At 31.0% G+C, this 72089-nt stretch overlaps 5 protein-coding genes across 6 annotated transcripts in view; 2 read left to right on the plus strand and 3 right to left on the minus strand.

Annotated features, from left to right (window-relative positions):
* Positions 1-5197: 5197 nt before the first annotated feature.
* LOC109800845 (putative disease resistance protein At3g14460) lies at positions 5198-9008 on the minus strand. Its single transcript, XM_020361747.3, has 2 exons — positions 5819-9008; positions 5198-5537 (listed from the first exon to the last, which is right to left on the minus strand). The coding sequence occupies exon 1, from the start codon at positions 8931-8933 to the stop codon at positions 5874-5876; it is 3060 nt and encodes a 1019-aa protein (XP_020217336.1). The 5' UTR covers positions 8934-9008; the 3' UTR covers positions 5198-5537; positions 5819-5873.
* Positions 9009-10624: 1616 nt separating this feature from the next.
* LOC109799869 (uncharacterized) lies at positions 10625-39183 on the plus strand. 2 transcript variants are annotated; one of them, XM_020360511.3, is made up of 8 exons: positions 10625-11153; positions 11334-11846; positions 11989-12147; positions 12274-12324; positions 37388-37444; positions 37683-38113; positions 38352-38550; positions 38623-39183. In XM_020360511.3, exons 1-8 carry the CDS (start codon positions 10832-10834, stop codon positions 38955-38957), a joined length of 2067 nt encoding a protein of 688 aa, XP_020216100.2. In that variant the 5' UTR covers positions 10625-10831; the 3' UTR covers positions 38958-39183. The 2 variants fall into 2 exon arrangements, with proteins under 2 accessions (XP_020216100.2, XP_020216099.2); XM_020360510.3 differs by having other exon boundaries at positions 10626-11153; positions 38352-39183.
* On the minus strand, positions 30929-31966 carry LOC145953067 (uncharacterized). Its single transcript, XM_083066665.1, has 5 exons — positions 31803-31966; positions 31631-31735; positions 31480-31552; positions 31304-31399; positions 30929-31217 (listed from the first exon to the last, which is right to left on the minus strand). The coding sequence occupies exons 1-5, from the start codon at positions 31964-31966 to the stop codon at positions 31128-31130; spliced, it is 528 nt and encodes a 175-aa protein (XP_082922791.1). The 3' UTR covers positions 30929-31127.
* Positions 32355-33260, minus strand: LOC145953068 (uncharacterized). The gene is made up of 2 exons (XM_083066666.1): positions 33103-33260; positions 32355-33020 (listed from the first exon to the last, which is right to left on the minus strand). The coding sequence occupies exons 1-2, from the start codon at positions 33247-33249 to the stop codon at positions 32355-32357; spliced, it is 813 nt and encodes a 270-aa protein (XP_082922792.1). The 5' UTR covers positions 33250-33260.
* A 32687-nt stretch (positions 39184-71870) lies between the features above and the next one.
* LOC109800444 (respiratory burst oxidase homolog protein A-like) overlaps positions 71871-72089 on the plus strand; it is a 3549-nt gene continuing 3330 nt past the window's right edge. Inside the window, exons 1-2 of the mRNA XM_083067487.1 lie at positions 71871-71881; positions 72023-72086. Coding sequence (XP_082923613.1) covers positions 71871-71881; positions 72023-72086 — 75 coding nt within the window. The remainder of the gene's footprint in view (positions 71882-72022; positions 72087-72089) is intronic.

Here is a 72089-nt window from a genome sequence, read left to right on the forward strand (position 1 = left end):
CATATTTTAAATTTGAGAGATAAAAAATATAAACAGAAATTAAAATAATATTTTTACAATTATAAAAACTAAAAAAATAAATTTTAAAATTGAAATATCAAAATAATTTTTTATATATTTAAAGACCAAAAATAAAAATTTTAAATATATAATTTTAAAATTTAAAAACCAAAATATACATACCTGGAAGACTTAAAAACATAATTAATTAATTAATATGTTAATACAAATATGCTTCAGATGCTGCATGCAGATTGATATTTTTAAATATGTATCCATTTTTTTAAATATATTATTTATTATTAATTAAATGTTATTAGTAATTATAAAGTTATAGATACTGTGACTCATTAATGGAAAGTGGAATATATGGAATTTCGTAATTTTTTAATAAATCGGAGAATGTATTATTAATATTTCTCCTTTTATTTTATCTCCAAATTATATATCTTGTCTTATTTATAGAAGAACGCAACTAGCACATTTTCTTTTTCACTCATAAAAAAACACATTTTTTAATACACTAACTACTATAAAAATTATTATTGATAATAAAGTCATTAATAAAAATTAAATAAAAAATAATATCTTTTTTTAAACACTTTTTTATATAGAATCTTATTATATCGCTTATTTAACTAAGTGCTTTTTTTTTATGTTCCACACATTTTTATACACAATGGTTAATTAATTAAGCGCTATCTAAATGAAATTGTCTTTTTCAACTTTTGGCATAATAGTTGGGTTTTTGAATTTTAACTTCATTATGTAAGTTAATTCTTTCGTTATACTTAATTATTAATTTTGTTAGTTTCTTGAATAGTCAACGGATAAGTATCAGATTAACATATATTTTCTCTCTTAGTTTGTTGTTCTCTAAACTAATTACTTACTATGAATCATAATGTAAGGTTTTGATACTTTTCAACCAATAACGACACTTTATTTCTTTGTCTATTCTAACTATGACACCCCCTCTATCCCACATACGTATATAAATGATAATGTAGAACAAAGGATATAAAAATACCAAATCCATGCATAAATAATAAAAATGTAGTTTTCAACATGTGGTAAAAAGTCTCGCATGACAACCTCTCTAAATGAAACTCCATAATAAAGCAAAAATACACATTTAAATACAATTTCTATCATAAGAATAATAAAAAAAATCATAGTCAAAACTCCATGTCACATATCCTATCAGAACACTTCTAGAACAGAGATTAAGTCTTGTCACTAGCATTATCAATATCCTAATGAGCTTCACTTGCAATAACATGTATAACAACAATAAGATAGAAATAGGGGGAGTGAAAAGTATCTTACTCTAGTTCATGGCATGAAACAAAAGGTGGATAGCCACACACACTCAACAATCAACATATCCTTCATAACAATAACATCAATATTAAACACATAATTAACATTATCAAACCACAATAACTCATTCACAATACATTATATCATTAATCTTAAAAGACAAATACACATGCAAATATATGAGATGCAATAGACATGTACTTGAATTTCACATGCATGTGGTACTAATCACAAATATGCATAGTGCATATATAACAATTTGTTGGTTTTCGTGCATATGATACATGTTATTAGACTTAATGTCATATTATTATAATTCAATGTGCATACTCTACAATTTGTCAATCACATTTCATTTACATTATTCATGTCTTTCCAACACCAATACCAATTCACAAACTTTACATCAATCATGTCTCACATTAACATAAATACATACTCAACATATCATTCTCAGTTATATTCATTGATTAGTATAAGAGTCACATGTTCGTAATTCAAACACAACAATTATACAATATCATCTAATATATCTTAAGATAGAATCATTATGAAGTCATATAATCATATGTTAATATCTCAACCATAGTCACTAAGATATCAACATCACTAAGTATTTAAATCAATAGTTTAACTAGTCTAGCTATCTTATCAATATCACACATCAAGTCCTTAGACATTGCTATCACCTAAACACCTCAAGTAATTAATAATCATCAACTTACATCATAGCTTATTAACTATTATTTTCTATCATGATTTCTCCTTCCTAAATATTGATATAGGTACTTCAAACCATTTGTAACATCAAACACTTAAGGGGTAAAGTTATTCACCATCACCATTCACAAACTACATTTTCATATAACTTAATCTTCTAAAATATGTGGGGTCTAAACACCTTATTTAGAGCTATATATATGCTATTGAGTTATTATTAATTTTATTAGAAAGCTAATACAATTATCTAAAATTTCAATGTTGACCTCAAAAGTTAATTCTTTCATCAATTATTTTTTCAAAAATACAAAACTGCAACATTTCACCTAAGTCTAATAGTTTGATCTTCACTCACTAATTAGATCATATATAACTCGAGTTTTAAACCTTCTTTCTAGGTGATTCTAATGGAATTTGAAATATAACATCTAGGGCTACAGATTTTATGAAGATTACAAAACCTAATTTTATCATTTAAATCTACTCAAAAGTCTTATAATGCATGTATGATACATTTTGCATACAAAACATGGGGTTCATCTTTTAATTTACATAATTTAATTATTTCTTAATATTTTTATGTGATTCTTCGGTTTAAACTGTAGGCCCAAATGTCTACTTTCTAATTCAACAATAAAAATTATTTTAAAGAATTTTAATTAATAGAGATTTTTTAATTCAAATTTTAATGAATTTATTGTCATAAGAATTTGAATGATTTGAAAGGATTTCATGAGATTTCAAATGCCAACCTAATTTTTAACAAAATAGTACAAGTAATGAAAATATACTTAAATGAAAAGGTTTGAATAAAGAAAAATATAATTCATTAATTTTTTTATTCTTTAAATAAATAATTGATTATAATGTCATGTCTCTCTAAATAACATTTCTCTACATATAACTATGTACATATTGATATCTTCTTGTTCATATTATTGGATTTGAACAATAAGTTAAAATTATATGATCTTTATTAATTGATAATATTGAAGATGAATATTTGTCTAGTTTAATTAGAAATTTACGAAAAAGGCATTATTTATGATAGTGTTAATGGAAGTGTTAATTAAAAGAAAATTGAACAATTCATTTTTACATCAAGAGTCATTATTATGATTAACAAAATCTCATAAATTTTATGAAATTTTTGGTAATGACAATGCCACAACACGATATATATATATATATATATATATATATATATATATAACGATTTAACCGTTTAATTTGAAGTTTTCAATGCATAGATCAAATCTGCAAATTTTTAAAAAATTTAAAAATCATTTGATACTTCATTTCATTAATTCAAATTGACGGATAATCATAAAATGAAATGAAGTATCAAATGATTTTCAAATTTTCTAAAAATTTGCAGATTTAATCTATGCATTAAGAACTTTAAATTGAACGGTTGTATCGTTAAAATTTGATGTAGAACATGAGTTATTGAATGGAGTAAGTCTAGGTAGACTTACTCCTGGAGTAAAAGCATATCCCTCCTCTCTATATATATATATATATGTTTAAATATGTTTTTTAATCCCTCAAATTTAAGATAAATTTATTTTTGATCCTTCAAATTTAAAACTGTTATTTAGTCCATATAATTTTTAAAAATCTTATTTTAGTCTCTCAGATCACTAATAACATATTTAAAACTGACAAATTAAGACTGTTATGTAATATTAATTGGATTTAATGCGATGTTGTCACTAATAGGATACCAATAAGTATATTTTATGCAATAATATTTGGTAAATTTTTTAACAAAATTTGAATATAAAGATTAAAATAAGATTGTTTTTTAAAATTACAAGGACTAAAAACAACAATTTTAAATTTGAGGAACCAAAAACAAATTTACCCTAAATTTGTAGGACTAAAAATATATTTAAGCATATATATATATATATATATATATATATATATATATATATATATATATATAAATATAAAATTGTTTTCAAGTCTAACATGTTGATATTTACACGTATTTTATTTCAATTTGTAAAGAATAGAAATGAACAGGCACACTTTTATATGAATTGAAAATTTAAAATGTCAGTTGGAGGTAATGATTTTTTAAAAGATAAAAAATATATTGAAACTTTGTCTATGCATTAAATGATTTTTAAATTTTAAAAAAATTTACAGATTTGATCTATACATTAAAAATTTTAAATTTAACGATTGAATAGTTAAAATTTGATGTACAACATGAATTATTGAACGAAATAAGTCTAGGTAGACTTACTCCTAGAATAAATAGATCCCTTATATATATATAGAGAGAGAGAGAGGAGGGTTCAAATGACACCGCTCAATAACTTTATATTAAAAGCGAATTTTGTAAATCCAACCGTTAGATTGAAAGTTTATATCTCTTAGATCATATATATCAAATTTTACATTAATCTAAGATGATTTGATACTTCATTCTCATAAAACAAAATTGACGTAATATATACATTTCAAAATATACTAAAATATGAACACTTTGATTACCTTCAAGTTGTTGTTCAATTTTAACAAAATTTGACATATATGATATAAGATATATGAACTTTCCATCTAACGGTTGGATTTACAAAATTCACATTTAATATAAAGTTATTGAGCAGTGGAACACTTAGTAAAAGTTACACCGGTGTCGTTTGAACCCTTCTCATATATATATATATATATATATATATATATATATATATAGACATTTTAGTTTTTTTCCAATAAATACCTTTTTTTTATTCCCTTTTAGTCGTTATAAATATTTTATAATCTTTACTTTTTAATTCATGTAACAACACGAGACAAAGGCTAATAGAAAACGAAAATAATAAGTACAAGATTAACATGAAATGTTTTTTAATAACAAAAAAGTAAAGTTGAAGTAACTATAGGAAAAAAAAAGTCTATAATAAAAAGGTATTTGCTGATTAGCATTTGTATAATTCTAAAGTCTCGGAAAGTATATTGTGCTACACTAGTATTTGGACAAGATTTTGGAATGTTGTGGTTTTTGTAAAATTTATGTTAAAAACTGAGATAGCTATGAGTTTAATTTGGTGGAGGGAGAAAGCGCAGGCATTACATGTTATTTGGAGGAGTTATTTCGAAATTGAAACGTAAAAAGAACCAATATTAGATTCTATGATACATTAAATCACTGAAGATTTTATATAGGGCACTTGGCCGCTTTAATTCTTGAAGGAAAACAACAATAGCAAATGGAAAGATAAATATGATACGATAAAAGAACGACAGATCCACACATACTAAAATAGGATCACTAAAAATCCACTGAAAATAACAGATTTTACACATGAGCAGAAACAAGGTCAACAAATTTACAAAAAGATAGAACAAGTCAGTGCTAAAAGAAAATTCGTGGTTTCGATCTCTCGGAAGGAATCACTTCATTTTCTTATATCAGGTGTAGCACATAATTCAGCGTGCATGGCCACATCTATCATCATCTTGGCCCTTGAGAAAACCTGAACACGAGACAACGTAATAGCGCAGAATAAGTACCAAGAACAAATCATAAAACTAGAATGAACTGACAAACAAATATAATAAAATAATTTTAGTTTAGTGGCAAGTGCCGTAAACCCTAAAAATATAATAATAAACGAGCTGGATGGTGTTACACGAAATGTCAAATAATTATGGTGAGTTGAATGAGTATACTTTGAAGAGGTTAATTTGTGCATTTTCCAATCCAAACTTGGATACGTTCACTAGTGGCAGTGATGAGAGTTGAATGAGTACTTACCCAAGGAAGAACACGCTTGAAAATTGTTTACTTCACTTGGATATGTTCAACGTGACTAATTTGTGGCCAATCGTCGCCGGCCGGTTTCTTGTTGACACCTCGACAGTAACAATTTGCAGTTCAAAATGAGCAAGGTTTTTAGAGACTTGAGATTTTCCATTTCTTTGGGCAGCGACTTCAACTTGTTGCATTTAGAAATCTCCAGTCTCCGAAGTGAGGTGAGTTTGCCAATGCTATCCGAAATGGAAGTTAACCCCTCACAGTTATGAACGGTGAGTTCTCGCAGAGTGGTAACGCTGTCCCCAAATGAAAGGGAGCTGAGAATTGGAATTTCCCTTATCGTGAGAAAACGGAGGCTTTTTAGACCATTCCATTGATTGTTTGGGCCGCAAAGGTGAATATCGGCGCAGTTTTCAATCGTAAGACGTTGGAGTGAACTCAGATGCTGGAAAGCATCGCACAGATTCTTTAAATGATTGCAATTTTGAATGTGAAAATTCTCAAGGGGAATGGAGTCTCTTGCACCAGTTCCCTTACTTAATGTATCCAGTAGCAGATTTAAGCTGGATTCCTCAAGGACCAGCTCTTTACCAAAACTGTTAGAATCCTTCGGGACCATATCAAGACGAGGATAGAGAGGCATGCACGTTAGGTCAGGGCAATGATGGACATGTAGCTTTGAAATGCTAGCAAAGACCGGCCTATCGCTTACCTCTTTCACCTCTGGCCACCAACTTTTGAGTTTAGGGCAACCCCAGACTGTGAGCTCCACCAGGGTTTTATAGAAAGCTGCATCTTTGTCACAGTTTCGTGCAACGTATTCGAGATTATCTAACCTTATAAGTTCGAGGGTCTTGAGCTGTTGTGGGAGTGCATCCTCTTGTGAGATGTATTCGCATTGACAGTCCTGCAAGCTTAACTTTACAAGGTGTTCGAATTGGGTGGAAGTGGATTTGAACAAAGAAAGGTCGGGAACTCTGTAGCCCATAAGGATTAATACTCGCAGCTCAAAATGGGACATAAGGAAATCTTCAGGTAACAGATGGTGTTGTATTTTCCCTTGATCAATCTTGAGATCCCATCTTAGTGTCAGGCTCTGAACACCAATTTTTTGTCTGCATCCCGACTTACTATTACCAAATTGCTGCACCCGGTCCAGATACAAAATTTCCAAGTGTCCTCTCAATTTGTTGAGATTTAGGAGTTCCTCAAGGCCTCCCTTGGGGTCGTCCTTGTTAGCTACAAAAGCGGACAATGTCTGCAGAGAAGTCAGCTTTCCCATTTTTGGAGGCATGTGAGTGAGACTCAGGCATCCTTCAATGTCAAGATGCTTGAGTTGCTTTAGATTCTCAAAGTCCTTGGGCAATTCTTTGAGCGAGTAACAACAAAACAGTTTCAACGTCTGTAACTTGAAAAGCTTGGTGATGTTATTAGGGAGCTTCTCCATAATATTATTCTGGGACAGATCCAGATACTCTAAGTCCTTCAGGTCCCCAATAGAGCTTGGCACCGTCCCGATCTCCAAGTCACGGAGATCCAACACGCGCAGCTTCTTGAAGCTCTTGAAGATATTTTCAAGCATTGAAGTGCTCATATCTAGCTGCATAGGAAATCGTGACTCTGGGTTGGCGAAGAAAAGAAGGCTTGCTAGTGATGATTTTGCCTTGTCATAAAGGGGACGTGGAATTCCACGTGAAAAGTTTAAGCTCAAATCAAACGAGGCTCTCTTGACTTTGCCGTGAACCTTGTGCCCGATTGGATCCATGGTGATTATCTCCCTATCGGCCACGAATCTTGCTATGTCATGCATTAGCGGGTGCAATTTGAAGCTTCTCACTTCGCCAAACTCGTCTACCTTCACGTCTTGAAACATAGATCTCCCAACGAAGTCCCTCAAATATCCACGGCCTGTTTCTGGTTCTGGTGAGCCAAGAAACCCTTCTGCCATCCAGAGATGAATTAACCTCTCAGCATCAAACAAGAAATCCTGAGGAAACAAGGAAAAATATGGGAAGCATTTGTAGGGAAACCCTTCTTCGTACACCTTGTCGTAATAGGAGCATATCAGTTGCTCCACTGGCATCAAATATTCGGAACGAGGAGACTGGAGCCATTTTGCCATGGCTATTATGGCTAGAGGGACGCCTCTACACTGCCCCACAATCTTTGTGATGCTCGCATTATCATCACATGCACCTCTTCCGAGAGCTTTCTTAAGCAAAAACACGCTTTGCTTTTCATTAAGTCCCTGCAAATCATATTGCATAATCGGGCTAGCAGCAATTTCCCTTACCACAAGACAGCTACGTGTAGTTATCACGATAGCTGTAACACGTGGATCAACCTTCTTTAACACCTGCGACGCCTTCCCATGCTCCTTTACCTTGTCGTGCAACATCTTCACATCATTGTCTTTGATCTCAGCTCTCCAATCATCCAGAATTACAAGTATGTTGAGAGTTTTTGTCGTGGGTGATGGAGATGGTGCTGAGTTGATGATTTGTTTTGCAATGGAGTCTGCATCAAAGGTGTTGTAGTTGGTACCAGGGACACGGACCTGCGAGCCAACCTGCTCTTGGACTTTCTGATCCTGGCAGACATCGTCGACAAGTTTTGTCTTTCCTATTCCTGCAAGCCCTGAAATGGCAATCACAGGAACAGGACTTTCCCCATTATCTTCGCTTCTGCTCCATAGCATGAGTTGATCTATAATCTCCTCCATTTCCTTTTCTCTCCCAATCAATTCTTTAACATCGTCAGGCACCGATCCCTTCTTGCTCGCCTGCTCGTTCAGATACTTTGCCTTGCTTGCAACGCGTTCAAGGTCCTCCCGAACTTGTTTTTTTTCAGCATTGTTGAGCTGTTTTTTAGAAGTCAGCTTTTCAACTTTGAGGAAAATGTTTGAGGAGGGTTTGCTTTTCAACTTTTCCACAGAAGTCAGCACGTTCCAAAGCTGTTGCTTCAAAATAACTAGGGCTTTCACGTCGCTATTGTTGATCTCATTTAGGATCTTCCCCTCAGGTTCCTGCAATTCTGAGGAATTCTCTTTGAACACTTCACGTATTTCCAGGATTATATTTTTAATGTCTTCTTTGTGGTAAGTAGATGCCGCCATTGATCAGGATTCAGGAGAGCGGGATACCGAAGTTCAGTCAGGGTTTCCTAGATTTTTTATATAAGAGAAATTCTATGGTAACCTTATACTAATAAAGACGGTGGTTGCTCCTCCAGTTGTCCTAATAATTCAACCCTCTTTATGTTTCCTCCCATTTTTTTTAGATTAAAAAAAAATATTACAATTAGGTCCGGAAATTAATTACCAAAATATTTATTTATTTATTATTATTATTTGACTGAAAATGCCAAAGGATTAACCATCACAGGTTGGTATTAATCCATGATTCCAAAATTCTAATACCACGTGTATTTGAGGATGAAATAAAATTGTAAATTATAAGAGTCAAATTAAAATAATTAATTTTTTCTTTAACTCAATTCATATTATTTTATATATTAATTATTTTTAAATTAAAATATTTTTACTTAAAATGTATTTTTTAATTTAATAAAATATATTAATCATAGATTTTTTAAACAACATGCACTCCAATTGATTAAAAAAATATTAATTAAGATAAATAATAATATAAACATGTGTTCGAATTAGGGATGACAACGGGGCGGGTCGGGTACGGGTTTCATGATACCCGTTCCCGTCCCCGCGAGTTAAACCCATCTCCGTCCCTGTCCCCATACCCGTCGGGTATAGATTTTCATCCTCATCCCTGTTTCCATCGGGTATTAGGTATATCCGTACCCGTCAATTTTTTAATTTTTAATTTTTTGTAAAAAAAATGATATTTTTAAATTTTTATTATTATTATATTATAATTATAATTAAGTTATTTCTTTATCTTATATTATAATAAATAATTACACATAAAAAATATTAAATTTTTTAATATAATTAAATTGAAAGTGAGTATTAAATTAAAAATAAGAACAGGGACGGGTACGGGTACGGGTACGGGGCGGGTAAGTACATACCCGTACCCGTACCCGTACCCAGTCAAACCGGGTATTCTCTGTCAAAGTTGCGACGAGTTTAGGTATTACCCGCGGGTATGAGTATGTTTGCCATCCTTAATTCTAATTCACTAATAATATATAAGAATTATATATAAAAAGATAAAACTAGTTTTTCATATATTATATATAAGAAAATATATATTACATTTCCTAAAATATTACTATAGGAGTGTGTTTGAATGGAAAATATTAAAAAAGATTAAATTAATTTAAACTTCTTATAATTCGATCAAAAAAAATTTAAGCATTTATATATATATATATATATATATAAGTTTAGAAGGAGTATTCCTTAGACTTATATATAAACAAATAAAATTAATTTTTCATATATTAAATTTTTTTATTAAATATATTTAACTTTTATAATTTATCATGAAATATGTATTATATTTCTTAAAATATCTTTAGCCACATTCATAATAGAGAATGTTCCTATTTATTAATATGAGAATAATTTTAGATTAAAAATATTAAATAAGGTTAACTTCAATAAAATCTATTTATATTTCAATCTAAAAGTTTTAAATATATTTTTTTTTTATATAAGTTCAAAGGATATCATTTATCAACTAAAAATTAACTACTTTCTTAATTTTTATGAATTAATAATTATGTATGGAACGGAGATAATAATATTTATTTGACATGCTTATAATTAAAATTCTAATATTTCAAATACCCATTTTCTTAGGTTAAAAGCATAAATATAGGTTCGCGAGACCTGCGTATTCCTCCCTACCTCCCTTTTGAACCAACCAAACTGAATACCCAGGCATGAATCTCTCACCAAAAAAGTTTTGAGTGGATTTAATTACCAGTCCACGAATCTTTCTAAGTTGCAGTGGACAAACTTAGAAAGATCTGTTCGGCTTTGGCCCATATATAATTTGATTTATTTCTTCAGACTGTGAAAAAAGTGTAATGAAAGACACACCCTGGGGAATAGTTCAAGTACTCACAAAAGACAACTATGACAGATGGAAAAATCAAATGAAAATCTATCTGATGATGCAAAAACTTTGGACTGTTGTCCAGACTGAGAGTGATTCTGTTTCGACAAATGTTGGTGCTGGGAGTAGCAATGAAATCGATAATAATGAATTGGCTTTGTGTATCATTCAATCAGCATGTGGATCAAAGATTTTAGATGAGATCAGTCATTTGAATACCGCGAAAGAGGCTTGGAATTTTTTGGCCTGGCGTTACGGTTCTGAGTTAGAAGCCACACCAGATATTGAGCAAGGTACATGTTTAATGCTACTTGCAATTCTCATATCTATTTATTAATTCAAATTTTTAAAACAAGAAGCTAGAATTAAAAGTGTGACTACTTGGACTAGATTAGGACCTCTACTGCTCTACATCAGTACATGCTTGTAGTAGCTAGACAATATTTATTTTAAAAAATGTGAATGCCATGCAGGTAGGGTAGGCGATAACGTTCGTCACTGTATAAAACTGTACAAGTGCGTGGAGGAAGGAGATGAGAAAGGTGTGGAGTTATTCCTCTCATTAGCAGAGGGAAGGAGGGCGTTATTTTTGACGTCGGATTCAGATAGGAGGACGGTTCTTCACGTAGCAGCAATCGCAGGTCACGTGAAGGTTGTTGAGGTTTTAGTTAGAGAAGGGGAAGATATATTATTAAAAATGCATGACAACATGGGTAATACTGCTCTTGCTCTTGCTGCTTATCTTACTGGCAAGACGGAAGTAGCAGAGTGCATGGTAGAGGATAAAAAGGGCGGCCGGATCCGCCAGAATCTGCTTGCTATAGCCAACAACGACGGTGAAATCCCTCTTCTTCTCGCTGCTGACAGGGGACATAAACGAATGACTCGCTATCTGTTCTCGAAAACTCCCTACAAAGTGCTGAACGAACAAGATTACGACAAGCGAGTTCTGCTGCTTGAACGATGTATCAGAGAGGAAATATTGGGTGAGTAAACCACACAACAATTTATAGAACATTAATTTGAAGGATTACCTCTCTTCCTCTCAACATTTACTTGTTTACGTATCATTTCCCTTTATATTATTGAGAAGAAAGTTACTCTAATACTGAAATTAATGCATGGTAGATGTGGCTCTGGGATTACTTGAATTATACCTGGAGCTGGATCAACTGCCCCCTGAGTCCTTACCGGACGTCTTTCTTGCCTTGCGTGCATTGGCTAAAATGCCTTATGCATTCTTAAGTGGCTGCCAATTTGGATTTCTACATAACTTCATTTACAATTGTAAGTTTCCGCAATTTTCTTACCCAATGGCTAACACAAATTATTATTATTTTTTCTATAGTTTTTTCAACACTTATTCTTACCATTTTTAATTTAAAAATACTGTCCTAATATGCTTCTATACAGTTTTAAGAGTAGAAGAGACATTTGAAATCAGTCATGAGGCAAATTTCTCAGGTACGCAAGAACTGCACTTCTCCCAACATTAATTAATTCCTTTTACGATTGTTTCGATGAGATTTTAATTAATTATTTCTATATAAGCATTTTAACTTTTCATTAAAAACTAATAAGATATCCGTACATCCATCCGGTCATCTTCCTTTTCAAACATGTAACTATTGAGTAATGCTACGAACGAAAATTGGATAACAATGTATATCAGTTTTACGTGTATCCCTTTCTATCACTTTATTTGTTATAAAGAGATATTATTAATAATGAAAAAAATATACATAAAAACAATATTACATAAATTATTATATAATCTTTATTATACGTGTATCACTCTAATTATGATATATTTCATATATCATCATTGTTAACTAATATTTCATAGAGGAATATATATACATTAACTAATAGGTCGTAGATCAATAAGTCACCGGTTAATAAATAAACATAGTCTTTTGAAAACAATGATACCGATCTCCAATTACGATGTTAAATGTAAGCTCAAACTACACAACCATGAATTTCCAGAAAATCTTGCAACTTATTGTAGGTGTTAATCATTCCAAATTTTATTTTATTCACCATCTATAAAATATTCATAAAAGTCTCAAAACAATCGATTCTAAACTCTTTAGAAATGATTAGTATATCCATGTTTTATATGTTCATTACTCAAGTTACTTTAATATCATAAGATCAGATTAATGCTCGTTAATTTTGTTTAATAAAAAATGTTGCACGATAAAGTTGATTTCTATATCAAGTGTGAATAGCTGATAAATTTAAATTTAAATTTGTGTGAGAAACTGTTTTATAGTGTTTTATGATATATATATATATATATATATATATATATATATATATATATATATATATATAAGACAATACTCTTGTTTAAATTTGTTTTACAAATAATTTTACTTATCTTTAATTAAATATTTATAATATTTGGAATTTGGTAGATAAATTAATTCTACATATATTAAATTATTTCTTATAAATTTATTATAATGCAATTGAAGTATGATCGATAACTCAAAAAATTCTTTCTTTATTTATTTTAAATAAATAAATGACAGCCTACTCTTATATCATTGTTGGTATTCAAACGATTATTAATAGAACAAAGTACATTTCCTTGCAGCGTTTTGTCAAATCCCCGGTTATATATATATATATATATATATATATATATATATATATATATATATATATATATATATATATATATATATATATATATATATTACATATTAATATAATAAATAAATTATTAAAATAGCGAAAATCTATAAGACCCTGATTTCTACATAACGGTCATGAGATAAAATGGAGAAATAATATTTTAATATTATATTATCTATGCTAATATATAAAGGGAATACTACTTTTAATAATTGCTTTTAGTTTTCATTTTACATGGACTATTTTATCCTTTGTTTATTTTTCATAATTCTCTAAGACTATTTTTTTCTGAGTAAATTTTTATTTTTTTAGGGTTTTCTTTTTTATTCTGAAACTATCATAACTACTTATAAAAAATTATTTTTTTAATATAATATAAGTACAAAGTGCCTTTCTCCTGCTACTTTATATAAAGGTAAAATAATAAAATTAAAATTAAAATAATTTAATAATAGAATAATGTTATAACCGTTAAAAAATATGATATATTAACTCTCATATATTAAATAGGAATCACTATTTTGTGTGAGAGCATTTAGAATTTTTTTTGACAATTTTTTTTAATTTTTTTAATTTCTTGTCAAGTTTCTATTTATCATAATTATTTATAAATTAAATTTTAATATTTTAAAATAATTTATCAATAAATAAAAATCATATTATGTTACAATATAAGTTATTTATCATAAATATCTAAAATATAATTTATATGTTTAAAATTTTTTATTTATATAAATTTTAAATATGATTTACATATTCAAAGAAATATTTATTTGTATATATAAATTATTAAAAATTAATAAATATTTAGCCTATGCATTGTATAGGGTAAAAAAATACAACAAATAATCAAAATAAAAATTATATAAGTATAAACTCAAATACTAATACATATCAATGTTATATTAAGTATACAATGGAAAATGTTAGTAATATACTCTCTAACATAGTCTTTTAAACATAATCTTTTTATTTGATTGTAATTTATTGGAAAACACTAAATTTAGTGAATCTCACGTCGTATTAAATGACTCTCTCTTTTGAATTTGTAGGTTTTAATAAATTCTAACCAATGAGAGTGAGTGTATTAAGAAGAGTGTGTAGAAAAATGTGTTGCTAGCCCACCTCAATATACCATTCATACTATAAATGTTATTTTTTTATTTAAAAATTCATCAATATTAACACAAAAATAAATTGCAAAGATTCAAAAAATAAAATGAAAACAATTGTTAAATATCATTGTGATCATTAAAAGATTATAAAAAAATTTGTCACAATCAAAGGCTTGGGTACTTGAGTGGTACTATGTTATGAAAAACTTATCTCACGCTTAGGTGATAGGCTACAGATATAGGTATTATATGTATGGGTTCAATTAATTTCTATACTGCTTTATGGAAAAACTCTATGTCATGCTCGGGTGATAGGCTAAACATGTCCTCAAGAAACACTTCAGGAAACTCACTCATTATAGGTTTCTTACTTACTACAGCCTTACACTCCAACTTCAAGGAAACCATCATGTATGCTTAGGCATTCTTTTTAAAAAAAAACGCCTTAATCTAGTTGGCAATTGAGAAATCCTTACTCATACTCACAATAGATTGACTAAAAACAATAGTTTTATTTGAACGGCTTAATAGGACATGGTTGGAAGATAACTAGTTCATACCAAGAAAGACATCTAACACTCATAGTCTCTTTCCTAGGGTTGGGAAAATCCCTCGAGAATTGTCTCTTCCTTTGATAGTTATAACAAGTCAACTCTTGATCTGGACACTCATATGACTTATGATCGAGACGGTTGCATCTGTAACACCTCAACTAGTCTATAAGAGCAGAACCCACACTATTGTCACGCGTAGATTGCCTTGGACTGTTGTTGACTCCTTTCTTGAGATTGTTGACTCCCTTTGTCAGTGTCGAGAATGGCTTATAGGAACCATACATCTTTTGCTCCCTTACTAGGTTCACACCCTTGTAATGTGATGCATAGGCCCTACATTCTCATCGTAAACGCGACACTTTATAGCCTAAAACATCTCTTCCACCCTGAAGATCCCTTCTCACTAGTAGAAAAATAGTCTTTTACGTCACTCTTTTCTCGTCGGTCAAGATAAACACCGACGTAAAAAAGACGCGGTGGCATTTTTGTAATTTTTTTGAACTTTTTTATGTCGGACTTAATAGGGTCCGACGTAAAATGTAAAATCTACGTCGGATACATCTAATATCCGACGTAAATTTTACATTTTACGTCGGACTTTATTATATCCGACGTAAAAATGCGTGGGAGCAGAGGTTTAGGATAATAAAAGGCATGGCTTGGGGGTTGGTTTATTTGCACGAGGAGTGGGAGCAAACGGTGATTCACAGAGACGTTAAAGCAGGGAAAGTATTGTTGGCGAAGCTTTATGAGCACGGTTCCAACCCTAGCATGACCAGGGTGGTGGGGACGTTGGGTTACCTCACGCGAACGGGGAAGCCCACAGCGAGTTCCGACGTGTTTGCGTTCGGGGCGCTCATGCTGGAGGTGGCGTGCGGGCGAAGGCCGATTGAGGCCAAGGCATTGCCGGAGGAGCTCGTGCTGGTGGAGTGGGTGTGGGAGCGGTGGCGCGTGGGGGCGGCGCTGGCGGTGGTGGATTCGTGCCTGGGAGGGGTGTTTGATGAGGTGGAGGCTCTGCTAGTGCTGAGGCTGGGGTTGTTGTGTCCCTTGTTTATGTATTTTTCATTTCTTTTTCCCTGTTTACTTTCCATCTTCACTACTAGTTCTTTTCTTCATTTTTTTTTTTGAATATTATTATTTCAAATCTTCTACGTTTCTTCTGCATCTGGAACGGGCCGTTCTGCAAGCAGAACGAGCCATTCTGCTTGCACTCGTTATTTTTTTTATTTATTTTACTGCTTTTTTATGTCGGACCTGTTAATGTCCGACGTAAATTTACGTCAGTGTTGCAACACTGACATAAATTTACGTCTCCCACATTAAGGTTGGTATTTTTTCAGACGTAAAAAGGTCAAAATGGCCGACGTAGAAACCTTCTTTTGTACTAGTGTCTAAAGCCCCATTAGGATCATATTCACCCCTAAAGGTAGGTGGATTATTTTACTAAAACTATGACAACTAGTCGGTACCAGCAGTATTCACGTTCCTCATCACCTGAGCTATCACCTACAAGGCAACAACTAAAGTGCGATCATTCCTTTTTGCCACAACTTTTCTAATTAACATAAAAATAACTCAAAACACTCAACATCAAACATACATGTTTAGAGCACACATAGAAACATGACAAACTCATAACACATTGGTTGGATGAATTGACATACTTTGATACCACTAAATGTGACACTTTTCTATCCTGAATTTAATTAAATAAAGATATTTAATAAAATGTAATTAAAATATAAAAAAAACTTAACTAACACTTTATATATAGTAAAAGGGTTCGCAATTCTTTGAATAAAACTCTTTCAATAAAAAGCTAACCAAATAACTTTAGAAATTCAAAACAAGGCACAAAATTGCTTGTTTCACAAACTTTCAACATAAAAACATATATCATCATATTTAAAATTAACTTCAAATATGACTAAAAAATAAGAAACTCTTAGCCCCAATGTCACATTATCAAAGAAAATCCCAATACTAGTGAATCATTATGCTTTGCCTTCACCAAACTCTTCCTCTTTGTTGGATCGAACGCTTACCACTAGACCAAAAGTTATAATTGATAGTTAGGACACAATTCTATCTACTTAACCGTAGCAGTTCAAGTGTCATGTGTCGACTTTGACTTAACCCACCTAGACCTCCACCACAGGACAATTGATGCTACCTTGCAAACAATCTCCCCATCAGCAATTGCTCCTGCTAGGAATCGAGCACGCGACCTTGGCTTTGATACCAATTGTTGCATTAGGGGATTATCACTAGACCAAAAGTTATAGTTGATAGTCAGGGTGCAACTCTTTCTACTTAACCATAGTAGCCTAAGCACCATGTGTCAACTATGGCTTGGACCACCTGTGCCTTTGCCACAAGACAATTAATGCCACCTAGCAAATACTCTTAAGCCTATAAATGACTATTAGCCCAACCACAAATACAACAACACACAAGGAGTAAGAATATATCTCATCCATGTACAATATATATAAAGCATAAGAGTAGTACTAACATACATACATCATATTTAGACTTCACATAAGCATTTAGATTTATCCACCATCAAAATACATCTCAATTATATCAATACACTTTAAAGCTTATTCAGATAACTCAAACAATTACAATTATTATACATAGACTCATGTAAATGAATGCAATTAAATCAACATGCATGTGGTACCAAATATCTTTGTCATCCTTGATTCATAATAGTTTAGGAGCCATGGAACAGAACCACCTTCCTCTGGTGTAGGGACCACCTCCCTCCAATGATCATCCTAATCCATCCTCAACTAGGGGATGTCTACTAGGATGCTTTTGAAGTGTTATAGCTAACCATGGTTGCCTTATACCACTCGTAAGAGGTTCCTGCCCATTAGAGATTTCCCATCATAACACCCCCAAAGTTTAGATAAATGACCTTTGATACTTGCGTAGACTCACATTATCCTACAATCAAAGTATGCATGCATGTACTCTACCAACAACATCACATTATCACACACATGCAACAACCACTAATCACATTTTTCATACCGCAAACTTAGACTTATCTACTACATCTTGCCACATCACTTAATAATGATTCATCATAACAAACATCATTATATCTCATCAACTCAACCATACCTCATCATCATTCTAACACCATCACATATCGTAACATGTGCCACTACAAACACATCAATAACATCTCATACATACGTCATACCACACATTTTCATCATTCACACACTTAAGGACGTATTGCTTATTTAACCTCTTACAATCACAGTTCTCGTTAATTCTCCTTCTTATATGTTTATATTACTGAACTCATTAATCCTATTCTTTTAATTCCATTACTAAATCACTCCTCACGGTTCCTTTGTTGATTAATTCATTTATATAACTCAATTACTATGAAAATAGGTGTGGCACCCAAAGAGTTCAGAATCTCGCCCAATGTGGGGAGATCAAGAGTCGCTTTGCTAGTTTCACATCCAACATAAGGTTATTCGCACCCAGGGTAACAAGGTATGGGAACGCTTTGGAAATAATTTGCCTAGAGTGATTTGGGTTACGCCTGATATCACCTCTTCTAAAAAAATGACGTTAAACAATATGTTGGGCGAGACACCTCTTATCCAACATAAGGAAGTAAAAAACCTCTCTAGTATCCCCATGCTCGACATTACCTTCTTCACGCTTAATGCTAAGAATTGCACATTTGTGCTCGGTGCATTGAAGGAACACCTGAAGTTGTCACAGATTCTACACTTCACAAAATTATGACTGCACGATTTAGGTTCTCCCAACTCACCCAAAATCCATTATGTTATTATTTTCCTCAATTCAATCGGCCAAACAATTAAATAATACTCATATAATACTACCATATCACTAGATCATTCAAATTTATTCAATCAAGCCAAAACCCCCGTAAATTCATTCATATAACCTTAACCCTCCAAAACACATCAATTCATTGTCAATTAACTCAATCAAGGCATATGTATGGGTTTTATTAAAACATCAAAAAATTTGCAACAACAGTTTAACAGATAGACATCCATAGAAACTCACACTAATACCTAAGAGGCTTAGGGATTATCTCTCTATACCATTATCCCTCATATATACCTATAAATGCGATAACCTCACTCCCCTCTTACCTTGAGTGATGATGTTACAATACTATGTTCTACTTGTAGCTCTGATTGCTACTCCACACTCTCTTGATAGCTCCCTCTAGGTTTCCCTCTTCAAATGCTCTTAGGATTTCAAAAGATGCATGGATAACCTAATTCCTTTGTTCTTATTTTTAATAAGCTTTTTGGTTGGACTCAGAGTGTAGTCCAATAGATATTATCCACTTACAGCCTTTCTTTATTTTATTAATTTACATTGTAACTTAATTAATCCAAAATTATAACATATTTATTTATTAAAAAATATGATGTTACAAAACACAACAAACAATACATATGCATTCACATTTAAATATTAATAAATAGCAATTGCACATTCCATTAATTAGATATGTAATAATTACAAGTCACATCTGTGCAACATACAACCATTATGTTCAAGATAATGTAATGGACACGGACATCCTAAATTATATATATGTTGTGTCAGTAAAACAATTTCAATTGTTGCTTGAAAACTCACTAGAGTAGCCTAGGAGAGCATGTTAGGTCAAGCCATCATAACACTTTACACTAGGAAGATATACACAGGGATGCATCGGGATAGCGATTTTGGCCAAGTTACACCCCATGAACACAATGGATGAAACTAGGGCAACTAAACCTAGCTATCCCCAAAGTCATGAATTTTCAAGCTTTTACATAAGCGGGACCTTTCTCGACGACATATTTTGCATCGTACTCATCACAAAAACAACTGATGCACTTGATGCATGTTATACCATACTATATGCAATTTCATATCCTACACAATAATCATCATAACATACTCATCAACTGTATTATATACTCATTTTAAACAACAAAGCAAGGAAAATCGAATAGGTAATCTCGCCTAAACTTTCACATTGCTAAGCTTAACTCAGACTTCACATTGTATGACCATCACATGGTCCATACACAACATTTCAAATGTTGCTTAATATCATTAGTAGATTATTCTTACAACTATATACGTATAAACAATATTACTCAATACATTCATTCAACATCATTTTCTCCACCAAAGAATTACAAGACACCCACAAGCAATAATTACTCAAGAAAAGAGTGACACTCAACATGGGGCACCTTGTGCTTGATGTAGTTTAGGCAAGGAGCACACTTCACCTCTCTAGAAATGTCTCGCTTGACGTAACCCTCTTATGCCCAATGAATTTACAATAAGGAGCCCCTAGATCTCCTACCCAACGTGACTATTCCCTTTCTTGACGTAAACACCACAAAGAGCAACCCATGTGTTCACGACCAAAAATAACTCATGGCGTCCGATGTTGTGTCAGTATAGATTCATTTGAATAAAATGCAAATTTTTTCACATATCAACCAACATTCAATTTAACGAATACTAACTGGTAAAATCATACAACAAGCACAATTAGACATTTCTAAGCTATTAATTCAAATACTATATATATATATATATATATATATATATATATATATATATATTACTCATTATTAATTCAATTTACTCCATCCTTAGAGTTTGTTAGAAAAGAATGGCCTAATCCAAGAGGGGGGGTGAATTGGATTCAATGACCCTTTAAAAATTTATCAGAGTTTCTGGATCTTTAAATTCAATTAAAACTTTCCTATGACAGAATTTTCAAATGAAGCACTCTTAAAGACTTGTTACAATGATATGAATGCAATGTGCAACTTGATTACAAGACAATAAGGTTCAAATATAATATCCAATTACAGATTTTAAACCATCAAAATTCACATACACTTGTTAATCAAGTTTTATCTTCTTTAAGGCTCAACCAAGAAATTACAAAATAAGAGATAAGGTTGAAGAAGATTGCACAAGTCTTTTATACTGGTTCAGCCACTCCACATGTGACCTACATCCAGTCCTTAATCACCACCTGATTAAGATTTTTCCATTATCTTTAAGCAAGAAGGTTTACAAGCAAACACACATGCATATACTTCACTACTAAAAGATAACCACTTTCTTGATCCCAAGAAAGCACCCCTTGTAGATCCCACTACAAGAAACTTAACCACTTGAGAAACCCTTCTCAAGATTTTTCACCAAACTTCACAAAGAATTAAAAAGGAACGAATTCACCTGGAATTCTTGAACAAATCTTTATCTTCCTTTTTCAAGAGTATGATGATGATGATGATTTTCTCACAAGCTTTTCACAAACGTTTTTCTCTTGGATTTTACAAAGAAAACTCTCCAAGATGTCACACAGACTCTCTAAAACGTTTTTAGAAGTTGATTATCAGTTCTCACTCAATTGTCTCATTTTTCAAAAGAGTTTAAGTCTATTTATAAAAGTTCAAACCCAGATAATCGATTATTTTAAAGAATAATCGATTATTTTGTTCTTCAGATTTCTGGAAATCAACCAAGAACAATTTAATCGATTATTTAGCTGGATAATCGATTATTCCAGAGAGTTGTTTCTGAAATAATCGATTATTTTGGCAAATAATCGATTATTACAGCAAGGCATGCCACTTAGCCCATTTGCTGAAATAATCGATTATATTTAACAATAATCGATTATTTTGAGTTAGTTCTTAAAATTTCATTTTAAGCCTAAAAATAACTCTCCAATGTTTTTAACTCATCATCATCTACTCCCTACTTAATCCTAAACAAGATTTGCTCAATGCACAAAGCACACACAATTACAAAAATTCATTTCCTAAGTTCTATTACATAGTTCCAGTTCATAGCATTCTCTTTGACTCTTCTTTAACTTTGTTTTTGTGCTCTCCAAATTGTTGCATGTTGTGATCATCAAAACTCTTTAAGCTTCAAGCTCTCCTAAGCTCAACAGAGTTCCCACTAGAACCCATAAGTACTCATAGATTCATAATTGTAGACAATTATACCAATATAAACATGACTACTCATCAATTATTATCACTAGAGCACACAAGAATAACATGAAGTACTGAATCACAAATTATGATAATAAATTGGGATGTTTTCCTCATATGACATAAACAAACAAAATGAGATTGAAGGCCAATCTCGCTATCTTGCTAATAACTCATACCTTAGAACAAGATTACTTACCCCCCTTTACCTTAGTGGGTACTCGACATCGAGTGTGAATCTTCGAGGTCATCTCCAAATGTCTACTATTCTCTAATCACTCCAGAGCACAAAAGTGTGAATTAAAAATTATGTGATGTGTGAGGCAACCTTAGTGTAACTTTTCTTTATATAGAACACTCTAAAACCCTAACTCGTGTTTAACTTGTTAGTAAAAACAAATTAACCACAATTACTTATCATTTCCTTATAATTAAATAATAACAAGAAATTTTTAAATATTTCTTATTATTTAATAACACTATGGAGAAAAGATACATACTAGAAGGAAGGTTGAATAGTATCAATCAAAAACTCACACTTTTTTAAGCAGTGAAGTAATAACACTAACAATTAAGAGTGTTGAAGAGAGAGTAGATGGAACACATGATATTCTTATACTAGTTCATCTCAATCACTAAGACTATGTCCAGTTCTCAATCTAACTAAATTAAGTTCCACTATCTTAAACAAGATACAAGTATTCTTTCAACAAGTCAGTTCTGACTCAAACCTAAGTGTTATTTGAATTGTCTCTTCAAACAATCTATCTAAGTATTCTTTTTACACAAAGTCTCTCCAAGCTTCAATACTGAGTATTCTTTTACAGTCAAACCTCTCTAGGCTCAAACAATAAATATTTTTTTAAAGACAAGTCTCTTTAGGCTCAAACAACAAGTATTCTTTTACAGAAAAACCTTTCTAGGCTCAAACAATAAGTATTCTTTTATAAATAAGCCTCTTCAAGCTTAAACAACAAGTATTCTTTTATAGATAGGCCTCTTTAGGCTCAAAGCCAATAACTTAGAGTTACTAAAGTTTACAAAGTTGTTTCATCTTCCTATCAAGACTTGATACAACAAATTAAGTACAAAGCGCTTTATAGAAAGAATCAAGGAATATGTTTAGTGCAAATTAATGCTTGCAAAAATTTTATCTTCATTTCATTTCTTTATGATCATGAAGCTTCTTATATAGTAGCTCAGATGAAGATTACTGTTGCAAAACCTTGAGAATTCCTCACAAGCTTGCTTCATTTGTCTATGTTTCAAGTTCCTTGAGATGAGAAGTGTCCATTAATGTATTAAACACTTGCATTAAATGTATTTCACCAAATTGTCACTTCTTACATGATCAAGGAGGCTACTTATCATCTTTAGGATACCAAACAAACTATCTATACCATGTGTTAGTGAGAAGCAGGTTTTGCATCAACTTTTGCTGACTTTCTCCATGATTTTAGGGATCCATCTATCCTTGGTTTTGACACAAAGTATGCCTTATTCTCTTTAACAAATTTGTGAATTCCAAAAGAGTTTTTTTAGTATAATTGATCTATTAAGGAATCACTAAGATGTGCAAAAAGTAGTCATTAGTCATTATAAATAATAAGCATATAAGACTTTATGAAGATAGATTTTATGCTTCATTTGATAACACATCATTTCACTAACGAATTGCGTCTTGTGTTTTGTCTGATGAGTATTTTACAAAAATATTTTCTCTTAAAAAAACATTTTGTTTGTTATCATCAAATTTGGGACTTGAGGGATCCAAGATTGTATTTTGACTTAACAAACCCTCATAAATTTAAAATTACCCAATTAATTGTTTAAAATTCTTATTAATTTATTCTAAAAAACTTGGGGGTATTACATTATGAGGTGGGGGAACCTATGGATTTCCAACTTCTAGTTTTGAGACACCTCTAGGGCCATAAATTTAAGCTTCCTCATAATGTCTTGACTATTCCAAACTTTGACAAAAAATATCAAGGCATTTCTAGCCTTCCAAATAAACTAGATGAGAGTACCAAAGAGAGGATTCCAAATGCCCGATTGAGTAGAGAAGTTAACTATGATCCAATTTTCACATCTCCATAAAAAACTCTCGAGTCTTATAGTAGTCTCTATTCCTATAGCCACCCAAATAGACCTCACTAAAATACAATCTTTGAGAATATGACTATCTAGCTCGACCTACATACCACATATAGGACAATTTTCACTCTTAGATAGACCACATAAAGTCCTCTTCACATTAGTTTTAAGCTCATCCTGCATGATCATCCAATTAAACACCTTAAATCTATATAGCCCCGTCAATCTCCATATATTTTCCTAGTTAAAGCTATTGTTATTTGAGTAATCACGACCATAAAAAAAAAAGAATAAGCCAATTTAATAATGAACATTCACTAATGCAAAAGAGGTATTTTACATATGTTATTTTAAGGTTTTTACGTTAGAAAAAAGTTCGATGTCAATGTGAGAGCCATAAATTTATATCGGGTTTAAAAGCTGACGTAATATTACGTTGGAGATTTTTGAACACCGACTTAAAAAAGTTGTAAAACCAAGAAAAATAACACAAAAATATTTACGTCAGACTATACCATGTCCAACGTAAATTTATGCATTTTTTTAAGATTTGCTTTACTTCTTGATACACCCAAAACCTGCTACAGTCCAGAATACAAAATCAAGTAGTACACCTAACCTAGGCAGTCCATAATACAAATTCAAATATAATTTATATTTCAAAATTGAATCACAAAAAAAAAATAATATATAAATGTTTAAAAAGCATGAATTAAGACAATAATGTGAACCCTATTATCCTAAAAAAGCTACAGAACCTAAGTTTGTGAATGCTATGAAACTATAGTTTAAAGTAACTAATTAAACTTAGAAATGTAACTATCATATAGTTTGAAGTAAAAAAGTTTTCCATTGTTCTCTTATCTTTCTGATTTCATCTTCGGGCAATGGAGATGGATCTTCAAAGACTTGAAACATTAATTTAAGTGTCATTAATATGCAATGTTAATTATTATAAATGATGTAATATATAGCCACATTCAAATGAGTCTTTTTGTTTATTACACTAAAATGAGAAATAAATAACAATATTATTTCCAAAGTCGATAAATTCAAATATTATTGCCTCTATTAAATAATTTTCTAACCTTAGGGTATATGAAGTGCAATATCTTTGATCTGGCTCTTCCACTTAAAATATTAGTTCCAGACACGATTCTAATTAATTGAAATAAAAACAGATGTTAGCCAATATAAATAGTTATAATTTTAAAACATAATGAAAAATTATATTTACCTTGTAATTGACATTCCATTTCGTGGCTTGGTTTTCGATGTAATGAACAAAACCACACCACGGTGTAATCCTTAGGAATGATTACAATTAACTGCCACTGGAACTTACATTATATGACAAACAAATTAGTTATAAAATTACCATGATTAAAAAAAAATAAAAAACTAACCCTTCAATGTATGGAGCCATGTATATATGTCTTCTTAATTCACTCATCCATGTTTGTATATATTGCTGGATCTGGACCTTCATGTTTCCTGATTTTTGGATGGATTAAGGCTCTATAAATCCATATACTTGTGTTTGTGCTTGCTCCACACTCAATTTATCCATACATAACACAATTAATTGTTATACTTAAATGTAATTATTTTAGTTTTAGACTCATAAAAGAAAATACCACTTACATGGCCCATAGTTGTATGATAGATATATTTAACATGGAGTTTCCCCTAACAATCTCTAATGTGTCGGGTAGGGATATGTATAGTGGACAATTAGAGCTGTCAACTCCAAAAACTCTAATGTCCCACTGTATTGGTTTCTTCTTCAATCGTGGTAATATGGTTAGAAGCCTAGATATGGGATCATCCTCAACTTCTATGATATCAACATCATGAATATCAGGTTCTCTCATGACCTCCTTACCACGATTGATAAAATCCTAAACCAATGATAGAAATTAGTTAAACAATAATAGAATTATAAGAATATAAAAGAGAAATAATAGAATTACCTTTGCCCGTGCTGAAAGCGGCATCACCAAACGTTTTGGCCAAGCTAAGAATGTGTCGGTTGCTTGCCACACTAGTTGAACCTCTGTATTGGACAAAGGCACTGGAGCAGCAGCATCTTGAACATGGTTAACCACAACCCGTGCCCATTCTGGCTCTAGAGGGACACCATGGATGGTTGAGCCACCCGCAAATACTCAACCAATAGCCGCTATTTGTGGGGGGTCATCCTCAACATATAACTCACTGGTTTGGTACATCAGTGTGAGTATGTTCCCCTGAGGGATCTGGAGCAGCACAACTCCCTTTAGTGCTCACTCGAACACCATCATTAGCAACTGCAGTCTGTTACTGAGAACGAGCTAGAAGCTCAAAGTTCTATTCAAACTCTTGTCGCATGTTATTTAAATTTTCTTGAAATTGCATCTCTATTCTCTACATAGCCTCCTGATTGAAAGAGTCAACAGTACTGCTCCTCGATGGTGGTGCACCAAAGTAATCTTGGAGACTCCAAGAACCACCAATACCATGCACACGCCCTGGGTACTCTAGACTTCCTATGGCCGTTGTGAGTATATCATCCCGACCATGGGGAACAAATGAGCCTTGGGTGGCCTGCTCAACTAAACCCTCTTGCAACATATTAACAATAAGTAAGTACACCCTAAACTACACTTATGAATTGAATGAGTTGAAATTAAGAGTGTTAGTATGTATATTTTTACTTACTATTTTATCAGTAATGACCCTTACAGACTTAGAAGTCATTTGCCCATCTGATTTTGTTTGAGCTACTATCCATAGCTCATAGCGGGGAGGTGGATCTAGAAGGTCAGCAGACTCAACCTCTGATGCCTCTGTCCTAGCCTTCATGAGTTTCTTCTTTTTTAATTCATATCCCTCTCTTGACAATAGATGGGGTGCATCATTCTTGCTCTGTCGTTCTTGGACAGCTACTCTTTTGGCCTGCAATAATTAATGCAAATAAGAAAATGAGATTAAAATATACCTTAAGTATTTGTGTTAATGTAAGAATTATCAATAACTAACCTGCCAAGAAGGGTCCAATCGACTAGCACAAAATTGCATCCATTCCTCGTCACTAATCTGGTACTTTAGACAGGGAGTCTCATTTTGTCGCTTTCCAAATACATACTTTTAAGAATAATGAACATTAATCAGTAGTACAACCCCAATGTTTTGAAAAGGGGTAATAATATCCCTAGGAAGGAAAAGATCGATATGTTCAACATCCCACAAACCATCTAGTCTGACATAGTCACAAACTCTCTTATTCTTTTCTAGTAGGGGTTTATGTTAAAATGTGATACAGACTTTTAGAATAAGCTAGATTATTGTAGAAAAACATATAGGTATATGCTAGTAACTACTAGATGATACAAATTCTAAAATTATTTAGACAATTACATATAAATAGAAAAATCTAGAATAAATATCTCTAAAATCTTCTACATAAAACATGAATGATAGTGTTGAGGCCTATAAATAGGCCATGTACCCAACATTTGTAACCAAGCAACTAATTCCACTCAAATCTATTCTAACTATTCTTCTAAGCTAGTTTTCCTTTCAACTAAGCCTATCTATATAAATTTGTCTCCTCATTCTTTCTACCAATCAAAGAAATTTTTACTGTTTGATAATTCATAAACTAATGGTTTAGAGCAAGCATGAGAATGAAGATTCTCAGCCAACGAAAATCACCTACCTAACCAAAAATTGACACTCCTCTCATCACCAATCTCCCATCTAACATTTTGAGTAACATATTTCTACAGCTCGACAACACTTTTCCAAGACTAAGTATCTATGGCTTTCACTTGCACATGGGGAATAGTCTTCAAGCCACATTTGTATTTTGCAGGAAGCAACTAGACCCACAACTCTGAAGGCTTGGAGATAAGCTCTCACTCAGTCTTCGTGAGGAAAGCTTTGCTGAATAGGTGGGGGTAATAAAACCCAAACCACCTTGACCTCTAGGCTCACAAAAAGAAACCCAAGGGGTAGTATGCAACCGCTTACTACCAATATTATCATTCCAAACAAAGTGTCTTTAAATTTCCTACAGTTTCTTACAGACACCTTTAGGGAGTAAAGTTGATTGCATAGAATAAGTTGGCATAGCTTGAATAACGCTCTAAGTTAGAGTAACTCTGTCCACCATAACCAACTAGCTAGCTTTCCATGAAAAAAAGCCTTTGGTTTGATCTATGGATAATATGTTGGAACATGATTCACTCCTTTAGAGAAAAAAAAACAAAAAAAACTAGCTAGTTTTAGTCACATTGACCCTGGTACCAACAGCCTGACTAAACATATCCAAACACTTCATCATAGTCTCCCTCTGAGCATTTGAAGCTTCCCTAAAGAGCAAAAAGGTCATCAATAAAGAACAAGTGAGATATAGTACTAAAGTCATTTCTAAAAATAATGAGGGGTTCCACCTACCCTGATATAACTCTTCCTCAATCAAATGAGATGACCTTTCCATACAGATAACAAAAATATAAGGTGAAATGGAATCACCCTACTTGATCCCCTTTTAAGGTTTAAAAGGACCAGTTTTCTCCCCATTAACACACACTTGAAAGGAAATGGAAAACAAGCCATGAATAAGGACTATATATATATATAAAGGATTATGGAAACCCTAAAGTTAATTGTATTTTTAATTATTCAATATTATAATTATGTAATTTTAATTCTTAAAGTATTAACGTTATTTTATATTCAACATTAATGCTACATGTCGATACACATGTACCGGTCAACTGTGTATGACACTTTTGTTTATGATGTATTTTTTTTTTCCTTTTGGAATGTATTAATTTTGTTTTAAAAATTAGGTGCATATGTTTTTTTTTTTGTAATATTTAAAAATAATTAAATATGTTTACTTTTTTTAAATCAAGCTAAATAATTAAACCATATATAATTGCATGACATAATTTTCTTTCATTTTTACTTCTATTTTTTCACAGATTAAAAAATTTAAGATATATTCTTGTGATGCTTAATTAGTATAATTTTATTTAAGTGTTGAAGAAATGTGTTTCCTTTTTTAAGTTTGAATATGATTTATTTTCTTTATCAATAAGAATTAAAATATAACAACCAATTTGAGTTGGTTGGTGCGAGTGACAAGGGACTCATTTTGCTTAATCAAGTGACCAGTAATTAAATTTTGTAAAAAAATTCAAGCAAGGAGGGGATATTCACCTATTTGGTGTTTGTCAAATACTCGAAAAATTATCCTGGTGTTCAACAAAGAACACTACAAGAAAATGGTGAAATAGCTGCGAAAAATAAGCGTCGGCTAATTTAATTTATTTTAAGTTTAGCATTGGAAAAGCTGACGCTATTTCTTTAGATATAGTGTCGGCTTTTCCGACATTAATTTAATTTAAATTAATCTTAATTTAAATTTAGTGCCGAAAAGTTGACGCTACATCTTAAAATAACGCTAGTTTTTTCAACAGTACACGTACTTTGAGAGAGATAAAGATAATTTTTCAATGTTATATACGCATAATGTGTTTTGGTTCACTTGGTTATTAAGTTCACTTAAGACCTCAAGGTTCACATATCGAGTCCTTAGAATGTTAAAAATACGAACGAATAATTGATAAGCTGAAAAAAGAAGATAAAAAAAATAAAATAAATTTCGTGTCGACGTAGTGTCGGCTTAACTGACAATAAAAAATTAAAATAAATAAATTTGTTATTAACGGCTTAGTCGACACAAAAAAAAAATTGTGTCGACTTATTTAACGTCAGCTAAAATTGATAAATAACTGACAATATTACGTCGATTTTTATGATTTAGAGTCAGCTTTTGCCTGACTCTAAACTACAACATTTTTGTAGTGAAATATTTCTGAATAATAAATTAAAAAAACTATAACAACAAAGTTCAAACATGAATCTTTATGTATACTATTTCAACAAAGTTTGAAATATGAATTAATATGATATTGTATAACGAAGAAAGAGACAATATTTAAGGATTTTTTTTATTCTGCACAACTTTACATAAGTTAAGAAATATTAAATACCTATTTTTAAAATATTCTTCCTACTTAATTAATTAAGAGACTTTGAAAAATATTAAATTTTCACTCATTTATTTAACCTTTCTACTAAAAAAATATATATATTATTACTACTCGCAGTGAAACTCTTCATGTACTCTTAATCTCTCTTCCAATAAACAAAAAAAGTTATTTCTATTCAATGTAAAATTATTTCTTTATTCTAAACTTTTCATTGTCTTTTTAGTTTCATAAAGACTAGTAGACAACCGCAGGAGTCACTAGTACAGAAAGGGTCTTTTATGTCGTGTATTTTGACCCTTTTACGTCGGAAAAGGGTCCGACGTTAATACGGGAGTCGTAAATTTACGTCGCCTCTGCAAGACGACGTAAATTTACGTCGGAGATTATTCCAGACCGACGTAAAAAGGGGCAAAATCATGCCACAATTTTACGTCAGACGTGGGCTTGTCCGACGTAAATTGTGGGAGTTTTTTTTTAAAAAACGTTTGTAAATTGATATACCCAACACCTGCATATAAATATAATCCAGAATACCAACTCTAAACCAGGCAGTCCAGAATAGAAATTCAAATTGTATTTCAAAATTGAATGACAAAAAGAAAATAATATATAAATCTTAAAAAACATAAATTATGACAATGTAAATCCTATTATCCTAAAAAAGCTATAAAACATGTTTGTCAATGCTATCTAACTAACTAAACTAACTAACTATCAAACTATAAACATAATATCTAACTAACTATCAAACTATAAACATAATATCTAACTAACTAAACTTAGAAAAAAATTTGCCCATTGTTCTCTTATCTTGAGCAACTCATCTTCGGGCAATGGAGATGGATCTTGAAAGACCTGAAAGGGTAATTTAAGTGTCATTAATATGCAATGTTAATTATTCTAAAGGTAAATATAGTTAAATAAATTTTGATATGAATTACCTGCGCCCAAGAATCAATAATACCCGCAGAAACTATGGCTTTCATCCAATACATGATGTAATAGCCACATTCAAACGAGTCTTGTTGCTTATTACACTAAAATGAGAAACAAATAACTATTAATTCCAAAGTCAATAAATTTAAATATTATTGATTGTATGAATTTATTTGCTAACCTTAGGGTATATGAAATGCAATGACTTTGATGATCTGGCTCTTCCACTTAATATATTAGCTCCAGACACGATTCTAATTAATTGAAATAAAAACAAATGTTAGCCAATATATATAATTAGTTTTAAAACATAATGAAAAAAATTTAGTTACCCATGTAATTGGCTTTTAATTTCATGGCTTGGTTTTCGATGAAGTGAACAAAACCACACCACGGTATATTCCTTAGGAATGATTACCATTAACTGCCAATGGGACCTACATTGTATGATAAACAAATCAGTTAAAAACTTACCATGATTAAAAAACCAATTAAAAAACTAACCCGTCAATGTATGGAGCCATGTATATATGTCTTCTTGAGTCACTCATCCATGTTTGCATATATTGTTGGATCTGGACCTGAGTGTTTCCTGACTTTTGGATGGATTGAGGCTCAATAAATCCATATACTTCTGCTTGTGCTTGCTCCACACTCAATTTATCCATGTACCTAACACAAATAATTATTATAAGTTAAATGTATATATTGTAAATTTAGACTCATAAAAGAAAATATGACTTACATGGCCCACAACTGTATGACAGATATATTTAACATGCAGTTTCCCCCAACAATCTCTAATGCATCAGGCAGAGATATGTATAGTGGAACATCAGAGCTATCAACTCCAAAAACTCTAATGTCCCACTGCAATTGAATTGGATGCTTCTTTATTCGTGGTAATTTGATTAGAAGCATAGATATGGGATCATCCTCAGCTTCTGCGATATTGGCATCATGAACATGAGGTTCTCTCATGACCTCCTTACCACGATTGATAAAATCCTAAAGAAATAATCAAAATTAGTTAAACAATAATAGAATTATAAGAATCTAAAAGAGCAATAATATAATTACCTTTGCCCGTGTTGAAAGCGGCATGACCAAACGTTTTGGCCAAGCTAAGAATGTGCCGGTTGCCTGCCCCACTAGTTGAACCTCTGTATTGGGCAAAGGCACTGGAGTAGCAGCATCTTGAACTTGGTCAACCACAACCCGTGTCCAGTCTGACTGTAGAGGGACACCATGGATGGTTGAGCCACCCTCAAATACTCGGCCAATAGCCACTAATCGTGGGGGGTCATCCTCAACATATAACTCACACTGGTTTGGTACATCAGTGTGAGTCTGATCCGGTGAGGGATCTGGAGCAGCACAACTCCCTTTAGTGCTGACTCGAACACCATCATGAGCAATTGCAATCTGTTGCTGAGAACGAGCCAAAAGTTCAAACTTCTGTTCAAACTGTTTTCCAATATTCTTCAGTTTCTCTTCAAACTCCATCTTCAATCTCTGCTCCAATTCCTGTATAACCTCTTGACTGCAAGAGTTGACAGTGCTCCTCGATGATCGGCCACCAAAGAAATCTCGGTGGCTCCAAGAACCACCAACACCACACACACGACCTCCGTGCTCTGGCTTTCCTATGGCCGTTGTGAGGATATCATTCCGACCATCAGAAACAAATGAGCCCTGGGTGCTCTGCTCAACTAAACCCTCCTGCAACAATAAGAAAGATTAAAAATTCTTATGAATTAAATGAGTTGAAATGAAGAGTCTTACTTTGTATATTTTTACTTACTATTTTACTAGCAACGACTCTTGCAGACTCAGAAGTCATTTTCCCATCTGGTTTTGTCCGGGCTGCTATCCACATCTCATGGCGGGGAGGTGACTCTACACGGTCAGCATCCTCAACCCCTGCTGCCTGTGCCTTAGCCTTATTCATTTGCTTTTTTTTTTCTTTCATATCCCCCTCTTGACAATAGATGGGGTGCATCATTCTTGGCCTGTCGTTCTTGGGCAGCTATTCTTTTAGCCTGCAATAATACAAAAAAGAAAATGAGATAAATTAAAATGTACCTTAAGTATTTGTGTCAATGTAAAAGTTATCAATAACTAACCTGCCACGAAGGGTCCAATCGAGTGGCACAAAATTGCATCCACTCCTCTTCAGTGATCTGGTACTTTAGACAGGGAGTCTCATTTTGGCGCTCTCCAAATACATACTCCCGTGTCAAAAAAGTCTTGAAGTCTCTCCACCTGGTGGCAAGGGCAGATAACATCTTCCTCCTTATGCCCTCAGTGTTGGGAATGTCAAAATTTTGCTATGAAAATAACAACAAATAATAAATAATGTATTTTAGTTATATAATATTGAAAGGATGTTAAAGTATATACCTGAATATCCTGCCACATGAGGTTCTTGTCAACCTCCTGAACGTCATCCCATGATGGAATGATAATAGAAACATGTCGTCGAGCTAAGACTCCCAAATAGCTCTTAAACTTGGCAGCATTTGGACCTGATGCCTTTCCAGAACGAGGATCCACCTCAACCGGTGTCCTCTCCTTGGCAATTCGCCCAGCTGTCAACCCAGACAATCGGGTGACAGATCTACCTTCCCTCCTTCCACTGCCAGACCCAGAATCCTCCATAATCCTGAAAAAAATAAATTGTCATTATTAAAACAATGAATTAACTGAATAGACAAATAAAGTAAAAAAGATAATAATAATATAGCAACAAAATAACTAATAAAAAAATAAATAATACATAAACAGAAACCTATTAGGTTGGAATGTAAACTATTAACTCAGTTATTCATAAATTTTCTAACCTAAACTACAACCCTAAAAAATCGATGGTAAACTAAAGGTCAATGCTTAAAACTCTTCTTTAATGCATCTGGAACGGCCCGTACTGAAACTAGAACGGGCCGTTCCAGATCAAAAAATTACAACAACAAATTTCCAGCAGAACGGGCCGTTCTCTTTGCAGAACGGCCCTTACTGCTTGCTGAACAACCCGTTCTGCAAGGAGAACGGCCCGTTCTGCAAGGAGAACGGGCTGTTCCAGCGGAACAAATAGCAAAAAAAAAAAAAATAATTACGGGGACAACAAACTAACCTCAAACGACCAACGTGCAGACACTTAGAGACTTGAATACGTTGAATGTAGCACTAAACGCAGTGGGAGACTCAGAAATTCAGAGAAAATGAGAGAGGTTGTTTGTAAATTGTGAGCGCGGGAATGGAAAATACGAAGGTGGGGAATATAGGGCCATTTTTTACGTCGGGCTTCGATGTTCCGACGTAAATTTACGTCGGGTTTCGTTGTTCTGACGTAAATTTACGTCAGATTATGGGGGTTCCGACGTAAATTTACGTCGGACTAGAGGTGGCCCGACGTTAATTCCCACATTTACGTCGGACTAGGGGGGGTCCGACGTAAATTAGTCTCCTCTTAATTACGAAACTGCCACCGCATTTTTACAACGTCGGTGTTTACTGTTTCCGACGTAAATTGGGTGACGTAAATACCCTTTTTTGCACTAGTGAGTAAAGTGGAGTTAGAGAGTTTGGTGCAGTTTTTTTTTTCTTTCCGTTTTTTAATTATATGTTTTTGAAACAGACTTTTTCTTTAGGTGTTAAAGTTTTGACATTTGATTCTTCTTGTCTGTGTAACTTAATTTTTAAGTATGTTACTTAAGTTAAAAAACTAATATGCACTTATTATAATTTATTTCATTATTTTATTATATATATGAAGATGATTATAATAATATTGATATAATTTTTATTAAGTATTATTCCGCTCAATAATTTTATATTAAATGTCAATTTTGTAAATTCAACCGTTAAATCGAAATTTCTTTATTCTTAGATTATATATATAAAATTTTATATTAATTTAAGATGATTTGATACTTTATTATTATAAAACAAAATTGACATAAAATATACATTTCAAAATATACTAAAATATGAACACATTGATTATTTTCAAGTTGTTGTTCAATTTTAACAAAATTTGATATAAACATATAAAGTGATATATATGAACTTTCAATCTAACGGTTAGATTTAATTACAAAATTCATATTTAATATAAAGTTATTGAGCGGTATAATACTTAGTAAAAATTACACCAATATTATTATAACTCTTCTCATACATATATATATATATATATATATATATATATATATTAGTGATTTAATAATATTTCAGTGTTTTATAGATTTTTTTTAAATGGATCGATTTCAACAAAAATATGTCGAAATATAACAAAGGCAAGGAAGAAAGTTAACAAAAAGGAATAAAAACAATTAAACCATAATAATAGAAGTTAAATAAATATGATTGAAGTATTTTTAATATCTTAATTAATTAGATGGGAAGAATGTTTTGTTTTTTATACACCAAGGTGTGAAGAATGTTTTTATAAGTTAGTATTTAATATTTTTTAATTTGTCCAAAATGCTTATGTAATTTTCAAAATAATGTTTACCGTTATTTTTCTGTCGAAATTGACACTGATCATGTTAATGAAATTAGATAAAAAATAACATTGAACGTTTTTTTTTAATTAAAGGACCAAATTGAAAAACTTAAAAATAATATGACTAAGTTGAATATTTTAAAAATAGTATGACCAAATTAAATAAAAATTTATCTAACATTTATTGTGTATATAAATTTGAATTTTCTCTTACTTATTTTAACAAGATCATGAATGACAAGAAATTGAGTACTTGAAATTAAAAATATGATCACAAAATGAAAAAGTTACCTAATAAAAGAGATTATTCAATAGGTAAAATAAAATTAAATATATCTAGACAAAAAAAATGATAGATAAATTTTTGTTCATTTAGTCTCTTTATTTATAGAACATTCAATTTGATCTCACTATTTTTAAATGATTCAATTTATTCATTTAATTTTCAAATGATGTTTAATGTTATTTTTTTTGTTCGAGTGTCAATTTGGACAGAAGAAATATTGAATATTTTTAAAAAATTAGAAAATTAAATTAAATCATTTTAAAACAATAAAATTAAATTAAATCTTAAAAATAAATAGAGAGATAAAAATATAATTTAATCTTAATTATATTAGTGACATTTGAAACTTTATTCATCCTTGCAAAAGTTTAATTTTTTTTATCAGAAATTATAATAACGATAATAAAATTTAAGTTATAATAATAATAATAATAAAATTTAAATTATTATGAACTTGTACAAAATTTTAAATAAATATAAGTTTACAAAAATAATTATAAGTGAATTTAGATGGAAACTAATTAAATTATTGGCATAATTAATGCTTATACCTTTCTCTGTCCTTCTAAATAAAACGGGTCGATAATAAAAAAGAATAACTACAAGAAGTTACATTAAACCATTTATAAATACAAGAATAATTGAACACGAGTCAATTTAGTAAAGTTGTAGCATGAATGAAAAAATAATAGTTGACAGAAGAGATCCACTAAAAATGAATAACTTAATTATATAAAAATGTTTAAATCATGTGTTATTAAAATACACTAAACTAATTAATATATATGCACAAAAAAATTGTTTATAATTTATCATGTCAAAAAAATAAAAATGAGAGTTTCTTTTATGAGAAAATTCCCTTCCCTTATTTTTCTTTTCCATATAAATATTACAAACTGATATTTACATTTATATCTCAGTCTTATTTATGTCCGTAAAAAAAAAAAAAAAAGAAGGTTACTTAGAGTTTTGTTTGAATAATTTTTTTCATAAATATTTTTAGAAAAAAAAAGAAATAAATTTGTTTATATGCATAAGTTAAAAATATTTTGCAAAATAAAATAATATTTACAAATTAATTTATGTGTAATTTAATTTTAATTTTAAAAAAGTTTATTTTATTTTCTTATTCTAAAAATTCTTTAGGAGCGCTCTTAAAGAGATCGGAAAACAAATTATCATATATATATATATATATATATATATATATATATATATATATTTATAAATATTTATTTGTATGTATATGTGTGAATGAACTATAATCAAAGCTTGCCTTCGATGATGCTTCTTCAGGTTTTAGGTTCTGCAGTCCGATTAAGAATGTTCTGCTTCTGCCCGTAATGTTTTTGGGTAAGTAGTATTTTGTCTCTTTTTGACATATCTTGTTTGTTATCATCACATATATATATTGATGGATACTTCTCTAAATTCCTGGTGAACTACTTCATTGTTTGTGTTCATTCATTTTTTCAAATTTCTAAATATGGTTCATAAAACCAAATGATATGTAATTTAGTTCTTCCTCTCTGCTTAATTCAATTTAATTTTCTGTAACGACTCCAACACTAAGTCTCTCCATTTTTCTCAGGAATTAGGAAAATATATGAACAGAAACGTACCCATCGTGTAGTTCAACAAATATTGTCGTACATGCAGATTCTTGTTAAGAAGTTGAATAATTCACAGCTCCAGAGAGCTTTTGTGTACGATGCTATGTTGGATGCAGCCAAGCACGGAATCGTTGAGTTCATAGAATCTATGGCTAAGGCTGACCATGATCTCTTGTGGTCTACAGACAACTATAAGAGAGGCATATTTTCGTATGCTATTCTTCATCGCAAACAGATAGTGTTCCAACTCATTTATAATCTCAATGGAAGGAAGGATATAATTAAATATCGTATAGACGTGTTTGGTAATAATCTATTGCATCTGGCAGCACATTTAGGCCCTTCCTCTGATGTTAATGACAGAGCCGGTGCTGCTCTACAAATGCAAAGAGAATTTCAATGGTTTAAGGTCATTTATTTTAATTATTTCTCTGTGTAGATATTCATCATTACATAATATAAAAGGTGCAATGTACTCGCAATAGTCTAGTTAGTCATTTTATAGAAGTATGTCATATAATCCTTTTAGATTATGACAAAACTTAATTGCATACAATTTCATAAACAATATTAGTATTATTTTTTATTTAGAATTAGCGTTTTAAGTTTTGACAGCTTAGAGACTTACATCGATAAAATCACTGCAGGCAGTAGAGGAAGTTGTGTCTCTCAAGTGTAAGGAAGCAAGAAATGATGACGGTAAGAAGCCTCGTGAGCTATTTACTGAAACGCACAAAGAACTGGTGAAAGAAGGAGAGAAGTGGGCAAAACAAGCAGCTAAGTCTTTTGCACTTGTGGGTATTCTCATCACCACTGTCATGTTTGCTGCGGCCTTCACTGTCCCAGGTGGGAACAATCAAAATACAGGAGTGCCTATTTTCTTAGACTACGATGTATTTACCACGTTTCTCGTGGCAGATGCAATATCTCTCTTCACTTCTGCCACTTCAGTCTTGATATTCATTTGGATCCTCACTTCACGTTTCGCGGAAAAAGACTTCCTAAAAAGGATACCCTTCAAGTTATTGGCTGGCCTTGGCTTTCTTTTCCTGTCTGTGGCCTCCATGATGGTTGCATTTTGTGCTGCACTTGGTGTAGTACTTAATCATTATTGGGCTTATAAGCGTCTCTTTATAGGAGGTGCCATATTCGGGAGCATTCCAGTTTTTGTTCTTGTACCATCGCAGCTGAGACTCATATATGAGATTTTGCTATATACACTCTCAAATCCCATTCGTCGCGGCAGCAACTAGGAACAATACATGCATGGAAATATATTTGTATCAGAGTTTCATCAAGAATGATTTCTTTGAGAATCTTAAATGTGGGTACGTTACTAACTTTTCATTTGAAAAACTAATAGCAAAAGTTGTGTTGTATTGTAACTATGATGTAGGAGTTAATCCTGAATTATTGCATTTAATTGCCCTTTTAGCCAGTAATTCCTTGTATAATAATTATTAGAATTTTCGTCCACAAGTTTCTTTCATTTAATATTTGATTGAACTTGAAAACGTTTAATATTTGTCATATGCATTTTAAGTCTTGATTTTAATCCATCACAAGTCATATTTAATGATAAATTATACTCAACTTCTTAATATTTAACAAAAATATCAAATATTTTCATAGCACACCTCCCTATATTCATGTAACTATATAAGAATTTAGAGATTTGTATTATAAATATATTTAAAATATCTTTTTAATTCCTATAGTTTTCATTATTTTATTTTAGTCATTATATTTATTTTTATTAATTTATATAGTTTAAGATATATTTTTTAGTTTTATATTTATCTTTTTTAATTTTTTAATTTCTGTCATTAAATTTTTTGTAATGACATTTTTTATATTATATATTGATATGACAGGTATTTTTAAATTTGTAAGATCGACAATAGAAATTATAAGTGAAGACAAAAAAACACACAGTTTTAAAATTTTTTATTTAAATTAAATCTAGAAAAATAAATTCACTATCAGAAACATTAAGTTAAATACCTTTATTATATTAATATAAAAAATAATATTATAAAAAAATTAACTGCAGAAATCAAAAGATTATAAAACTGTAAATACATGAATTAAAAGTATCTATTTTAAATTATAAGAATTAGAATATAATAAAGTAAGTCTAATTAATTATATAAACTAAAAAATATTTTAACCTCAAAATATTATATAAATTAATATAATTTTGTGCCAGGTAAAGAAAAGGAAGGTATATAAAAGTACTAGTATCAAATTTCAAATTAAGGATTGATAGGAGTACAATTTTGTCTTTATGTTTAATTAGAGAATAGAGATACATGTACAGTTCAGACTTGTGCATATTTCATCAAACTTTTTGTAAGTACAAGATAGAGAAGAGAAAACCTTAATTAAAGAAAACAACTACAGTTTTTTTATTTATTTTTTATTTTTTTATTATTGTTTTATATAATTTTTTTTTATGTATTTTTCCTTATTTTTATAAATATATAAGAAAATTCTTTAAATATGGACTGACGCATGAAGCCTGTTTATTAGGTAATTAAATGAATTAGGAGATAAACATCATCTCAAAGGTTAGAAACTTAACTTTATTTTAATAGTTTCTAAATATATAAAAAAATAGTATAATCGTTTTAATGGTTATAATTCATATTCCAAAAAAAAAAAAACTTACACCTATGGGTAGTGAAAGTCCGAAAGAGAGCAACAAGATTAAGAGAGAAGAGATGGATAAATATGTAAAAAAAAAAGAAGTACATTTTAAAATATTTTTTTAGTATTTTTTATAAATAAAATAATATTATCAGAATTTCTCTTATTACATGTAATTTTTTAAGAAATGTTGTTCTTATAAATTTTTCTGCAAAATTTTATCTATAGGTAATACCTTCATGGATAATATGTTTTTGCGAATTTTAAAATTCGCAAGAAATTTTCCTGCGAAAATAATTTGCAATAAAGTTTCCTACGAATTTTTTTGCAAGAATACTTTTTACGAAAAAAAATTAAATAAATTACTACAAATTCTATCAATAATTCTTCAACTTTCAAATGCTCACAATGAATTCATCTGAAACATTTATTTCGGAACCACCAACATGTGATACATAATCTTTTAAACTCTAAGATTGTAGATTATAAAAGTCTAACACTCAATCATACAAATCAACTTGTAAGGTAAGTGTTGCTCCAACTTATATACTCTTTAATTATTTTATTTTCAACCGATGTGAGACTTGAAGTTTTTTTTAAATATTAAACTTATAAATTTAAATATTTTTTTGATTTTTCCTGTAGATTAAAATTGGTAGGAAAATCTGTAGAAAAAGTTACCTGCAAAATTTTTCTACCATTTAGTAAACATTATTACTTGCGAATTTATTTTTTTTGCAAGAAAATCTGCAAGAAACAAAATAAAATTCTTACAATATTTTCTGCAAATTTTACCATGAATTTTTTTTATGATCATTAAAATTGTAGCAAAATTTGCAAAAATTTCTTGTAGACTATTTTTTATAAAAAAAATTTGTAAGAAATATCTGTAAATTATTTTTCATAAATAAATTCGTAAAAAAAATTTGAGAAATTATTATTGCAAGAAAATTTATAAAAAATTTCTGCAAATATTTTTTATATGAAAATTCGCAGAAAAATGACATTTTTCTAGTAGTGTAAGACATATCAAACCTAAAATAGCTAGGCAACATCAAACGATACTTCACTAATTTAAAAAGGCATGAACTTTTTCTACCAGCGGATTTGATTTTAAAAGTATGGATCTTCTTCGTGAGCTTCATAGGATTGTCCTTGAAATGTTTTACCCTGATAAATGAGAAAAAAAATATACTCCTATGGATTAATAATAATAATAATACATCATAAAGAAGTTCATGAGGTCCTTATAGTACATCTTATTAGGGTAAAAAATTAGTTATCAATTTGATTTCAAGATTTCAGCGAAATAAATTAGTTACCATAACGACCCTGGTAGGTCCCTACAGTTCTCTAGCATACACAAACAATTGGCTATACATGTATAAAGTAACATGTAAGGAATATACAGTTTACAAAACATTCTATACATAAATTATATACATTATAATCTCAACACTACAAGAAAAATGACTTATGCCTACACACAAAAAATGTCACTAAAAATCTAAATTCCATAGGTAAAGGTATCATGGACTTTGACCTACAGATATTGAAGTTGTCAACTTTGAGGGGGCATATAGCTACAACTAATAGTCTATCACTATAAGTTTTACCTACAGACATAATTTTACCTACAACTACATTTGACTGTCACTATAAGAGCTACCTACAATTTGCAATATGCGTGGGTAAAAGTCATTGACTTATATTTACACTCCTTACTATAGGTAAACACCATTAAGTTATACTTACATGTTATGACTGTAGGTAAAAGTCATTAACTTATTCTTACATGCTCTGACTATAGGTAAAAGTATTTTTTATTTTATTATTATTATTATTATTATTATTATTATTATTATTATTATTGTACCTATAAATAAATAAATATATATATATATGTATATATATATATATATATATATAATCTCTCTTATAGAGATATAAGTATCCAAACTATGTTAAAAAAATGACAAATTCATGATGCTAAAGTTGCTAATTAGAAATAAAAAAGGAAAACATATTGCATTGATATATTAGATATGTTGTGTTAATCTTGCAGTTTTATTATTATTAACTTTAACAGAATTTGATCTGTGTGTGAGAGAGATTCTACAATAATATTCACCAATTACATTCATTAATCTGTGATCATCTACCGCACAATCTCAAATTTCTCAAATAGGGACATCACCAACATCAGTTAGCACTCGTGCATATCTTGTAATTCTTTGCCTGCATAATTAAAATTGTGCTATTATAAGCTATTAAGCTACTTATTATCATAATTTACAAGTAATTGAAGGCTAAAAACAATTGCTTCCATGATCATGGTAGATTCACAGACAAAGAATAACTAGATATAAGGAATCATGCATCATTATAGAAGTCCATGCTATCCTCATAATACAGCAAAAAAAATCATGCTTATTTTTTAACAACCATTAGTTTTTAATTTTATTTTTATATTTAAATGAATCAGATATGAATTCATTAATTTATATGGGATTTGCAGGATTTATATTTCTTTCCAGTAAAATGTATTAGATCAAATCTTGCAGCACACAAACTAATAGAATAGCAGGAACATCTGTACGATACAAATCCAAAGTAGGATACTAACACATCACGTAATTAAGCATCACTAGTTGTACCTTCACTAGACAAGAGATAATTTGAAGCTTTGAAATTCAAAAGAAGTAACCAACCAGAAGCGTTACGGGAATGAACAAGTATGAAGATTTGATAGAGTTGGTGTTTGTGCTATTCTTCCCTTTGTGATCTTTAACGTTATTAGCTCCACCATTTGTCTTCGCTTTCTGTGACACCTTCGTGTGTTCGACAGCGTGCAATGCTTGATGTGTTCTTTCACTTCTTTTGGCGTCTAATTTGCCTGATTCCATGATCAAACCGTGCATGGCTGCATGCCTCAAAAAATGATGCTAACATATATTTTGTTCTATTTGAAGGTTATTTTTTATACAAGAAATCAGACATAAACAAGAATAAATAGCAAAGAATAAGAACAAAATTTGTTACATTTGGTCTCTTTTGATTGCTTGGAATTCCCAAGATCTTCAATTTTTGTTGTAGATGTGTTCCCACTAACTGAAAACATGAGGATGTTGATGAACAAAAAGAACTATAGAAGTAGTGTTCTGGTCATATTTTGAATTTGTTTAGAAGTTAATGGACGTGGTAAGTGATTGGCAGAGAGAGTAAAGTTTGCTTTGGGCGAGGCATTTGAATTAGTAGAAACTTTATTATATATGCAATTCACCTTTTTGTATTCTGCTTTTTGTTCTGCATCAATACATTACAGTTATGCACCAATATAACCCATGCTTAATAAAACCATAACATGCAGGCTGTGACACAATAAAGCCCATAAAATCAGAAAGTACTGCAAGAAGGACGTTCGAATAAAACTATGAATTCTAATTGCATTTAATTGTTCGTAAGTGTGTATTAAATTAAATTAGCATTTTAAAATATTTTAAATATTTTTTTAAAAAGTTGTAAAAAGGTTTACTATTTAGTTTTAAACATATAATATTCTAGTTTATAAAAATGTGAAGTCAATACCACTTTCCTCGAAGGGATGGCCAATTCTATAAACACTCATCTACAAAGTGTGTAATCAGAGAGCACTTAAAGTCACAGACTCGCAATAGATTTGTTGCATTCACAAACTAGGCAGACTTAGATAAATAAGCACCTGACAAATACATTAAGTAATCATAGATTGTAAACTCAACATCAAGGCACATGTTATTGTACTAGTTATATAAAATCAATTTATAGATGTGACAAAAAATTAAAACTGCAGAGACTACATCTTGTTCACTACTAAAATATCCCATCTACGTTATAGACATATCATGTATATATACCTTCACTGCTTCAATAAAATGAAAAGCAGCTTCGTTATAACAGCCAACAGAATGAGCATATTGGCCTCTAAGCATCTCAATGATGCATTCACAAGCCTGTAAGATGGTTGGAAACCGTATGAACCAATTTCTCATCTGTACCAAAGCCTGAACCAATTTCTACAGGTACATATAAAAATATCACCAGAAGCAAGATAACTAATAAGGTAGATTTAATAGGGATGCAAAATGCTGAAAAGGCCAAAGCTAAACTCCATTGACTTGCAAATTAGTCACTTTGGTCACTAATTTTGAAAGATCCTGTCATATTAGTCTATAAAACTAAGAAAATCTCAAATAAATTTTAAAAAATGCAAATTGACATTCATATTAGTCCAAAACTCAAAAAGTGTGACTATAGTGATAATATATATATTCAAGGATCAAAATGAAAGTAAGTAGTTTAATTTATTGACTTATTTGACATTTTAGGAACTTATTTAATAATTTCTTAGTTGTAGAGACTAATGTGACAGTACTCCCCACTTTTGGAACTAAAGTGATTGTTTACTCATTTTATTTCTCATAGTAGTTCAAAAAGGGGCCAGGGAAAAGGAGAACAGTGAGAAAATGAACTGATAATAACAAGAAAAGAAGGGAACATTACCAGTCAATGGATGGATACAGATTCCTTTTTGGACATCTTCATCTGTCATGTATGAAGCAAGGCTGGAAGGATGACAGCATGTTAGTAATTTATTTAAAAGGCACTGAGTAACGTCACTTGAGAGGGGGAGTTATTTACTATTGTGTGGCAATGTTATTGTCTATCCAAAAAATGTAATAAGATTTTCAGTATATAACTTTTGAAAGAAATGTGCTGGAGATGAAAAATAGTGCAGAGCCTATGGAGAGTACAGACTGCAGAGGACTATCATGTATGTTAACATTTACAACTTAACAGTTTACATAAAAATCCTCACCATATTGCATTGTTATATACATGCGTGAAAAAAGAATTTTCCAGACAACAGACATATAACGAAAACATTTCAAAGAGAGGTGGCAGAAAACAGACGAAATAATTAGACAACACACAGTACAAGGACAGACTGCTCAATTGTTAAGCCAAACACCAGAGCAGCCCTACAAACATCAAGAAAATAATTCACTAGACTTTCATCGATGTCAAGGTTAACAGATTTTGGTAGAACAAAATAAGTGTCGAAATAACAGGTTTTGTTGAAACAGATTCTCTCATTGCCTTAAGCACCTGAGTTGAATCTCAACCATTAAAATGAAGAAACCCAATTACAATAAAATCAAAGGATGCAGAACCCAAAGATGTCAAAACAAGACATTTTCAAACATGTCTATTTCATATAATTATGGAATATACTTTATTGAGGAATAAAACATAATAAGAGTAGGCATTATACAAGGTAAGTACCTCTGCATTGAAAACACCACCAACTCCAGACAATCCAATTTGCCCAACTTGCTAACAAGACATTCAAAATGAGGCCAAAACAGTCCTTTGGTTAGAAAATCTACCAACTGTTGGGAGATTGGGACAAACTGCATACAAATAAACCCTTCATCAAAACCTTTGATAACTGGCTCAATTCTCACTTGACAAATGGCATAAAATAACTAGAGTTGGAAATCTAATACGGACATTGTGCTAGATGCATCAATTACTCAATTCAAATCACAGAGCTCCAAGTCAACACAATAGCAGCTTAATATGCCAAATCAAAAATAGTACTAATATATATAGAAAGTAATGAGTATATACCTTCTTAGCTTTCTTTTCTCTGTAAGTAGTATCTCTAAGAGGGAGAAACATAGCAGCACAAAGCGTTAACCTTTGTTGTTCAGCCTAAAATATACAGAAATTGCATATCAGCATATAAGATAGCCAAACAAACCTTAAGTGGTATGGGAACAAACATGCAACTCCCTATAATGAAATAAAAATGTAAGAAAATAATATATTGCAAAAAATAAAGTTTAACTGATTACTGACAGTAAAGGTTGACCCTCCAAGTAAATGGATAAGGTTCCATGCAGCATCCAAGCAAGAAATGCAAAGCCTGGAAAAAGTTTTAAAAATACCTTATTAGCATGACCAACAAAAATCCATCTCCGTACAAAAGAATAGACAAAAACAAAATAAAGAACTGAGCATGATTATAAGGTTTAGTGGGGAAGTAAATAATGAGAGAATGGAGACTACAATACCCAGATTGATATAAGGTTTATATAATACATAATAAACCCAAATACCAATGTCACACCCACTTTATACAAATAATTAGATCAAGTGTAATACTGCAAGTACTAGCAAAGCTTAATTAGATTTCTAACCTAACAAGATTAATGACATGTAAGAATCGTAATGTTCTAACAGCACAGGTGAAAGATCTTGAATTTGGGATGGGACTGACTCAACCCCAAAAGCTAAGTACATGAGGCGATGATTGCCTAAGCATTTATTAGATCTACTTTAGTCATATTTATAGTCGATGTGAAATCTCAACACCCCCTCATGCGAAAGATTGGACATCTGGAGTACGAAGATTGTAGGAATGAATTTTATTTATTGATTGCATTTGGAAACCCAGCCAAGGTGGCCCAATATCATCTCTATGATAGGCTTTAGATAGGCTCCAAGACCATCTTCAATTAAGGCCACACTTAGTTCAACCACAAAAGCTAGCTCATAAGGTGAGGATTGCCCAAGCCTATAATAAGCTTTGCTTTTAGTCTCAATATAATTGGTACAACCAAAAGAGAAAGGAAAAAGTATTAAATTGCTTTCATGTTCTTCATTTATAAAGCAATAACAGTTTTATATAAATGTTAACAACATGGAAGTTTCAGAACAACATAAAATCCCAATATTTTAAGAAAATGGTAAGCTTGTCACATATAACGAGCCTGTTAATATTGCTAGGCCAGAAAATGTTAAAACTGAGAAAGAAACTAGACAAGATAAGCCAGAAAATGTGACCCAAGCATCTGAACATATCAACAACTCTTTTCGATTGAGGTTCTCCCTCTCTTAAAACAACCATAGATTTAATTCAACAGATTAATGATGATGAAAAACATCATGAACAAGCCAATTTCAAATCAAAACATCAAAAACAAATAACACTCTAATTTCAAAAGGCAAATAACACTATAATTTCAAATTAAAACGTTAAAAAATAAATAATGAACATTCGTATTCCTTCACCTCAAATTTGTAATCTCCGAAAAATTTGTTCCACCTAAAACCTCTGAACAAAAAAAATCATAATGAAATATTATACAAATCAAAAATAGGGAATCAAAATGGATATGAATCGAAAACTTGCCTTAAATTAAACCAACCGATCGAAGAACAGCGTAGAGAAGAACAAGCTTAAAGAAGCTCTTGCGAAATTACTAAACCTAAATTGGACACTTTGTGAAATGGTTTCACCGTAAATTGCTTCACGAACGATTATATTGAGGGGGAAGAAGAAGAAGTTTGAGCGTGATAGGTTTTCGCAGGTAAAGTTTCCGCATAACATTCTAAGTTAGGTTTTTTTAATTTTAAATTTAAGTTCTTTAATTCTTTTATTTTTACTCTCTTAATTCTTTTAATAAAAATATAAATATAGTTTAATTAAGTTGTCCACGCGGTCACATAAAGAGATAATTAGATACTTACATATTGTGGCGGTTTAAAACTCCCAAAACTTTAATTATTTTGTGGGGGTCAAGATAATCCCTAGAATTACAACATTTTTTGGCTGTTTATTAAAATTGCTAGAAAAAAATCGCCACTAATTAACTAAATTTTTGTAGTGATAAGTCTTTGAAGACTTTTACCTATATTGACAATTTGTTGGTAGAAGAACTTTAAGTTATATTGAGTTTTGCCTACATTAAATAAAAGTAGGTATAGATTTTTGAGTTATACCTACATTAAACATTTGTAGGTAAATTTTTTTTTTTAGTTTTACCTACACTAATTTAGGTCTATAGGTAAAAGTGTCTGTAGGCATATGTTATTTTTTTTGTAAAATGTCTACACAAATGATAACCTAGCTCGTCCGGAGGGATCAAACAAAATAAGCCACCTCTAACGTGACTCACAAAACATCACTCCAAGCTAGTATCCATTCTTGTCCTGTTCACATACAAAGTATGGTCATAGTGGTTCTAATCACCAAAAAAATGGTCTTATGAAAGAAACAATAAGTACAACAAAGCATATATCAACAACAACACAACTCATAACTTAATAACTTGTTCAACATTTATCAACTTCAAATTACTCAACATCTCAACATACACACACACACACACACACACACACACACACACATATATATATATGAGGAGAGATCCGTTTATTCTAGGAGTAAATCTACCTAGACTTATTCCGTTTCATAACTCATATTTTACATTAAATTTCAACGATTCAACTATTGAATTTAAAATTACTAATGCATAAATCAAGTCCACAAATTTTAAAAAAAATTGAAAATCATTTGATACTTCATTTCATTAACTCAAATCAACGTGTAAAATGAGTTTATGAATATTTGTCAATTTGAATTAATGTAACAAAGTCTCAAATGATTTTCAAATTTTTTAAAATTTATAGACTTAATTTTTGCATTATCAACTTTAAATTCAATTGGATCATTAAAATTTGATGTAAAACATGAGTTATTGAATAGAGTAAGTTTAGGTAGACTTACTCTTAGAGTAAATGGACCCTCTTATATATATATATATATATATATATATATATATATATATATATATATGTAGATATCAACAACTAATGTGTCGTCACACTTAACAACTACTAGAAAAATTAAAATCAGAGAGGGAACAAATCCGTCACTAAACTTTATAAAATCTGTCACAAATAAATTAATGACGAAATTTGTGATGGAACTGATTCGGTCACAAAAATTGGCGTCACAAAATATTTAGTGACGAATAATTTCAGTTCGTCACAATTAGTGACGAAATTAAGACATCACAAATAATATATTTTCCGTCACTTATTTCTAATAATAACTGTTTATAAATTAATAAAAATCCGTCGCAATTTGTGATGACTTCTAACTCCGTCGCAATTTGTGAGGGATTAAATCCATTGCAATTTGTGAGGGACTATCTTTGTCACAAATTTGTGAGGGATTGAAAGGTATGTGTGTCCGTCACAAATTGTGATGATGAATAAAATCCGTCACAAATTGTGATGAATAGAATCCCTCACAAATTGTGATGAATAGAATCCGTCGCAATTTGTGACGACCTCTAACTCCGTCGCAATTTGTGAGGGATTAAATCCATTGCAATTTGTGAGGGACTATCTTCGTCACAAATTTGTGAGGGATTCAAAGGTATGTGTGTCCGTCACAAATTGTGATGATGAATAAAATCCGTCACAAATTGTGATGAATAGAATCCCTCACAAATTGTGATGAATAGAATCCGTCACAATTAGCAAGGAATAAAATCCGTCACAAACTGTGATGACTAGAATCCGTCACAAATTGTGATGACTAAAATCCGTCACAAATTGGGATGAATAAAATCCGTCACAAACTAGATGACTAGAATCCCTCACAATTTGCGATGAATAAAATCCGTCACAAACTGCAAAATCCGTCACAAACTGCTGTGATGAATGAAATCCATCGGTGATAAATAAAATCTGTCACAAATTGTGAATTATTGATCTTATAAAGAACTTTTTTCATAAATTTGTGAAGAATATATTTTTCTCCTGTAATTGTGATATAATTTTTTAATTATAAATATAACAAATAATTTATTAATTAATCGAAAAAGTTGAATTTATTGTCTATTTGTTTAAAAAATTAACAAAATAAATAATTAGGAAAAATTTCTCAATTCTATAAAAGCATATAACTAAACACGAATATAAGAAAGTCAAGCATACCATAGATACAAATAATGTAACGTAGCAAGTTCAGGCCCATAAGCCCAATATAGGTGATTCAGTAGCCCAGAACAGGCTGTTCCCAAACTGGAACGGGCCGTTCCAAACTACTGAATTGACCTATAAAATGTAGTTGAGAACGGGCCATTCCGGAGGGAGTACGGGCCGTTCCGGAGGGAGTACGGGCCGTTCTGGAGGGAGTACGGGCCGTTCTAGATGGAGAACAGGCCGTTTTGGATGAGTCCCAAAACGGGTCGTTCTGGTTTCAGAACAGGCCGTTCTGCATGTAAATTTTGTACTTGGTGAAAGGGTGCAGAACGGGCCGTTCTAGATTCAGAAAAGGCCGTTCTGGCCACTCTTGAATGTCTATAAATAGAGTGGATGGTGGAAGAGGAATGAAGGTTTTTAGAGAGAGGTTTTAGAGAGAAGGACTCTGGACTAGGAAGCTTGTTGTGGGTGGATTGAAGTCCGGGGTTGAGTTTCGGAAAGGGAACTCTGCTTCTTGGCTATTCTGAGTCAATCTTCAGGTAAGGAAAGTTAGAATATAGGTTGTTTAATTTCAGGAGAGTTAGGGAAGCTTTATGCTGTTTATGTTATGTAAGTTGACAGGATGGATGAATTTTAAATATGTTGTGAAGTTGTTTATAAAGATGTTAAGTTGCATTAAGTTGATACTGTAATGACTATAGTTGTTTAATTAAGTTGTTTGCATGTTGTTAAAATTATTAAAGTTGCATAGTTGTATAATTGAATAAGAAATTGTATAATTACACTGAGACGTATGATGAGTAGAAGATGAAATGAAGAGATGCCTGTTGAGTATAAGTTGTATGTTGCTATAAAGTTGTATGTTGTGCCCTGTGTTAAAAGAGATTACCTTATGATGCTATAGTCATGAGATGTCTAATGCTGTAAAGTTGCTAAGATTTTTATTGCTGTAAAGTTGTTAAGATGTCTATTGCTATAAAGTTGCTAAGATGTTTATTGTTGTAAAGTTGTTAAGATGTCTATTGCTGTAAAGTTGCTAAGATGTTTATTGCTTTAAAGTTGTTAAGATGTCTATTTCTATAAAGTTGCTAAGATGTCTATTGTTGTAAAGCTGTGATGATAAGTTGTTGATCACTAGGACTAGAGGAGATGTTTTCAAAGTTGTTCATCCCATTGTGCGGATTGAGATAGTTGTGGTGCTCTGAGAGCCCAATTTGTTGAAAACCCTCCTTGGGAAGTTGTTCCTTGGAGTGGTCGTGGTGTTTTTCTCCTCTAGGTCTTAGTTGATCCCGTGTGTGGGCAAGGTCGAGGCACACATGTATAAAGCGACTACGGTATAGGGGCAAGGTCGAGCTATACCGATTATAAAGCGACCACGGTATAGGGGCAAGGTCGAGCTATACCGATTACAAAGCGACCACGGTATAGGGGTCAGGTCGACCTATACTGATTACAAGTGGCCAATTTGAGTAAAGTACAAAGTCGGGAACTTAGTTCCTAACCGAGTACTATACTTCCTTGTTTAAGTGGCAAAGTCTGAGAAACCATTATCATGTTGTGGATTGATATCCAAATGTGTTGTGTTGTCGGTTTGGTAGGACCTAGCCACTTAGACTACTTACCATGTTGTAGGAGATCTCTGAGTCAAAATGCGTGACGACGCATAAGTTGTTGATGAGTTGATTTGTTGTTGATATGAGTTGTATATTTGTTGTTGTGTTGTTAAGCTATGATAGTGTTGTTATGTTGTATTGTAAGTTGTTTTAGACATGTATTTGTTGAGAGGTGTTGATACAGCGTTGATATATGGAATTAAGTTGAAATGATGTTACATGTATATATATATATATATATATATATATATATATATATATATATGTGTGTGTGTGTGTGTGTGTGTGTGTGTTGTTTATCTTTTGTGTCAGATGTGAAGATGATTATAGTTGTTATGTTGCAGATTAAATTATATTGAGTTGTTTATTGTCTCTAGCTTACCCTTGCATGTTTCCATGTGGTTTGGACTGTGATGATCATACGTTGTATGGGAGCAGGGCAAGGATAGACTGGAGATAGCTGCTAAAGGCCACAAGAGGTGCCTGGAGATAGAAAATTTTTTTAGGCTACCTTATGGTAGCATATTTTGTTGTATATATATTTGGTCGTCATTGGTTGCTTGATTAGCAACTTGTATTGTAAAAATATTTTATTATACTCTTTTAATATAATTCAGTAGTGTGTAATGTTGTTCGTAGTGTGACGGCCATGGCGGGTCGTTACAAATAACACCAAATATAAAAAAGTTTATGACTTTAGTTGATCCCTAATGTATGATAAGTACTATAGTAAAACTTAAACATAACAAATTACAAGTTTAAAGCATAGTCAACATAATAGTAAAAGATAATGCATCCCTAAACATCTATATCATGATCATCATCTAACTTATTATCATTAGATTGTACGGTGTCAGCATCATGTGTAGGAGGAGGTTGAGGAGAACGAGAAGATTTAGAAAACATCTCCATAAATTGCTTCAGTTGCTCATGAACCAACCGAGAAAATGGTCACCTTCCAACTCGATGCCCTAGACGTGTTGTGAAGTTATTCAATACAAGCTCAAGTTTGTGACTCATTGGAGTCCCATGATTCTGCAAGGGGCAAAAAATGCATGCAATAAAAATTAAATCTTTTTCTTGTTACATGCTTAATCTCAAGACAGTCACATAAATAAAAGACTAAAAACATATTTTGGTCCCTTATAATAATTGTTTGTTTCAATTTAGTCTCATTTTTGTTTCAATTTGGTCCCAAATAAATTAATTGGATTCAATTTGATCCCAAATAAATTAATTGGTTTGAATTTGGGACTTCCGTCCAAATTATTTAAACGGAGTTAACTATTAGCCACATGGATGCCACGTAGATGCATAGGTGGATGCCACGTAGATGCCATTTTTTTTAAAACACCTGGAACCAGAATGGCTCGTTCTGAAACTAGAACGGGCCGTTCTGGTTGCACTTTTGGTGTGTTAATTTTGCATCCGGAACGGCCCATTCCAGGTGCGAAATTAACACACTAAATGTGAAACCAGAATGGGCTGTTCTGGTTTCAGACTGCTAAACATAAGGAAGTTGCTACGGTACTCTCAAAGATCGAGAAGTTTCAATATATTTTTCTATGTAAACTCATAAAAGATTTTAAAAAAATTAATTTAATTATAAAATGAATAATCCAAATTATACTTATAAAATAAAAAGTAAGATAAAATTATAGCGATTAAAATTATAAGATTTCAATAATATTATAAAATATTAAAAAATTAATAAATAGTAGAAATAAAAAATTATTAAAATCACAATATAGAAATTCAAAAATTTAAGACAAAAGACAAAATATATACTTAAAAAATTATTAAAATTAAAATATAGAAATTCAAAAATTTTAAGTGAAAAGATAAAAATATACTTAAAAAATTATTAAAATTAAACTATTTAAATATATAATAATATTATTACAAATAAATTAGAATATATAAAATAAAAATAAAATGACTAAATAATTTAAAAATTGAAAGAATAAAATATCATAAATATTATTTAAATAAATTAATAAAAATATAAAATATAAAAAATTGTATCGGTACCCTCTCAAATATTATTTTAGCGTGTTAATTTTGTATCCGGAACGACCCGTTCCAGGTGCAAAATTAATACACTAAAAGTGAAATCAGAACGGGCCGTTCTGGTTCCAGACTGCTAAACATAAACGATCAATGATTATAGTTCACGGTTGTGACTCATGGAAGGAAAAAGACCCAAGGTACAAAGCATTTCAAACACTGAATTTGGTAATATTGTCAATGGAAATTGATAGCTTTAATTGCTAAACAGTTACGCTATACAGTGTATTATTAAGGATAATGCAATGTATATTATTAATTATATAAAATATTAATAATTTTATAAAATATATATTATTAAGTATATTTTAATTATGTTGTTATATCTAATATAATAAATATATAATTTTTTATATATTTTATTTTATTGTTTAATTATTTTTTATTTTGTGGTAAAATTATCTTCATTTTTAACGAAGAAAAAATTTTCTTACTTCAAGATTAAGTCTTGATAGGTTTATTCTATTTAATAATTAATATTCTATATCAAATTTTTAAGAATTTAATTGTTAAATTGAAAAGTTTTTCATGTATAGATTAAATTTATAAAAAATTTTAAAAAATAAAAAATCATATGATACTTCGTTAAATTAATTCAAATTAACATATAAATTATTTTTGTTTAAATGAATGTAAAAATTTAGAGGACACTAAAAGAAAATAAATTAATAATTTTATTATGTTTATCCTATTAATTTTTATCATTTTATTTATCTAATTTTAAATAAGTTGCAAAAAATTATAAAGTGACACTTAAATATTTCTTCGGACAGAAAGAGAAAAAGAAAAAGTTATTACTCTATTTATAAGACAATTGTATTTTATAAAAATAAGTAATTTTAAAATTTTTATTATAAAAAAATATTTTTCAAAATTATTATATTTTTTAATAAAATTAATAAAGAATATTCTATTCTCAGTTTTGGAACGGGCCGTTCTGAAAACCAGAACGGCCCGTTCTGGTTGCAGAACGGTTCGTTCTGCTGTACTGGTGGAGTGTTAAATTTTGCATCTGGAACGGCCCATTGTAGATGCAAAATTAACACACCAAGAGTGCATCCAGAACGGCTCGTTCTGGTTTCAGAATGGGCCGTTCTGGTTCCAGGTGTTTTCACAGAATTTGGCGTCCACGTGGTATCCACGTGTGTATCTACGTGGCATCCACGTGGCCAACAATTAACTCTGTTTAAATAATTTGGACGGAAGTCCCAAATTAAAACCAATTAATTTATTAGGGATCAAATTGAAACCAATTAATTTATATGGGACCAAATTGAAACCAAAAATAAAAGTGAGACTAAATTGAAACAAACAATTATTATAAGGAATCAAAATAGGTTTTTAGCCTAAATAAAATCAACTACCAATAGATTTCATGTGATATTGGTAACACATGTTGCAAGACCTTTAAGAATGTATTCTTTATAGTGAAGCAAAAAATGAAAGTGACAAAAATAAGTTTCAACGTAAACTTAACAATTAGTTTGTCACAACATATTTTGTTTCCTCTTCTTTCTAAGATTTCAAAAAAATTATATTTATTTGTTTACTTCAAAATTTAAGTTAAGCAGATTAACGCATACCAACATCAATCAGAAGACTAGATACTATGTATTATACTATTATATTTATTAACATGAAACCTTGATATCCTTGTCCTGAACGTTTACCCTCACGGGGTCGTACGTGGAAAATGTGACTATTCATCGCTGCTTGTCTATGTACAGCAACAAGGTAAAGGACTAAAGGGTGTGGAAGGCCTTGGCAATGTTCTACCAAATTCTTAGATCTAAGAGGCGTAGTCGCTGCGTTTGACACACGAAGCCGTGGTGGCAAAGGAGGAAATGGGCTCCAAGACCTTGTAGCAACGGATCTTTGTCTCCACCAACTTCACGATTGACGAGTCACCAAATGCATTATTCTATATGCTTCATCAAAACTTAATATTTCTAAAACATTGCAATCAATCAATCTAAATAATAATAAATAATAAAATCTACGCTTGAGCCACAATGTTAAGGCATGGATTTGGAATGGAGGAAGGATTATAACATGATTAGTGAAATAGAACTTCACACTGGGTTTAACAATCATCACTTTTAGTTTTATTCCACTAAAATGGGTGGTTTTTTTAACAATCACTACCAAAATGATACAACACAATTAAATATAAATAATATAAATAATAAATAATAAAATTATATAATAGTAAGTAATTATTAAAATTTAGATAATTATTAAATGAAGTTTAAAAAAATAAATAATTTATAATCATAAAAAATTAATTATAAAGATAAAATTAGACAAAAATTATGTATAACAAAAAGTCCAATTTCTCTTCCTGAGAAAGCTCCACTTATACCTGGTTCCCTATGATTGGTGTGAACAACTATAACAGAAGTGAAGTCCTTATTCTTAGCATATTCTACAATCTGCAACCCAAAGTAGAATTAGAAAAAAATGCTCAAACTAGTTCTAATGTTCTATGTTTTACCCTCACAAGGGGGGAGAGACAGTGAGATACACAACACCTTTTTCAGATCCTATGTTCCTCTTTTGTAGTAATGTGCATTTGGTATAACCGAAAGCAACTCTGATATAAAAGCAGGTCCCCTCTGCAGTTCAAGCCATATTTTAACCAAAAGTTGGAAAACATGTTATACAATATAGAAGACAAAATTTCCTTGACAATGTTCTGCTCCTATAAGTGTGAACCTAAAATATAAAAAATAAACTAAGGAGGAAAAAATTATTGCTTCAAAAAGTACTTATGCCAGACTAGACAGGGATTACAAACAATCGCATATAGAAAACATACTGTAGAGTTGAAGCGGCAAGTGGTGATTAGTATCTTGAGAGTTTGTTGCTGATTTAAAATTGAACTGAATTCATCAGCATCGTTTCTGGCAAATAACTGCAAACATGTATAATTCACTAGTCAACAATCAACATAAGTAAATGACTGAATTCTTATTGCCTGTGTCAAACATACAACACTACATAGAAACCTCACAATGCTCACGCATACAACACTACATAGAAACCTCACAATGCTCACGTATACCCCACAACAAACAGTAAAGCAATAACAGACACTAGTACAAAGGGGTCTTTTACGTCGTATATTTTGAGGCTTTTACGTCGGAAAAGGCTCTGACGTTAATACGGGAGATGTAAATTTACGTCACCTCTAAAAGATGACGTAAATTTACGTCGGAGATGCCTTGTGCCGGACGTAAAAAAGGGGTTTTAAAGGGGAAAAATGAGGCAACAATTTACGTTGGACTATACCTTGTCCGACGTAAATTTACGTTAGCTTGTGCTAGGTTCGACGTAAATTTACGTCGGACAAGGTGTAGTCCGACGTAAATTGTTGCATTTTTTTTTACATTTTGGTTGTTTATTGATATACCCAAAACCTGCGTATATAGTCCATAATATAAAACCTAAACCAGGAAGTCCAGAATATAATAAACTAGACAGTCCAGAATAGAAATTTAAATTATATTTCAAAATTTAATGACAAAGAAAATAATACATAAATGTTAAAAAACATAAATTATGACAATGTAAATCCTATAATCCTAAAAAAGCTATAAAACATATGTTTGTCAATGCTATCAAACTAGAAACATAATATCTAACTACCTAAACTTAGAAACCTAACTAATATATACTTTGAAGAAAAAAAGTTGCCCATTGCCCACTCAAGTTACCATATGCTGGAAAATCATTTATTGTGCAAAATAACATTGCACGCATGGTAAATTTTTCTTCACGATATGCATCAAAGACCTCCACTCCTGTCTCCCACAACATTTTTGAGTCATTAATCAATAGACTAAGATACACATCTATGTCATTTCCTGGTTGTCGGGGTCCTGATATCATCATAGACAACATAATATATTTTCTCTTCATGCATAGCCAAGGAGACAAATTGTAAATGACCAACAAAACTGGCCATGAACTGTGTTTACTACTTAAGTTCCCATAAGGATTCATGCCATCTGTAGCTAGACCAATTCTCAAGTTTCTTGACTCTGCACCAAATTCTGGAAATGTTTCATTAATCCTCTTCCATTGCGGAGAATAAACTGGATGTCGAAGAAAATTGTCACATTTTCTACCATTTTCATGCTATGTGAGGTTTTTTGCATTCTCTTTAATGGTAAACAATCTTTTAAACCTAGGTATTATTGGCAAATACCATAAGACCTGAGCAGGGGACCCTCTATTTCTTCCTCACCACTACTTCCATCAGTTTTCTTTTTGAACCGCGACACTCCACATGTCGGACACACTTTCAGTGTAGCAAAATCATTTGTATACAATACGCAATTATTAGGGCACGCGTGTATCTTCTTATACTCCAAACCCATTGGACATAGTATATTTTTTGCCTTATAGTTGCGATTAGGTAACGTGTTATCTTCTGGAAGCATCTCCTTCAACAACTCCAACAATTCTGTGAAACTTTTGTCAGTCCAACCATTTCTTTCTTTTAAACTAAACAATCTTAAAGTTGCTGATAATCTTGTAAACATACTGCATCCTGGGTACAATGGTTGCTCAAAATTAGACTTTAAGGTATCATACACATGTGCTCTTTCAAAATTTTCTTCACCAACATCACGTATCGTCTCTTCTAAGTTATCGTCCATCCCTTCAAAATTTTCAGTTGTTGACACTCTTGGAATGTCTAATATTTCTCCGTGCCATGTCCATACTGTATAACTCTTCACAATACCATATATAAACAGGTGATCACGTATTTCTCCAACTTCTTGACGTATCTGATTCAAACAACGAACACATGGAAAATAATATGCCCCTTTGATGGGTTTCCCATTTTCTCTTGCAAATTCCAAGAACTCTTCAACTCCATTCCTGTACTCTTGACTAATGCGACTTGCATTCATCCAACTTCGATTCATTATCTATATATTAACACAAATTAACTATTGGCTCAGTTATTCATAATTTTTCTAACCTAAACTACAAACCTAAAAAATCGATAGTAATTTCGGATAAAATCCATAAATATTTCTACTAATACGATGGTAAACTAAAGGTCAATGCCTAAAAAAGTCCATTTTAATGCATCTGGAACAGCCCGTACTAAAATCAGAACGAGCCGTTCCAGATCAACAATTTACAAAACAAAAAATTTAAGCAGTACGGCCCGTACTGCTTGTAGAACGTAGTACGGGCCGTAGTTCTTGCAGAACAGCCCGTTCCAGATGAAAATAGTAGAAAATAAACAAAAAATTTGCGTAGAGAAGAAACTAACCTCAAACGATTAATGTGCAGACTCTTAGAGACTCAGAAACGTCCAATGTGGAAACAAAGGTACTTGGAGACTTAGAGAATGAGAGAAGAAGTAATACTTTTCTTAAATAGTGGGATGCACGGGAATGAAAAATAGAACGTTGGGCATTTTAGGGGAAAATTTACGTCGGGTAGGGGTGGTCCGACATAAATTTACGTCAGACAGTGGAACCTGCGACGTTGATTGACTAATTTACGTCGGACCCCACTTTGTCCAACGTAAATTAGTCTCCCTATATTTACAAAACTGCCACCGCGTTTTTACAACGTCGGGGTTACCAGTTTGCGACGTAAATTGGGTGATGTAGTAGCCCTATTTTCCACTAGTGAGAATTGTGACAAATTGTTTCTGAAAGCTGTTGAATCATTTGATTTTCCTTTATATTTGTAAAAGATAAAATCTGACCACTTCTTGGGTTTCTTGGTAAGTAACACGAGTAACAAAATTCAAACACACAATGTGATAGGTCCCCCGTAACAATAAAAACAAGAAGTAACAAAGAAAATAAATAATAGAAGATAGAATCAGAGTTTATTGCTCTTCCAAGGGAATAGTCACCTTCAAACATAAGCGAGATTTCCCGAAATGAGGTTTCCATCTCATAAGCGAAACGCATAACAGAACAGAGAAGCGAAGAAAGCGACAAACAGAGCAGAGAAGCAATGAAATACCTAACAAAGAAGGAGGCGTCGTGGCTGGTGAGGGAGGCGTCTTTCCCGAATGTCTGCTAGGATAAGAGCTGTGTTACGGAGTCTTTCCAGAAGGAGATGTGTTGTTTTAATTTAAGCCCACTGGTTCCTCTCTGATAGCAGGTTTATGAGCCCCAAAGTGAAAAAAACTCATAAGCCAAATTCATGCCGACTTTAGACATTATTAAAACAAAAGATTATAAAAATTATAACTCAAATTATAATAAATATTTTGATAATAACTTTATTATATATTAAAATTAATTAAATATTTTTATCAAAGAAATTCATACAAATTTTAGATTTTATTTACTATGTTTAATAATAAAAAAATATTCAATATTAAATCAATAGATAATAAAAATTATAACTAAAATCATAATAAATTTTCTGATATTAAATTTAGTATATATTAAAATTAATTAAATATTTATATTTAAGAAATTGTTACAGATTTTAGATATATATTTTCAAGTTTTTATTTTATTAAATTAATTAAAAATTAATTATATTTTATCACTTTTTAATAAAGTGAGCAAATGATAATAAATTAACTAAAATTTTAAAATATAATGTTTTTATCAATATAGTGACTAAAAGTATTATAATAAATAATGAAATTAATTAAATTAAATCTTATAATGGTTATTTTTTTAATGATGCTAAATTAAATATTTTAATTATTTTACAATAAATTAAAATAAAAAGATAATAAAATATGTTAATTGATATTTTAAATAAAATATATTAAAATATTTTAACCAAAAGAAATCAAGTATTATATCAAAAGATGAATAATTGATTTAGTATGTATATACCTATTTTTATTTAAATTATCTATTGAATTTAATTTTACGTATGAATTTTTTATTACTGAAACAATTAAATTCTTTGTTTAAATAGATTTATATTATAAACAATATAAATAGTCTATAACAAAAAACACAATATTTTTTTTAAAATAATGTAATTTACTTTGCCCACATACAGAAATCAATATATATGAGTCTAAAAATTCAATTTCTTCAAAAAATATTAGGTTTTTAAAAATATATATGAGTGAAAATTCAGTTACTTCAAAAGTAACTCTTAAAAGAGTTATTTAATGAATGTAATTAGGTTATATATTGAATTTATTATTCAATAAATTAAGTCTAAAAATTTGTATACTTTATCATTTAATCAATAATTTTATTGAGTTTTGCTTATATATATGTATATATATATATATATATATATATTGGAAAAGATAAGAAGATAAGGAAAATAATCCTTATAATGTGTGTTTGGATGAACCCTAAACCCTAAACCCTAAAAATTTTACAATTTTAAAGAATTTTAAATTCTTAGTATTTGAATTATTTGATGCTATGGAAATTTATGGCTTCAAGAGTACCATCAAAACAAGAGTAAGTGAGGACCATGTTCATTTTTTACACATCGAGATACTAAAGTGAATGCTATAAAACACGGGTTTGTGGAGTAGTTTTATATTTTTATAAATTTGCTGAAATGATTTTGTAATATAATTTTGTTGAAATGATTTTGTAATTTTAAGGGAAACATTTTCAATCCATGAAATTATAATGAGTGTGCATGCTTTGTAAATTATCACTTGAGAGTGCAAACGAGAGATTAGAGTTGTTTGAGGCTAATTTGATAGTGTTTCATTCTATCGTTGACTGTGGGTGATTATTACAATGTCAATTAATTCATATGTTATTTCCCTTCCTTTTTCTTTGTGATACATATGAATATATAGTTGTAATATTTATTCATTTAAATCAAATCTAACTCATATTTTTCACAATATTAGGATACTTAAAAATGTAAGATCGAGTAATACCCGTCATATTAACAACTTTCATGCAAAATAAAATATCTCCATTTTTGAGATTGTGCTTATTTCTTTCATAAATCTAAATTAGATTAATTTATAAGTTTGTTTTTAAGCATAAAAATTAAGAAATTAAAGGTTATTATTTTATTAACAAAAAATAAGAAATTTTTAATTTTTTAAGTAAAAATTTAAATTTTAAAATTAAAAAATTATGAAATTAGAAAGACATTTTTCAATAAACAACTAAATTAGAAAATAAGAAATCAATAACTTAAATAAATTGACACTTCTAATTTCTTTACTTAAATTTATAAGTATTTTTTAAATTTATTATATTATAATTAAATTATTAAATTAAAAAAAAATTATTTTGAAGTATTTTTTAATTACACATTCATTTTTAACTTTTTTAGCTAAAAAATTAAATGCTTAATTGTATTTTTGATTATTCAATTATTGCAATTCTGCAATTTTGATTAAAGTTTTAATTGGATAATTTTAGTCCTTAAATGATTGGAATTGTGCAATTTTAGTCTTTCAATTTTTAATTGAACAATTTTAGATCATCAAATATCATAGTTGTGCAATTTTAGTCTCTCCCATTAAAAATTTAATAATTTTAATATATATATATATACATATATATATATATACAATATTTTAAAATTATATTATTTGTCTATTCAAGATAATGTATATTATAATTTTTTATTAATATATCAAATTGTAACATCCTGAATTTTCTATTAATATAAGTTAATTATTATTTATTTTATATTTTGTGGACATTATCTTCTTATAATTATTTTAATGGGTTTTATAGAATATTTTAAAGGTTTTTAATAATTATTAGTATTTTAATAATGAATTTTTATGAAAATTAATTTTTGTAATATTTTTTATTTTTAGTAGTCCAGAACGGGCCGTTCTCAAATTGGAACGGGCCGTTCTAGACTACTAAAATAGCCTATTAAAACTAAAGCGAAACGGGCCGTTCTAACACATGATTTTATGATAAATACGCCAATCCAGAACGGTCCGTTCCACTTTGGGAACGGGACGTTCCAGACATGACTGTTGTACCTTAAAATATGATTCCAGAACGGGTCGTTCTGGTTTGAGAACGGGCCGTTCTGAATATACATGCTTCTTTTGTTATTTTTCTTATATTTAAATATAAATGTATAATTTTAATATCTCTATGGGTTCTTATGAGAAACCCTAAGGGAATGTATTTGTAATTGTAAGAGACAATTATATGAGCAAGATGTTTACTGTATGGATTAGAGTGCTCTGTGGGTTCTTAAGAGAACCTTGAGAGAAACAGACAAACTATGAAAGTTTCTGTTTTGCTTTTTGATTGTTCTATTGTATTCATTGTTGCATGAGATGTATGAATATGTATTTAATTTCGCAAATAGATGAGTTTTGATTTGAATTAAACATGTTTGGTATTTCAATTATGAAAAAATTATGTTATTCAATTTTTGTTGTTATGGTATGTGGACTCAGGGACGGAGCCAGGATTTCAATACTGGGGGGCCGAGAATAAATTCCAAAGTGATACCACATAGCAGGTCGTACCAGAAATCCAAAAGTTGAATAAAAAAATAAATTTGGGTTATTCATTTAATTATACATATGAGTTTATATTAAAAATAGGGGGTGCCATATAGTAATATATATGTACATAAAAAAAAATTAAAATTGTTGGGGGGGCCGTGGCACCCGTAGGTCCCCCCTTGGCTCCGTCCTTGTGTGGACTATAGGGTGTCACACAAATGATATATATTTATTATTAATAAATAAATAAAATTTATATATTATTATTTTTATAATATTATTGATATTATCAATAATATTATTAGTATATTTATAGATAAATTAATAATTTGATAAATATAACTTATTATATATTAATATACTTTTACAAAAATATAAATATATTAATTATAAATATACATATCTTATCTACTATATTTATATTTTTGTAAAAGTATATTAATATATACTAAGTTATATTTATCAAATTATCAATTTATCTATAAATATACTAAAAATATTATTGATATTAATTTATTAGCAATATTAAATTATTAATGATATATAAATTTTATTTATTTAGTAATAATAAATATATAACATTTTTACATTAATAAAAATTATAGTATATGTTAACTTAAATAAGTAAATAATTGTTTAATTTTAAAATATTATATATATATATATAATAAAATTTTAAAATTATTATATTTTTAATGGTAGAGATTCAAATTGCACAATTATGATATTTGAGGGACTAAAATTGTTCAATTAAAAATTAAAGGACTAAAATTGCACAATTATAATTCTTTAGGGACTAAAATTATCCAATTAAAACCTTAGGGATCAAAATTGCACAATTACAATACTTGAGCGATCAAAAATGTAATTAAGCCAAAATTAAATTAATACTCTTTTTTTTAATTTCACAAGTTTTTTTTAAAATATTTTTAATGAATGTCTTAATTTCTTATGCTCAAAATTGACAATTTTTTATTTAATTAAATGAATTTCATAATTTTTCAGTCCTTTAATGAAATAAAATATTTTTAATTTTATTATTTTTTTTTTAAAAATTAACATATTTTCTTTAATTATGCATCATTCTTAGATATAAAATTTCATAAATAAAATTTAATATTTTGAGAGGGAACAATTCGTCACAAATTTCTTCACAAAATATTTTAAGCTATTTGTGAAGACATACAAATGTTGACTAAAATTTCGTTACAAAATTCGTCACTGACTTATTTATTATAGTATTGTGATGCATTTTTGTGATGGAATATTTATAGAGGAACTTAATTCATCACAAAATCTGTCACTAAATTTTTTTTATATTTAGTAATGAAATTTGTGACGGATTTTTTAGAGACAAAATTTATTCCGTCACAAACATTTTTTTTATTTAGTGATGAAATTTGTAACGGATTTTTAGAGATGAAAATTTTTCCGTCACAAATGTTTTTTTATTTATTTATTTAGTGACGAAATTTGTGATGGATTTTTTAGAGACGAAAGATATTCCGTCACAAAAGTCAATAAATGCTAGTCCGTCACAAAACTTAAAATTCTTTCACAAAATGCGTCACTATTAGCGACGGTATTGTTTCCGTCACAAAATTCGTCACAAATATTAATTTTTCTAGTTAAGGAGATCTCCTATAGCATAGATGATCAATTTAAGTAACTTAACTTTATTGAACCATAACATTAAACCTATCTCAACCAGGGTAGATATAGTACAATATTAAGCCTCAAAGAGAGTCTGGTATAGATAACTCGGTATGATTTTTCAAGTTTTGTCACTTAAATTAGGAAATATGATACTATGTCAAGGTAGACTAGTTTGGGTATGGTATTAAGTCACCTATAAGATTAGCCCATCGACTATCTTCCAAATGTCACAACCTTCCAATACTAAGTTAGAGAATAGAGACCAAGTCCCCGACTTCATACTTTATTATTTACAAATTAAAAAATTAAATTAAATCATTTAAAAATAATACAATTAATTAAATCTTAAAATTAATATAATCAAGTTGAATCTTAACAAATAAATACAGAAATCAAAAGAATAATTTTTACTATTTACAAAAAAAAAAATTTGTCATCTTGCCATCCCTATTTTTCCGGTCAAGTACATAATACACGTACAAAATTAGCGCACTTTCCTTGTTGCTCACAAGTTATAAGTTTTTTAAAGTTGACCAACGCGTCTTTATAAACGATATGGTAATGATGAAGTTTTATCAATGTTATTGCAAAAATATGTTTAAATAAATTTATGAAAAAATATAAATTTAACAAATTTAATAAATATCGTTTTATTACCAATAGAAATGTAAATTAAAATATAAGTATTTAAAACTTTTATTTGAAAGTTTTATAAACTAACTTTACTAATAATATGCTATTTTGATGATAAATTATAAGTATGTTGAATAAATTTGAAAATATTTTATTAAATCATGTGTTGAAATAAATGATTTAGGATTCAGTTTGAACTCTGGATTTTTTATTATGCAAATTCGACACTCATTGGAACTATTAAAATCTTTAATTTGAAGATTTTTAGTGTGTGTTATTAACTCTCTATCCAATATTCATGTGATGTCACCACCTATCTATCAATAAAAAATGAAAAAAAATAAAATAAAATGATAGTACTTTATATATCCACAAGGACCAGCTCTTTACCAAAACTGTTAGAATTCTCCAGGACCATATTAAGACGAGGATAGAGAGGCATACAAGTTAGGAGAGGGCAGTGATGGACATGTAGTTTTGAAATCTTGGCGAAGAATGGCTATCGCTTACATCTTTCTCCTCTTGCCACCAACTATTGAGTTTAGGGCAATCCGAAACTGTGAGATCCATCAGGGTTTTATAGAAAGCTGCATCTTTGTCACAATTTTGTGCAACGCATTCCAAACTATCTAACCTTATAAGTTCGAGAGTCTTGAGCTGTCTTGGGAGTGCATCCTCTTGTGAGATGTATTTGCATTGACAGTCCTGCAAGCTTAACTTTACAAGGTGTTCGAATTGGATGGAAGTGGAATTGAACCACGAAGAAAGGTCGGGACCTCTGTAGCCCACAAGGATTAATACTTGCAGCTCAAAATGGGACATAAGGCAATAGGGTAACAGATGGTGTTCGCTTTCCCCTTGACCAATCTTGGGATCCCATCTTAGTGTCAGGTCCTGAACACGAATTTGTCTGCCTTCCAAGAGCTCATTTATCTTACTTTCATCAAATAACTTCACCCGGTCCAGATACAAAATTTCCAAGTGTCTTCTCAATTCGTTGAGCTTTAGGAGTTCCTCAAGGCCTCCCATGGGGTCGTTCTTGTTAGCTACAAAAGCGGACAATGTCTGTAGAGAAGTCAGCTCGCTCATTTGTTGAGGCATAAGAGTGAGACTCAGGCATCCTTCCATGTCAAGATGCTTGAGTTGATGTAGTTTCCTAAAGTCCTTGGGCAATTCTTCGAGTGAGTAACAACAAAATAGTTTCAACGTCTGTAACTTGGAAAGCTTGGTGATGTTATTAGGGAGCTTCTCCATATTATTCTGGGACAGATCCTGTTAGTTTATGAATTATTAAATAATAAAAACTTATTTGATTGATAGAAGGAATGGGGAGGCAAATTTATAATGATAGGCTTAGTTGAGAGGAAAATTAGTTTAGAGGAATAGTTGGAATAGATTTGAGTAGTGGAAATGACTTACTAGTTGCTTGATATACAAATATTGGGTACATGACTTATTTATAGGCCTCAACACCACATTCATGTTTTATGTAGAAAATTCTAGAGATATTTATTCCTAGAATTTTCTATCTATATGTAATTTTCTACATGATTCTAGAATTTGTATCTAGTAGTTACTAGCATACCTATGTATTTTTCTATAAGAATATAGACTATTCTAGAAGTTTGTATCATATTTTAACACTCCTCCTTGATACAAATTTCTCTAACTCCTATCATAGTGCGAAACTGTTCGAATCTTGCTCTCGGCAGTGTGTCTTTGTGAATATGTCAGCAACTTGTTCTTCGGTCTTACAATACTCCATCTTGATTTCTTTAGTTGTTTCTACTTCTTTGATGAAGTGATATTTAATTGCAATGTATTTTGTCCTGCTATGATGTACTGGATTTTTTGTCATTGTTATTGTTGATTTATTGTCGCAGTAGATTATAGTAGGCTCATCTTTTTGTTCTCCCATTTCTGCAAGTATTATTCGTAGCCAAATTGCTTGACTTGTATAGCTTCAACCGCTACAACATATTCTGTTTCTACGGTTGATTGTGCAACTGTTGCTTGCTTTTTTGATGCCCAAGAAAATATTCCTGATCCAAGTGAGAAGGCATAACCAGAGGTGCTCTTCATGTCTTCTACCGATCTTGCCCAATCACCGTCAGTGTATCCGAGCAAACTTGAGTTGGTCATTATTTTGTACCAAATACCAAACTCCTTCGTGCCTTGTAGGTATCTTAGAATTCTTTTAGCTACTCCAAAGTGAATTTGGCTTGGTTTTTGCATAAACCTTGATAAAAGGATTACAACATACATTATGTCTGGTCATGTGACTGTTAAATATAGTAAGCTTCCAATCAAGCTTCTATAGCGAGATGCATCAACATCTGGTGCTCCATCATCTTTTTGTAGCTTCTCCTTTGTCACAAGCGGAGTAGTGACAATCTTGCAACCACTCATCTTGAACTTCTTGAAGAGAGCTTCAATGTATTTCTTTTAACAAATGAATATCCTTTTCTTATTTTGACTTACCTCAATACCAAGGAAGTAGTTCATCAAGCCAAGGTCCGTCATTTCAAATGCCTTCATCATGTCTTCTTTGAATTCTGTTATCATCTTCATATTGTTCCCTGTGTAGATAAGATCATCTACATACAAGGAGATGATGAGTGTGTCATACTGACATTGGGTCTTGATGTATAGTGTTGGCTCACTCTTACTCCCCCTGAATCCATGATTAGTGAAATATTGATCTATTCTGTTGTACCATGCTCGAGGAGTTGCTTCAAACCATATAAAACTTTTCTAAGCCTTAGTACTTTGTCTTCATTGCCCTTGCTTATGAAACCTTGTAGTTGCTCTACATAGATCTCTTGTAGTACTCCATTGAGAAAAGCGGACTTGACATCTAACTGGTAGATATTCTAGCCTTTTTCTGGCGCAAGAGCTATTAGAGCTCTAATTGTATCTAGGCGTGCTATGAGGCAAATGTCTCATTGTAGTCGACTCCAGGTTGTTGTGAATAGCCCTTAGCTACCAACCTTGCCTTGTGCTTTTGTATGTTTCTATCCGGATTGAGCTTTGTCTTGTAAACCCATTTTACCCCGATGATATCTTTGTCTTTTGGATAGTATACTAGATCCTATGTGTTATTTTTCTAAAAATCATTTTTATCTCTTCTTCTGTAGCCTTGACCCATACTTGTTGCTTTGATGCTGCTTCAAAGCTTTCAGGTTCAAGTATGACCAAGTTGCAGGTTTCATATATATCCTCCAAGGATCTAACTCGTCTTGAAGTAGACTCTGGTGATGGAGTTTGTTGTTATGGAGGAGAATGAGGCTCACCTGGGACTTCTGCAGTTCCTTCTTCAAGTTGCTGCATTGAAATAGAAATGTTTCTCTCTACTTTCTCGCCATTCCAATTCCAAGCTGCATTTTCATCAACTTCAATGTCTCGGCTAACAGTCAGTTTCTTGCTTTGCAAGTTGTAGACTCGGTAGCCTTTTGACTGTGTGCTATATCCAAGGAAGATACCTCGTACTGTCTTGTCTTCTAGCTTGTGCCTTTTCTCTTTTGGAATATGTATGTAGCAAATAGATCCAAATACCCTTAGGTGCTTTCTGATGGTTTTTTCCCACTTCAGGCTTCAATCGGAGTCTTATCTTTGATTGCTTTAGTTGGGCATCTATTAAGTATATAGACAACAGTATAAACTGCTTCAGCCCAAAAAGTGTTTGGTAATCCTTTCTCCTTGAGCATCGATCTGGCCATCTCCATTACTGTGTGATTTTTCCTTCACTAGTGCAAAAATAGCTTTTAAGATCAGGGTTTTAAAATCGGTTAAGGGAGAACTGATTTTAAAAGAGAGGCGGTGACATTTTTGTAATTAAAATCACCACTTTTAAAATCTGTTAAAATTTAACCGATTTAAAATGGTATTTTAAAATCGGTTCTTATTTAGCCGATTTTAAAAGGTTCCTTTGTTACTACTTTTAAAATCGGTTGTTTTAGAACCAATTTTGTATATAGTATACAAAATCGGTTCTAAAATAACCAATTTAAAAAAGTAGTAACAAGGCACCTTTTAAAATACTATTTAAAATTGGTTAAAATTTAACCGATTTTAAATATCTGCGTTCTTATTCCCCCTCTCGCGCTTCAGCTTCACTATTCACTTGTCTCAGGTTTGTCGTGCCGTTCGAGTTCCCTTTCATCTTCACCAAGAAGGTAAGTGCTTGAGTCTTCACTTTTGGGTTAGGGTTTTCTCGCGGACGCCACCGCCATTGTCGCGCAAGTCGTCACCTCCCGTGACGCCGTAACCATATTTTTCCCTGGTTTGTTTCAGATTCCTCTTGAAGCATTAGAGGCATATACCCAGATATCTAGTCACCCCTTTCACAAAACAAACAAACAAGGCATTATATCTCTTGATATCCTTCATTCTAAGGTATGGATTTTAATCTCTAAATTGGAAACTCAGTGGTCATTGTAAAAAGGTTTTATTTCAATTTGAATTGCTGGACTGATCTTTTCTTTAGATTCGTGTGCTGATTATGGGTACTTTTAGTAGGTGACCAGTGTAAAGTTTGTAGCTCAGGGCGAATCATTCTTAACTTTTTCAGCAGACAAGGTAAAATGCCATCCTTTTCTTAGGTTTAACTATATCCAATTTCATCTAAAGTTTCACACTAGTGTTTCTGTTGGGCTTGTTATGGCCTAGCATTTTTGAGATTTGTTTTTTTTTGTCTTGTTATCGGTTAGTAGTAAGTAATGTGCTTCCAGTGTATAGTGTATTACTTGATTCTTCCAGTGTCTCTATAGTAATTATAAATGCTTCTGATTGGAATTATTTGATGTTTGCAAATTATTTAATCTCAATTCCTCTTCAACCTTGTTCTTGTTCCCCAGTGTTTGGCTGATGATCTTGCTGCCATGGTATTTAATCAAATGAATATAGATTTTCTGTTCTACATGTGTATTCAATGTATAAAATCTTCTTTACCGTTATATCATCTTTTTCATAGGACTTCTTTTTCCCTCTTTTTAAGCTTAGTTGGGGGCAGGGCAGAGACGTGAGAGAGAAAGACATGGTTACTTTATGTACTTGATGATTAAAAGTTTCCCACAAGGACAAAAAAGCATATATAATTCCAAGCAGTTAAGTATTACTGATTTAAAATTAATTTGTAGATTGAAACATCAAAAGAATCCATTCTGTCAGTAATTCCACCATGTCCTTGAATACTATCACCAAAATCCTGCAAAAATGAGAATAAACAGCAAGTCTGTTTATACCTGACCTCAATGGATGATATTTGCTCACTTCCTGATCAGAAAAACAAAAGTTTCAAAAGCATACCTTTATTTTAAAAGCCCTTTTAAAACCACTTGCAAAGAAGCCTCCAAAAGGTGCAATAATTGAGGCAAACAAGCCAAGACATAAAGCATGCCATTGAACTGGTAGGACTGATATCTCCTTCCAAGGAAACTGTATAGGACAACATATAGTGTGTCGCAGGTTATGATTTTCAAATATTCCAAGAATCTGGATTCGCATCTCATGATTACAGATTGATCACATTTTATATGCTGAACTGTAATGTGGAAATAAAAAATAAAAAAAAATTCTAACATTTAGTAGTTGGTAGAAAATCTGATTTTCTAATCCTATGTAGAATAGAGATATTTTGTAATGGAAAATTTGATTGTTGAATTTGAAAATAACTTGTGAGCAGGTCATAAGCTCTTTTCATAGGTTTATCCAAATGCTTACACAAGTGTTTATGTCATAAGATAAGACCATGTATGCTCTTCCAAACGTCCCCTTTATCCAAGAAGAATGAAGGTTAAAATCAATTGTTCCAATTTGACTTTCTTTACATTCATGATAAAAAAATGTATTAAGTTAATGACTGGGCAAATTTGAATAAGTCATTGAGCCATTTGTTTTCAAGCTGATGTGTAACTTTCATGTTCCATATTTTTTCAAGTTTTTTATTCTTAGTCAAATTTACGGTTGGTTTTTTTTTTTTTTTTTTTTTTTGCTATTTGAGGTATCCAGATTGTGTTTTTGGTGAATTTTTTACAAGTTTGACAATGCACATACTTACACTATCAAGTAGATATTGATGTAGACCAAAAGATTCAAATAAGCATATGCTTTTCTTTTCTCCCTCTTAACTGCATCATAGAATGTTTCCAACTAATATTGCCAAAAGCAGAAAATGAATTAGAGGACCTGTTCTGGTCCGTATAGTTCTCCGTGTTCTCTACTAAGATAAATGAGTATAATTCAATGCCCTTTATATGATTTAACCCTTGCTGATGTCTTCTAAAATATTCTTACTCTTAATGCAAGATTTGTAACATTTTTGATTTTATTTTCACATTTCTGACTAATATATGGATTTGAATATGCTTACACAAGTGGTCATTCTATAATTTGATTATCTTTCTTCACTATATTATACTTGTATTCATTAATGTTGTTTTTGTTTGGTTAGCCTTGCCATTGGACGAGAAGGAGGTGTTGCACCTTTGATTGCACTGGCACGGTCTGAAGCAGAGGTA

Source organism: Cajanus cajan, chromosome 11, assembly GCF_000230855.2.
Source record: "Cajanus cajan strain Asha chromosome 11, NIPB_CcT2T_4, whole genome shotgun sequence".
Lineage (NCBI taxonomy): Eukaryota > Viridiplantae > Streptophyta > Magnoliopsida > Fabales > Fabaceae > Cajanus > Cajanus cajan.

What these genes read in the sequence shown, in the direction of transcription:
- LOC145953067 (XM_083066665.1), bottom strand. Translation starts at nt 31,966, where the DNA reads ATGGATAAATTGAGTGTGGAGCAAGCACAAGCAGAAGTATATGGATTT. An exon ending in TGCATTTCATATACCCTAAG is followed by an intron (nt 31,400 to 31,479) that starts GTTAGCAAATAA and finishes TTCTCATTTTAG; the next exon opens with TGTAATAAGCAACAAGACTC. An exon ending in TTATTGATTCTTGGGCGCAG is followed by an intron (nt 31,218 to 31,303) that starts GTAATTCATATC and finishes TTACCCTTTCAG; the next exon opens with GTCTTTCAAGATCCATCTCC.
- LOC109799869 (XM_020360510.3), top strand. Translation starts at nt 10,832, where the DNA reads ATGAAAGACACACCCTGGGGAATAGTTCAAGTACTCACAAAAGACAAC. An exon ending in TATCAGAGAGGAAATATTGG is followed by an intron (nt 11,847 to 11,988) that starts GTGAGTAAACCA and finishes AATGCATGGTAG; the next exon opens with ATGTGGCTCTGGGATTACTT. An exon ending in GAGAATTTCAATGGTTTAAG is followed by an intron (nt 38,114 to 38,351) that starts GTCATTTATTTT and finishes AAATCACTGCAG; the next exon opens with GCAGTAGAGGAAGTTGTGTC.
- LOC145953068 (XM_083066666.1), bottom strand. Translation starts at nt 33,249, where the DNA reads ATGAATAAGGCTAAGGCACAGGCAGCAGGGGTTGAGGATGCTGACCGT. An exon ending in GAGTCGTTGCTAGTAAAATA is followed by an intron (nt 33,021 to 33,102) that starts GTAAGTAAAAAT and finishes TTATTGTTGCAG; the next exon opens with GAGGGTTTAGTTGAGCAGAG.
- LOC109800845 (XM_020361747.3), bottom strand. Translation starts at nt 8,933, where the DNA reads ATGGCGGCATCTACTTACCACAAAGAAGACATTAAAAATATAATCCTG.